The sequence below is a fragment of the Aythya fuligula genome, chromosome 2, assembly GCF_009819795.1.
Source record: "Aythya fuligula isolate bAytFul2 chromosome 2, bAytFul2.pri, whole genome shotgun sequence".
NCBI lineage: Eukaryota > Metazoa > Chordata > Aves > Anseriformes > Anatidae > Aythya > Aythya fuligula.
In genome coordinates, this window is record NC_045560.1 from 144,177,864 (window position 1) to 144,249,952 (window position 72,089).

Here is a 72,089-nt window from a genome sequence, read left to right on the forward strand (position 1 = left end):
TGAAGACGCACTGCTCCTTCTCCTCCTGTCTCCATTGAGGTCTCTCTCAGCCTCCCTCATCCTGGAGTCAGACCTTTCACTGAGAACTTTCTCTTCGTGTGTCTCAGGGTCTCAGGATCTTTCTTAACATTAGAAATGGATTGTTCTTGCAGTGCAAGAAGCCTAAAACTTATTTTGTTCCTGTTAATTCAATTTACAGTCAGAAAGAACTTCTTATTTAAAAAAAAAAAAAAAAAAGACAATTTTGCTTTTCTTAAAATAGGTACAAATATCTTTGATATAGCAGCAAAGTCTGTGGTGATAGCAAAGACTGAAGTTGCATACTTAATGAAGACATTAGGGCCCTATATCTGTATTACTGGGAAATTTGATTGGTCTCTATAACGTGAGTCACTGGGAAAAGTGGTACTTGCAAAAGGACGCTTTTAAATAAATACATATTTAAGGAGCCATAACTGCTTCTCTGAGGTCAGGAAAAGCTCTTTCTGTCTTACTTAAAACTGTGGTGTCATTACCTTAAAATATGCCTATTGCCATAGGCAACAGTCTATGCCTGAAGCAAGACCTTTAATCAGAGTTTACTAGTCTGTACATTTAAAGTGGGATTCATCTAACCCAATGTGAGTATTTACTGTGTATTATCTTTTTAAAGAGAGAATTAAGGACTTCTAGTGAGTGATTTGTCTAATTCTGAAGTAAACATATGACATAGATGAGATGAAAAGCTCCCTGAGCATGCTCTAAACATGTCTGTCTCGTAGAAGATTGTCTCTAGGTTGCTAGGTTATACAGACAACTGCCCATACTACCACTCAAAATGCCTGAACATGGACATATTATGGACAATTTGAGGGGACAGTATAATAAATCATGTAGTAACAGGAAGGAAGATAATTTGTCCTGATACTGCTTTTTTAAAGTTACAGAATTTTTAATTGCTGTAGCTATTCTATCCCATCTTTTTATTTCTGAATTTTAACTTTTTTAAAGGAAAAAAAAAAAAAGAAAAAAAAAAAGAATATTTTTAAAATCAAAATGAAGAGGTCACTAACAATAGGAACAGCTGAAATTACAACAGTGGAAGTAACTATATCAAGAAATAACTCAAAACATAATAATTTCTATCAACCAACTTCTCTACTGAGATCATGTCAAAATTAAGTTTATCATAAAAGAAAGAAATAAAGATTATTGTTTTCTAAAGAGGCAACAAGCATTTCATTCAGGAGTTTTAGAAAGCAACAACAGTTAGGGGGACTGTCCCCCCAAGCCGGGACTGGTGGGGAATGTGAAACTCAAGGGCAGTGACTATGAAATAGTGCAGTTTAAGATGTTAACAGCAGCAAAGAGGGAGCACAGCAAGCTCACTACCCTGGACTTTGGGAGACGGGACTTTGTCCTCTTCAGGGGATTTCTTGGTAGAGTACCATGGGACAAAGCCCTGGAAGGGAGAGAGGCCCAAGAAAACTGGTCAGCTGATATTCAAATCACCTCCTCCAAACTCAGTTACAATGCATCCCAACAAAGAGGAAGTCAGACAAAAGCATCAGGAGACCTTCAAGGATGAAGAAGGAGAACCTGACCAAAGTGAAACTGAAAAGGAGGCTTACAGATGGTGGAAACAAGAGCAAGAAACAAGAATTTTCCCAGGATGTTTATCCTGGGAAGAATATAGAAACTGTCAGAGAAACCAGGGATCAGGATAGGATAGATAAAGCCCTATTAGAATTAAACTTGTCCAGAGACATCAAGGACAACAAGAAAGGCTTCTATAGGTACATCAGTGATAGAAAAACTAGAGAAATTGTGGGCCTGCTGGAAAACTGCTGACACATGGTAAATAAAGAGGTGATTTATGACAGCCAACATGGTTTCTCTAAGGGCAGATGGTGCCTGACAAATTTGGTGGACTTCTATGATGGAATTACAGCGTTGGTGGATAGGGGAAGAGCAACAAACATCATCTACCTGGACATGTGTAAAATATTTGACAGTGTCTCCTGTGATATTCTTGTCTCTAAATTGGAGAGAAATTGATTTGACAAATGGACCACTTGGTGGGTAAGTAATTGGTTGGATGGTCACAATCAACTAGTTGTGGTCAGTGGCTCAATGTCCAAGTGGAGATCAGTAACAAGTGGTGCTCTTCAGGGGTCAGTACTGGGACAGGTGTTGTTTAACATCTTTGTTGGTGACATGGACAGTGAGTCCGAATACACCCTCAGCAAGTTTGTCAATGACTCCAAGCTGTGTGGTGCAGTTAACACTCTGGAGGGAAGGTATACTATCCAGAAGGACCTTGACAAGCTCGGGAGGTGGGCCTGTGAAAACCTTACAAGATCAACTCACAAGACTAAGTGCAAGATCCTGCACTTGGACCAGGGCAATCCCAAGCATAAATACAGGCTGAGTGGGGAATGGATTGAGAGCAGCTCAAGGACCTGGGGATGTTGGTTGACAAGAAATTCAATGTGAGCTGTCAATGGGTGCTTGCAGCCCAGAAAGCCAACTGTGTACTGGACAGCATCAAAAGAAGCATGGCCAGCAGGATGAAGGAAGTGATTCTCCCCCTCTACTCTGCTCTGCACTGTGGGGGCCCCAGCACAAGAAGGACATGGACCTATTAGGTCGAGTCCAGAGGATGATCAAAGGGATGGAGCACCTCTCCTATGAAGACAGGGCAAGGCAGTTGGGGTTGTTGAGCCTGGAGAAGAGAAGGGTCTGGTGAGACCTTATAACACCCTTTGAGTCCCTAAAGGGGGGCTACAGGAAAGCAGGAGAGACTTTATTAGTTTTCTTCCAATTTTAATTTATATGTTGTCCCCATTTGTACTGTTGTCAGAAGATTCTGTGTGAAAAGATTCTTGTTCATCAGATGGGGATCCCACTAGCCTTCTCTAAAAAGAAAGATCAGGGCTGTTCTTATGTCCTTTGTTGAAGAATCACAATTAAGTACTATATAGTTTTTGAACATTGGTCAATATTTCATTTTTAAAACCAATTTATCCTGTGAACACTACTACCTTCACTGACTTTAGTTGATATGAGACTAAACACTAATCCAAAAACCACAATGCTCAAGTCAACATCATTCCTCTTTTTTTTTCCTTCACTTCTGCAACAATTTGCTGCAACAATTAGATACTGTATAGAGTATAAAAGGCAAAGCCTAATAAATTCATAACAATAACCTTTATAAATGCAAGAAAGACTTGACTGCCTGTCTGTAAAAGCCATTTTCTGCATCATTATTACTCACCTATTATGTGGATCATTTTAATCACTAATGAAGGAAATGTCTTTTCCTATTTCTTCAGTGATAGACTCTAAAGCTGGATAATGCACGTACTGTTTTAATCAAAGACAGAAGCCTCCTTTGAAATAGTAACAGTTGACCTCTACACAAAGATGCAGCAGTGGCTAATTTCCCTTACATAATTTCTAAACCAACACCAAGGTTGATACTTTTTAAATTATTTTAAAGCTATTGTATTGCTGTTTAATAAACTGGGGAATTCTTAATGGTGTTTGAAAGCAAAAAGGATCCAAAACACAGGTCAAATATATGAACTACAGACTCTCCATATTCTCAACAGAGTATTGATATATTTGACAGTGTAACTGCAAACCTGTCGTGAGACAAGACCTAAAGTCTTCTCCCCAGGTCTATGCAAATCATGTATAACTGCTTCCTAAAAGCTCTTGAAGAAGATTAAGCTTCCCCAGACTGCTGCTTCTGAGCAGAGTCCATGTATGGTCTTCCCTAAGTATAGGAAAATCTTATGTGCAGCCTTCATGCACTTGTGGATTTACCAAACTTGGCACTGGGTGAAGACTAGATGAACTAGAAGATCTTTTCTATCTTTTGTTTCTGTTATTCTTGGATTTGCACTTCTGAGGGGGTGTTACAGTTGGCAGAGACAAAGCACAGTCTGCATCTAATCACTCCAGATGATGATTGCAGCATTAACCAGGTCAGGACAAAGTCACTGATCCATTTAGCACAGCTTTATCAGAAAGTTTGTAAAGTTACATAAACAGATGTAAATAATTCTAAGGTTAACATTACCAACAGACCTAAAGATTTATACTTTAAGCAACCATCTTTCACTGCCTCATATATTGTGGGGCTGTTGGAGATGGATTTTAAATGCTTTCTATGGCAGCAAAATGATTAATATTTCAAATTTGGATATCTTCCCAAACTGCAGATATTCTGGCCAATGATGCACTTGTGTTTCAAGTCTTAGAGAAGTGGAAAGGTTTTGCTTGGTTATTAATGATTAATTTATTATCCTTTAAGATGTCAGGTTGTCTTACATTTCCTAATGTTTTGTTGTTTGTTTTTTTTCTCATACTACACGTCAGCTACGGTGTCTTATGTGTAGCTATGGCAGACCAATTGCTACATGTCTGTTTGCAGAACTCCAAATATATTTTTTATTTATTTATTTTACTTTCAGGCAGTTCACTTGATTTCCTCTGTTATTAATAATTAATGAACCCCCATAACTGCGCGATTAACTAAAGCCTCCATCCTCTCATTGAAATCCAGCTCCAAAATCAGCAGCTCCCTTCCCCTCTTAAAGGGCCAACCTAATATAAATGAAGGAGTTCTTTATGTCTGTCCTCTCCAGATGAAGTTTTCTATCCTGTTTTTATTAACACATTACTCAGTTTGTGTAATACATAAAGACTCTAATATACTATCACTATTACTGTGTTAAACACTATGCAAGCAATAATATTTTAAAACCTCTAAAGTTCTTGTAAGTTTAGAACTCACTCTCAGTTGTTTAATATTTTCCCATCTTACTAAATACCTTTTTCTAAGAGACATGTTACTAGGCTTAAAAATTGATTTCCAGGTTAGTTCTTTCCAATACTCCAATACCTTTGGGTCAGCATCTGTATTTACTGTGTAACTTTTCTGTTGGTTGTGAGGCTTGAAGTGTAAGGAGTTAAACACTCAAGCTTTTTGAAAATATTAACACCTTACATGCTTGAATTTCTTATTTTGTGCTACCTTTGCCTTTAATCTATATTTTTGATAGTAAATGATTAAGCTGTGTTGAACAGCAGTTATAAGATGTCAGTAATCATCTTCTTCTTCCTATTTCAAATCAAAAATATCTGTCAACTTGACTGTTACATGTGAGAATATCTGAATAAGTTGAATATTCCTGTGGTCTTGAGATTGTTCTGTTTTGTTGATGGCATAAGAAGGATTGGCATGTTGGCATAGAGCAGTATGTGTGGAAATACAAATGTTTAATATGCTCAGATCTCAGCTGCTAACAAACATCAACCCAACAGTAGTGAAGGAATGGCTGGTCTTCCCTCTTGCAATCTATGGAACAGGACAAAATCCACCCCAATGTGTTAAGAGGCTGACATTGTTGAAAGACCACTATCTATAATCTTTGAAAAGTTTTGAAGATCAGGAGATATCCCTGATGACTCAAAGAAGGCAAAAGTCATACTCTGGACCCAAGAAGGTCCCAAAAGAAGATGCAAGTAACTAACTACAGGCCCATTAGTCTTTCTTCAGTCCCTGGGAAGTAGTGGAACAAGTCCTCCTGCAAGCAATTACAAACCAAATGAAGCAGGTGATTGTGAAAAGCCAAGACAGATTTACTGAAAGCAAAGCATGCCTGACTAACTTCATCACTTCTACAGCAAGTAACATCTTCTGTCAGACTTGGGGGAGTAGTGGATATTGTTTACATGGACTTCAGCAAAACTTTGACACTGTTTCCCATAGCCTTCTCCTTGACAAACTGGAAAGATACAGATTGGACTGCTGGTCTATGAGGTAAGTAAGAAATTGGCTGCACTCACAGGGTGGTGATTAATGTTTCTTACTTAGGCTGGCAACCTGTCACAAGTGGGGTCCCCCAGAGGTCAACAGTGGGACCCATGCTACAAAGAGGCTCTCTCCTCACAAGGAGCCACATGGAGAAGACAAAGGGCAACAGATACAAACTACACTGGGAGAGATTTCATCTTGATATAAGACAGACATTTTTTTACAATAAGAACAATAAGTTGCTGGAACAACCTCCCCAGGGACATGGTAGAATGTCCATCACTGGAGGTTTTCAATATGTTATTCAACAGGATGCTAGATTACTTCATCTGGGCTCCCTTTTCCCCATGAAAGATTAGACCTAATGATCTTTTGTGGTTCCTTCTATCATGGGCTGCTCAATGATTCTATGGTTCTGTGTTAATGGAGAACATGCTGTGTCTGATCAGGTAGGAGTAAAAGTTATCCGTTATGTCCTTGCTTCTGGTTGGACACAGCAAATAAATTCAACTATTTTTAAACAAAGGACATCTTTGTGAGAATAACATTATGTAATTTCTTGGACTAAAAAAAAAAAAAAAAAAAAAAAAAAAAAAAAAAAGCAACTAACCAACTAACCAGAAGCATTTTGGTGAGTACCATTCAACTGCAAAATAAGGCAATCTGAAAAAATCAAACAGGCTTTCAAAATGTGTTCAATCTGCCAAGCAATAAATAACTTTCACACCTGATTTGTTTTAAATTAACAAAGTCTACTGTAGCTACCAGTCAGTAGTAAAATGAAACAGTTTCCCTACACAGTCAGGGTATCATAGATTTTAACAAACAGAGACATTCAAATCATTTTCACAGCAGTGAACTGAGTGATTTAATGAGTTTGAAGAAAGGTAAGATTGATTTTAAAACTCTGGAGTACATGGCATCTCTTTCCCAGATGGCAGTGTGTATATTGAAGACAGGTAGGTAAATGAAGAAATAAGTGAACATCAATCAGTCCTTTATTGCACGCACCCCTGTACCACTGCTAGGCCTACTTTATCTAACATGCCATCACATTGTCTGATACAGAGCATTTATAAGATAGGAAAGGAGAGGGTTTTAATCATCAATAATATATACAAAGACACTGGGTTGGTGAGGGGTCATTCAGGTACAAATTTTGACATGTGTATTGGGCTAATGTGACAAGGGTTTTTTAGTGGTGGGGCTGTAGGGGTGGCTTCTGTGATCAGATCCCACCACATCAGATCAGAGACAGCTCCAGGCATGCTGTAGAAGTTCCCCTGCAGCCTGTGGAGAGGACCCTGGTGGAGCAGGCTGTCCCCCTGCAGACCATGGGTCCCACACAGAGCAGATCTCCATGCTGCGGCCTGTGGAGAAGCCCCTGGTGGAGCAGGCCCTGGGCAGGAGCTGCAGCCGGTGGAGAGGAGCCCATTGTGGAGCAAGAGGTATAGCAGGAACTGTTCATGGGAGACATGATGGAGCAGTCTGTTCCTGAAGGATGCACCCCATGGTACAGACCTATATTGGAGCAATTCTTGAAGAACTGTTGTCTGTGAGAGGCCCACATGGATCAGTGTGGGAAGTACCCCACTCTGGAGCCGGCTGAGACAGTGAAGATGAAGGAGCAGCAGAGATGAACTGTAACCCCCATTCCCCATTCCCCTGCACTGCTCAGGGGAGGAGGTACAAGAAGGTAGAAAAGATTGTTAATCTAATTAACAATAATTAGATTATAACATTTCAAGTGATTTCTTTTTCTGTTGCACATGGCCTACATTTGTATAATTATTCTTGGTTATAGTAAATATCTTAATAAATTTATTTGTAAATTATTATGAGACTGCAGAATATTATCAGAGAAATAAAGGAATGATTAAAACAAGCTAGAACACAGTCAAAATAGTCCAGTAGTTAGTTTTAGGTTAATACTAGCTTAAAATCTAATAATTTATCCTACAAATTAAAAGTTTTCAACCACCACATGGCCCCAGTTAAATACACAAGCTGCACTAATCTATCTGTCTTAAGAATGGTTTCACTGGAAGAAGATCCAAAATATCTATCCTGATATTCTCTCTTCAACAATAAGCAGCAGATTCTTATGAATATTAATAATAATAAATAAATAGGAAATGAGAAATGTGGGAGCTATATATGCATCTAGCTTCCAACTGTCAAAAAAAAAAAAAAAAAATCCAGGACATTCTGAGCCAGAGGAAACTTCTGAACTGTTATACTGGCTTTGTGGCTTTGTCTGGGAAGGAGTTAATTTTCTTCACAGAAGCCCAGTGCTGCATTTTAGACTGGTGATCTGAACATTGTTGATAAAGCACTAATCTAAACTATTGCTGAGCAGTGCTTGCCTCTGTTTCTTATTCTGCCCTGGCAGCAAGTAGGCTGGAGAGGGGGAAGAGGAGAGGCTGCAAGGAGTCACAACCAGGATAGCTGACCCATAGCTGACCAATATTCTGTGATACATAATGTCATGGTCAAGTTTTATAATGTCATGATCAGCAGTAAAACCGGGCAAGGAGGGTAGTTTTACCAAAGTTTCCTTGCTCAGATTGTGGCTGGTCATCAGTCTTCTGGTGGTGAATGATTACTTCTGGATTACTTGTTGGTTTGGAGTTTTTTGTTTGTTTGTTTGTTTTATTTTGTTCCTTCACTTAGCCTGTCACTATCTTGACCCAATAATTTTCTGTCTCTTAAACCTTTCAATTCTCTCTCCCATGCCATTGTTGAGAGAGGGGAGGAGGGAGGAAGGGACAGAGATAAGGAGGGAGAGAATGAAGAGGGGGAAAAAAAGAGGAAGAGAGAGACTGACTGGATGGTGTTTAGCTGTCTATCAGGGTTAACCCACCACAACTACCTTACAGCCCATTCCTTATTAATTTGCTCTCAGTATTTTTGTCAACATATACAATTCAGTAAACAAGTGCATATTATGTTTTTATTCAGTTTTTATCTGTTTACCATTACATTCTCATTCATGTATTGTGAGGTGCAGATCTACAATTGCAATTTGTGGAATCTAACTGTCATTTTAGGAATTTATGTCTAGTGCTGGTATACTCAAAATCACTTTACTTCAGAACTACCTGAAAATAAAGAAGAGAGGAGGAAAAAGAGGGAATACAGTAGAAATATTGGAAAATATAGGAAAAGGATGAAACAGTCTCAGATCTGGAAGACTAAGATTTCAGCCATCATTATATGAGTTCCAAAACTCTAATACCTATGTCTTGAATCTTGCACCTTTTCTCTCCCACTTTCCAAATGCATGATTATTTTTATATCCATGTTTATTCCTGACAAAACAGAAAAAGTCTTGTAATTCAGACAAAAGATGACTTTCACTGTCTTTCAAAATTAACACAACACTAAAATTCAATGAATTGTTCTGAAGGTGCATTTTATTTTATTTTTTATTGTAACTAATAAGATGAAGGGAAAAATTACTGCTTGAGTCAGTTGAGCAGATGCTGAATTTTGGGAGAAGGTACATATCTAAGCATGAGTTTGTACCAACAGTGCTAGACGTTGAGGTTCAACTCTTGTGATTTACTTTTTCTTTAGTATGGATAACTAGATATCACTACATTCAGTTGATTTCTATAGTCTCTTCTTCAGATGCATGTATATCCTTGTACATCATAGTCCTTACTGAATCAAAACTGATTGACTTCACCTTGATAATTTTGACCTGATAAAGTTAACTTTCCAAAAGGAAAATTTATTCAAGCTTTTTGAGAAATTTAATTCTTCTGGAATGAGCACAGTAATTTGCATAATAATTTTAAGCCAGGCTGCAGCAAAACAATATGGGATATAGACTGCATTTAAGTCTGATGTCCCAACATGGAAAACATGTTTCTTCGGATGCAGAAGTGGTAGAACAAAGATTGCAAAGAAACAAACTTGCTCCAGTTGCTCCAGTTAGAAAATGAACATGAGTCAGGTCATTTATTTATTTATTTATTTATTTATTCACATTTGTAAGAGATTAACATTACACATCGGTGAAATATTAAACTTATTTCACTTACAGGATAACATCACCTAAAGAGCAAGTAGAATACAATGAGGTATGAATTATTTTAGTAGGTGCATGAATTATACTAATTATATGTACTGTCAGTTCTTTTAGTGTGGGGAGACTGATATGTGTTGACTCTATATTATTTTTTAATGTCAGGTTTGCATTAATCATTTGGACTTCCTCCCAGTTTCTGCTGCAGGAGCTTCATAGCACTACTGCTCCACTAGCCAAATTCTGTTCTCGTTGTAACCATGTAACCATGTTCTCATGGTTAGAAGACAGAATAAATGCAATGAATTCAGCAAAACTGTGCTGGCCACAGACTTACTCAAATGATAACAGAATTTGGTCCAGCAAATTATCTTCAATGTCTAAATGATATGGGTTCTAAGCCCTTTTAAAGACATTCCTCTGATTTCTGAGGACAATTTTCCTGCCATCATAATTTGTTTTGCAATTGATGCCTCTCCTCTTCTACAATGCATTCTATAACATATTTATGCATTGTCTCTTAAGTGTTGTGAGCTAGATTTGGTCATATATATCAGTAGTGCATCAATATAAGTAACTCAAAGCTGCCATGCCAGTTGGGGTCTTGTATTTTCACAATTTCAGTTCAACACAAGCCTAAGAGCCACCCTGGCTACTCTTTTTGTCAGGCTAATGATGAGGTAAATAATAATTTGAAATTGATGACTGACACAATAATTTAACACATATTTTGCAAGTACAGAAACTTTATCAATTTCAGAAACATTACATTATTGGTATTAAATGTGTCTCCTGTCTGAAAACATTTCCTTGGTTTGCCATTCTCTGTTGAAAATACAGGCATAGCTAATTTATCTGAGAGGTTTTAGTCTCCTTTTAAGAAGGGAGAAGACACGCTTTAAAAATAGATTAGTGGTATCCTAAATACTCAGCAGAAACTGAGAAATGTGTCTATGGCTAACATCATTTCTCAGCAGAAAAGTCTATGAAACATTAATAAAAAATCTTGGCCCAGGAATTGCAGAGATGAGGCATGTAAGAGAAGATCTTGGATGGGTCTGCAAAACAGACACAAAAGATGCTTCCTCTCAGTGTAGGTGAATGGATAAGGATGTGACTGAGTGAGAAGAGTGAAACTGGGATGAGACATGTTGGAACTGCATTAGAGAGGGTGGCAGGGGAAAATCTGCCCTTAGAAAAGACAGGACTAAGCCAAGCTTAGAAGAAAACTGAATAGAGTCTGATCTCAGTTAAGCACCTTCTTCAGTGCCTAGAACAGAAGCAAATAAATTCAAGTCTCACTAGTCCTTGGCAGCCTGCCTGTACCTATGATGTCTGTTGCTTTGTATGCCCACAGAGAGGCTGACAGCATAGTATTGTTATCAGCTGCTCTAGTAGCTCCAAAAATAAGGATTTGCATAGTTAGTATAAAGCTGGCTTCCCAATAATTTTAAACAGGTTGGATGCATGTTTGGGAAATAAAACTCTCAATTATCCACACTTCCTGTAGTATGATTATCAGTGGGGAGTGGTCTTAGTGGTTACATAATGGACTCCATTTGGATAGAACCAAAGTAAAAGATGTACTCCAGGAAAGTTTTGCTTTCATTAATGGCAGCCAGTCCATGGGACCAGATGAGAACTAGTCTGAAGTAAACCTCCCCAATCAGGTCGTTAGCATCTGCTTTACAGAGTGGACACTTGATAATTTCCTAACCAGATATTGCTTTGGATTTCACTCCTGCTGGTCACCAGAGTGATGTCCTATTGAAATACACTCTCTTTCAAAAAGGCACAGAAGAAGACATAGGCCAGAATAAAGGTTATCATTAGAATAACCTTCTCCTTTTACCACTAGAAGGACAAATTAATTAATTAAAAATAAAAAAAAAAAAAAAAAAAAAAAAAAAGTTGTGAAAAGCTATAATTAAATTTACATAGGAAAAATAATTAGCAAATTCACAGTGCATAGACATGCATGCATATCTGTCATGTTTAGATGTTAAGATTGCTTTTAAACACTCAACTTCCTTCTTCCCTCTCCATGGGATCCTTCATTCATGGGCATTGCTCAGTATTCCAGTCAGTGGTTCATTTTCTTCTCAGTGCACAACATGACCTCACATCATATTCCTTCCACATTAGTCAAACCTGTATTAAAAAATGTTAGTTTACCTCATGTAGTGCTCACTGCTGCAACACGGCAGCAGTGAGCACTAGATGAGGTAAACTCAATGGACTCAATGGACTGTGGATGGCTTTGCATGTCAATGCTATGGGGTACTGGGTGACATTGTCTAGCTTATATAGTTTGGGCATAGGCCCTTATTAGTCACAAGTCAGAAACATATGGATAACTTGGGCTGCTAACAAAAAATCTTCTTTCCGTGGTGTGTTTAGCATTACATAACATATGCTTCACGACTTATGTTTCTGAGTGCTCATTATTTTGGAAAGAGAGATCAAGTAAACAATGGTGAAAGTTACACTATGAAAGGTTTGTTGATTACAAATTCAAAACTATATCTGTGGGAGGACCTGGATCAGAATCCTGAGCTATCTGTCAGATTAAAACTTCATAGTCTGTCTCTAATATCTTCACTTTTTTATCATTATCTAGTCAGAGTGAGGTTATATAGACAACTTCAATCTAGACATTACCTCATTATCTTATCTGAATGCTTGATTTTGCAATTCTAATATTAATAGGTGGTTGTTTTTTTTTTAACATAGAATAAGTAGTATATTAGGATAATAAATAAAATAAATTGATTCCATTGAGTAGATTCCAGTCATAGCTGCAAGTGCTGAGCACCTTCAACAGTGCTCACTTCAAATATGTTGAGATACAAAAGCCAGCCTTGCTGAATGGTGCAGCACACTGTTATGCTACTCCCTCATGATTTATGGAAAGCTCTAATTTTCTTTTCAAAATCTGTAGGGTAAGCAGAAAAACCTTTCTTTTGTTACAGAAGAAGAAAAGTTTAAAAATTAAATTGAATATGGTCTTACCTGTTGCTTTCAAAACGATAATGTTTTTTCTTCGATTTCAGGAATTCTAATAGAAACCAAGGATCCCAGTTAAGTCATTCTAAGCTACAATTAACAGTAGTATTATTTTTATATAATCATATAGTAAATATAGTATAATACAATAATATAATAAATATATATATATATGCAGTTTAAAGGCAATTTAAAATTATTAGTCAGAATTAATGTAAAAATCTTGCAATCCTGTTCTTGGATCAGAGATGTGGACTTAGTCTCTTTGCTTTTAAAGTATGAATGAATGATCTAAATCTAGTAGAATGTCTTACTATTGTTTGCTTCAAAAGTAAATTTCATTAATATCATGATAGAAATTAAGATTCTGTTGAAGCAAACAAATTTTATTACTTGGAAACGTCTTATTTTACATTCATAAAGATCAATGCTAGGTGCTTTTAGGATGATACAGGTTAGTCACTGGTGACAAGCAGAAAAATACCACACAGATTGTAAGGTAATATTTAATCATAACGTCAAATTTGAAAATTGATTTCACTGTAAATAAAGTCAGTATTTTCCATTAATTTAAAACAAGAGTAGATTAGAGGGGAGGGAAAAAAAAAAAAAAAAAAAAAAAAAAAAAAAAAAAAAAAAAAAAAAAAAGAAAGAAAAAAGACTCTCTCTTCGCAAAGAATAGAACTTCTAAAGGATTCAGACAAAGGCCAATGTCTGCTTTTGATATTATCATCATCACCATCAAAATGAATGCCATTTTAAACATCTTTTTCCTCTTGAAGTGCCTACCTATGATATTCTAAACAACAGTATCTGACTCTTGGCACTTATTTAAGATACACACTGAAAATGAAAACTGAATTAACAATTATAATTTAAAAATCCCTAAGGCAATATTGAAACTCTTATAGAAGAAAACAACTATTCTCAAAATGGCTGGCAGCATCATCTCCAGGCTATATAATAAAAATGCCAAGGAAAATGATCTCATATTTCTTTCTTCTCACCAGAAAAGCTTCAAGAATAATGATTTCGGGCTCTCTGATTTTCTGGCTTACTTGTCATACATACAATACCAATATTTGCTTGCCTATCACATATACAGAATAGCTGAAAATATATCCAAAGTTTAACTTAATGCTTTGGCTTACTGTATTCCATGGTGTAAATTCCTCATCCGTCATCTCATTCCTCTGAGAAAATGAAGTAAACACAAAGGCTGAGCCCAGTTCTTTGCAGAGATGTTAACTGAAGTCCAGAAAAGTGCGTAGAAGAGTACACTGTAATCCTTACTGCACTGGCACATTTGGGGAAGCTTTTGGACATTTGTTTAATCCTACCCTCTGCTAGGCCCAGGGAGTTCCCCAATGTTTTAGTGCTCTTTGATCTCTTTTCTTTGATTTGCCAAAGCAGTTTTACCTTAAGGATAGAACAGAGGAATCACTCAAAACCATAAATCTGGCAGTTGTGTTTAAGTTCTTGTTAGTATCCTGCTTAACTAGATGACTCTTTTACCTTTCTCGCTTAGCTTTATTGTTGACCTAAATAGATGGAAAGCAAAAGCTCAAAGATATGCATGATATGCATTAGAAAAGAATACATATTTTTTATATTTTATACAAGGTTCATTGGGGATCAGAGAGGGGTTTCCTTTATGTCTGTAATATTTGAATATATGGAGGTAACTTTGCTATACTTATTACAGTGTAAATTCTTGTTGTCTGAAAAGGGGTAGATGAAACATAAAAAAGTATCATCTATATTTTATAAAATGATATTAATATTTTCTCCTTTCTGCTGAAGATTCTGCCATCTTATTAAGTCATATTAGCCTTTCTATTGACTGCATCCATGCTGACACACATTCTTATCTTCAAAACATCTAGTACCTCAAGAACCCTCCTCTCCTCCCAGCCTCCAGGCAGAATGACTTAACAGATTGTACTGGAGTGTTATTTTATTTCTACTGCACTAATCCACAGGATTATCTATGTCTGTTTGGATGATACTCTGATCCTTTCCTGTATTAAAATGATTTGAATAATCTGGAAGCATAGTAAATATACATACAATTATTTCAAATAAAACCATACCATTAAACAAAGCTAATTCCAGCACCATTTCCTGAGCACTCCTTGAACTTCTCTGGATCCTAATAACTCATGTTCATGAACCTCTGTAGCCTTTGTTTATCCATCTTTCAGTTTTAATATTAATGCTCTTCTACACTGATCAGAATTTACTTTTGCTTAAAGCTCAGTGCTGTAGATTTATTATATTGTTTTTTTATTAATAGTTATCAAAAAAGAGTCTGACATCTTCTAACCAATGTACCTGGACTACCTTAATAACAGATAAATATATAGAGTAAATATAAATATAGTAAAATCTAAATAAATATATTAAAATCTAAATATAGTAAATATATCACTGATCTTGTAGTTCAAAAAAAAAAAAAAAAAAAAAAAAACACTTATTCTATTCCATAGTAATCTCTGATGGTATCAAATGAATCAGCAGAATTATTTGTCCATAATAGAGGGACAAAAGATAAAAGATAAAATAAAGATCACCAAGTTCTGATCCCCCTGCCATGGGCAGGGAAACCTCCCACTAGACCAATTTGCTCAAAGGCCTTAAACACTTCCAGGGATGGGGCATCCACAACTTCTCTGAGTAACCTGTTCCAGCACTTCATCACCCCCTGAGTAAAGCATTTCTTACTAATATGTAATCTAAATCTACCTTTTTTTTTTTTTTTTTAATTTAAAAACATTACTCTTTGTTCCATCACTACATTCCCAAACAAAGGGTCCCCCTCCTGCTTTCCTGTAGGTCCTCTTTAAGCCCCAGTCTTCTCTTCTCCAGGCAATTTTCTCCTAAAATGATGAAAAAATGTTTTAGTTGGAGATTTCCTTTTTTGTTGTTGTTTTGGTTTGGTTTGTTTGTTTGTATTTGTTTTGTTTTTTTGTCATTGTTTGTTTTTGTGTGTGTATTTTGTTATTTTGGTTTGGTTTGGTTTTCTGGTTTTTGTTTTTGTTTACTTCCTTGTTTGTGCAACAGCAATCTATAACATGATTAACAGCACGGTCATTGTTGTCACAGATCTAGAATGGGAATCATAATGTTGTCTACAATTGGATTTATTTTTTTTTAAGTTATTCTATAATCAAAATACTGCATTTCAGTCACTAATATAGTCAACATGATATTTTCCATTTATATAAAAGGACCGTAGATTCTATCATAATTTAAAACTCTGAATATACAATACATAGTTCCTTTGGTGATGGAAAATCTTCACGTTCACAGTCACCATTTAGATTATCGCAGGAACTTTTTCGAAGTAGATGTGATTACAATATCACATCTGATTTACAGTTGGAAAGTTAACCTCTTCAATAACAGTATAACTGGAATGTAATACTGACCTCAACAAACTTTCTCTTCTACAGTGAGAAATCTCTGTTGTAGCAAATAATTTCTGTGTTTATCATTTGTGGGAATATAAAGATAGGGCAAAGCTGAAACATCACCCAAATTTACAGATTTTAGGGGATATTTAGCTGTCAAAAAACATTTATTTTACAAACCTTTAGAGTGCATAATAAGCAGGAAAAGATATGAACAAGTTAAAATGCAAACTACCTTCTGGATATATAGTAGCAGCACAGCTCACTGCTTTGCAATATTTCTACATTTTTTTTCAGTACACATTTTTACTTGTTTTGCTTGTTGGAGACTGAAGCAGTCAAAATAAAATGAAACACTTCACCACCCCTTAACTACATTAAGGGTTTTGATTCTAAGAATTATAAGTGCAATTCTTTTTTTTTTTTTTTTTAATCTAAATTCAGCCTCCAAAAATTAAGTATGAAGTTTAAGCTAGGCAAACAAACTGAAAGGGTGGAGATGTCTTCACGTGATTAATGAAATATTTAGAAAAAGATGCCTACATTTCTGTGGATGAGTCAATTTAATAATGTGCCAAATATGTGCCCCACAATCTGAAAAGAAACAATTTTCATTTAGCTTCAGACCCAAGCCAGATACTTTACACAAAACCATTAATAGGCTGCTCTGTGTCATCAATTCTTTGTATGTTTTAAGAAATATTGTAGCACAGAAGCAGAAGGCCAGTATTGTCTGGGGGTCATAGCAAGCCTTTAGCCTTTTCCATATAAGTATGGTGACTTAAGCACATCTTAAAATAATTTTCCAAATACGTTGGTCAGGAAATCTATAACAGATGGTAGTGTTGTGTGTTAACCCCAACAGGAAGCTAAGCCCCACACAGCCGCTCACTTATAGCCCCTCTGTGGGATGGGAAAGAGATTTGGAAGGATAAAAGTGAGAAAAGTTGTGGGTTGAGATAAAGAGAGTTAATAGATGAGGTAAAACCAATATACACAAGCAAAGTAAAACAAAGAATTCATTCACTTCTTCCTATTGACAGGCAGATGAGATGTTCAGCCAATTTGAGGAAGGCTCCTTTGAGGCTCCTTACACTTAGTGGCTATTTGGGAAGACAAACACCATCATGCTCAACATTCCTCCCTTTCTCCTTCTTATTCCCAACTTTTATTCCTATACATGACATCATATGGTATAGGTCAGCTGTCCTGGCTGTGTCCCCTCGCAAATATCTGTGCACCCCCAGCCTGCTCACTAGCAGGACAGCATGAGAAACACAGAAGGCTATGTAGGTACTGCTCAGCAACAGCTGAAACATCAATGTCCAAATCCAAAACAGAAATCCAAAACATAACACTATGCAAGCTATTGCAAAGAAAATTAAATCTATCCCTGCCAAAACCAGTACATAGAGTTCTTCTCCATTGTTAAATGAATTAATAGTAAATAAAAATATAAATATTAGTGTCCCAAAATTCATAACATGCTGGTATTAAAAAATAAAATATTAAAGGTTTTATGATCTAGTTCAAAAGCTTGCAAAAATGTTCTAAATCTCAGAAAAAAAAAAAAATCACATTAGAGGGTTTTCTTTTTCAGCAATTTTTTTTCCAACTGAGAGTTAAAGTAAGAGTCAATAATGTGTTTTTCTAATGGCATCAGTTATTCATTTGCAATCGTTCATGACATGAAGAAATAAATTAAATAAAATAGGGGAAAATGTGAGTCATGCCTTATTTGTCTAGATGCCTCTCCTGAAGTTAGAAACATCTGCAAAGTGTATTGGCTACATTAGATAAATGAATGATTTTTCTTTCCCAGGGCTAAAGTAATTTTTAATTTAATTCAAGAGCACATAGAGTTTGTACTCTCTGAAGACTTCTACACTATTTTCCCTTTACACTTACTTTGCCTCAGATCCAGGTATATATTTTTAAGCAGCAAAATGCAAACAGGTATCCTTTGTTTAACTGTAATAAGAAACAAGTTCCAAAATTGCAATATGAACTTCATAAAATATACAGTATATATACAGAGAAAGATCTTTACATTCAGCATAATCAAGTATACATGTAATGTAACTATGAAAATTACAGGCCCAGTCAACCCAGTCAGCATGAGTTCATGAAAAGCAAGTCCTGCCTGACCAACCTCATCTCCTTCTATGACTGGGTGACCCATCTGGTGGATGAGGGAAAGCCTGTTGACATAGTCTACCTAGACTTCTGCAGGACGTTGACATGGTCTCTCACAGTATTCTCCTGGAGAAGCTGGCAAACCATGGCTTGGACAAGTAAACGCTGCTGGATTAAGAAGCTGGATGGCCAGGCCCAGAAAGTAGTGTTACAGCCTGGGAAAAGAGGGCTAAGAATCACAACTATGTACTGAATGTCTCCTCAAATGTAATATTTGGTAGTGTTCCCATATCACAAATCAGTCATTAAATGCCAGACCTGGACCACAAGGAGAGCCCTGCACTAATAGAAATGAGAGACTTACTATGCTTTGCTGGGTTAATACTGTCTGGATGGTCAGGCCCAGAGGGTAGTGTTAAACGGAGTGAAATCCAGCTGGCGACTGGTCACCAGTGCTGTTCCTCAGGAGTCAGTATTGGGGCTCATCCTCGATAATATCTTCATTGATGACTTGGATGAGGGACTTGAGTACACCCTCATTAAGTCTGCAGATGACACCAAGCTGGTGGGAAGTGTCGATCTGCCAGAGGATAGAAAGGCCCTGCAGAGGAACCTGGACAAGTTGGATCGACAGGCAGAGGCCAATGGGATGAAGTTGAACGTGGATAAGTGCTGGGTCATGCACTTTGGCCTCAATTACCCCATGCAATGCTGCAGGCTTGGGGCAGAGTATCTTGAAAACTGTGCAGGGGAAAAGGATCTGGGGGTGTTGGTCAATGCTCTCCTGAACATGAGCCGGCGGTGTGCCCAGGTGGACAAGAAGGCCAATAGCATCCTGGCTTGTATCAGGAATAGTGAAACCAGCAGGACCAGGGAGGTGACTGTTCCCATGTACTTTGCTCTCATTTTCCTCTGTTCTTATATTCTTAACATCAATTATCTACAAGTGAAACATCTGCGTCAAAGCTACAGGGTGTCCACAAGATTTTTGAGGTAAGTAGATTTGGGTGGTTTTAGAATGTGAGTTATTTTATTTGTCTTGAAAATTTACATTAGGGTGAAATGAATTATACTTCAAATTGCTTAGCATAAGTCTGTATTTTTTCACATGAATAACAGGTATGTATCTAGAAAATGTATGATATATAATGTACAAATCCCAGGCAATAGTACAAATTATCTTTTATGTTTTTGCCCAGTGATTATATCAGCATCAAACTTTTTTATCCTCACTAGTGCTGCATGGCCAGCCAAAATATAACAGCCAGCTGAAAAATATTTGTGTATGATACAGTTGTTTCTCTGCTGATTTGTTTATTACAAATATTGTAGGATGTGAGGCATTTACACTCTGTTACCAAACAAATGCACTGGTCTTGATTAAACGTTTTATGGAAAATGGCAGAATTGGTGGATGTAGCCTAATTACCAGTGTTAGTAAGCAATCTACAAATTACTATGTTCGGAAGAACTTTGTTGGGTCCTATGTTTTCAGCGTGGTTCGGCCTCTTATATAGCAAGGTAAAACTCCCCAGACAGAGTTATTCTGAATCTCATAGTAGACTTCTTTTATGTTAATGAGTAGAACTGGATCTTGAATATGTTTAATATACATGGTTTACACGAGCATTCTGGCAAAAAGTAAATTTCTATAAATATTTTATTCAGAAAGATGTATAACAGCTGCTCTGTATATGTATATCACGCACTACATTTACAAGTGTCTTACTTCTAACCATGCTAAACTGAATAACTTACATGTGGAATTTTACAATATGATTAGGTTTACTTATTAAAATTTTTCTGAAGGAAAAATTCTCAAAGACAAGAAAGGCCATACATTAATGCCAAGAACTACAATGACTGCATAATGATCTGAACTTTCTTCCTTTACAAAACAAAATTTAAAAATCTGGAATCAGGAAACTCAAGAAAATTTTAAAAAATACTTTGTTACACAGGACAGAGATATTTCCAAGCCTCCTACACAAGTGCAAGGTACAGGAACTACCTCAAAATAGCTATCCAGTAAATATTATAGAGAGTATAACACAGATATAACACTTGATAACACAGAATCCAGAATAAGCCAGTCAGTGGTCCAAATCATTACGTATTAATTCCATAATAATACATAAATTGTATTTACAGCATGATAACCCTTCTGCATTATGAGTGGGTATTCAAATGAAGCATTAACTTTTAATCTATACCCAAAGCTGCTGAGAAATTAAGTTTTGTACATTTTGAGAATGAAATAAAGATAGAAATTGAGCAAGATGTAGGTTGGCCATCACCACGTCAGTAATAATTCTCATGTTATGCAACATTTTTTGATCCATATGTTTTGCTAGAATCTTCTGTTTGGGGGTTATGTGGGCCATTCTTCCATCTGTGTTAATTATCTACCCATTCCATAGGAAACAAAATCCACTGAGATTTGTCCAAAACTGGACACAGTGCTCCAGACGTGTTCTCACAAGAGCTGATCAGAGAGAATTATTTCACTGCTGGCTGCATTCTTGTTCATGTTGTCCAGTTGCATTTTCGTCCATCAAGATTCCCAGGTTCTTTCCTGCAAAGCTGCTTTCCAGTGAGCTGGACCCCAGCCTGTACTGGTTCATTACTTCCCCAGGAGCAGAATTTGGCATTACATTTTGTTGAACTTCATGAGGTTTCAGTCAGCCCATTTCTCCATTATGCTGAGGGTTCTCTGTATAGTTGCTCTGTCCTCCACCTTATTGTCTGCTCCCTTTATTTTTTATCATCGACAAATTTGCTGTAAGTGCTTTCCATCTCCTCCTTCAGGTCATTAATAAACCTGCTTAAAAAGTATTAACTCCAATTAGCTCCTCTAATAACTAATAACAAGCTACATGCTATGCTTTGTACTGCTGATCACAAGATCCTGGACCAGCCAACTTTCTACTGACCTTTCAATACACCAATCCAAATCATAATAAATTTTGCTGCAAGGGTACCCTGTAGATAGAAAAATTTTCAGTTTGTCTTGCCAAAATTCAGCTTAGCTGGGAAGAAGTTATGAAGAGCTAGAAACAGATGCAAATATCTTCAAAGAACTGCAGAACAAATGGCATTTAAAGAATAAGTCCTGTAGTACTGCATTGGTCATGTCTTCTTGTTGAGGAAATGAAGATGAAAGGCATGTAGACCACTACCTGGTGAAGATCTAAAGAAAGAGGTAATGAGCAGCAAGAAAGCAACAGGTTGTAGGATTTTTTTTTCTAATAATAAGAAAAGGAAGCACTTGAATAAACTGCCTAGTGTAGCTGTGGAATATTTCAGTCACTTTTGGAAGTATCAGAGAAATCCATACCAAGCATTTCCCTACCCTCAAACTCAGGAGCTCTCCTGGCTTTATTTCCTATACGTAGCAGTGATGTGGTCATTGTATTAGCAGATGCTACTAAATAAATATAAATCCACTTTTTGGCCAACTGGGCAAAACCTTTCTCCCTCTCCTCTCAAGCATGCAGTGACTGTGTACCAAGCTATTTGATCAATCTGTACCAAAAACAAACAAACAAAACAAAACAAACAAACAAACAAAAAGAAAAGTAAAATCTGGCCCTCAAGAGATCTTGCCTTGACAGCAGTCAGCATCACAAAATTACTATTTTTCTTTCTGACTCTTAGTAGAAAATAAACAAGTCATTCTTTCTTTTAAAACTCATATGTAGTCCCAGAAACAAGTAATTGATTTGTTGTTTCACATGCAGTTACTTTCAAGCATGTGATTTTTTAACGAGCATGTACACATCTTCACAGAATCACAGAATTGTAGGGGTTGGAAGGGACCTCAAGAGACCATTGGATCCAACCCCCTGCCAAAGCAGGTTCCCTAGAGCAGGTTGCACGGGTAAGCATCCAGATGGGTCTTGAATATCTGCAGAGAAGGAGACCACAGCCACCCTGGGCAGCCTGTTCCAGTGCTCTGTCACCTTCACCATGAAGAAGTTCTTTTGCGTGTTGGTGCAGAACATCTTGTGCTCCATTTTGTGGCCATTGCCCCTTGTCCTGTCCCTACAAACCCCTGAAAAGAGGTTGGCCATATCCCTTTGTCTCCCACACTTCAGGTATTTATAAACATTGAAAAGATCCCCTCTCAGTCTTCTTTTCTCAAGGCTGAACAGACTCAGGTGTCTCAGCCTCAGAGGGGAGATGCTCCAGGCCCAGTATCATCTTTGTGGCCCTCTGCTGGACTCTTTCCAGGAGATCCCTGTCTTTTTTGTACCAAGGAGTCCAGAACTGGACACAGTACTCCAGGGGAGACCTGACCAGGGCAGAGTAGAAGGGGAGGATCACCTCCCTAGACCTGCTGGCCACACTCCATTTAATGCACACCAGGATCCCATTGGCCTTCTTGGCCTCCAGGGCACACTGCTGGCTCATGGCCAACCTGTCATCTACCAGGACCCCAGGTTCTTCTCCTCAGAAGTCCTCTCCAGCAGGTTGCCCCCCAGCCTGTACTGATACATGAGGTAGTTCCTTCCCAAATGCAGAACTCTACACCTGCTCTTGTTAAACTTCATTTGGTTTCTTCCTACCCAGCTTTCCAGCTGGTCACAGGTCTCACAGCACAGCCTACTGGCATGTCAGCCACTCCTCCCAGCTTTGTATCATTGGCGTACTTTCTGAGGGTGGACACTATTCCCTCATCAGGGTCAATGAGAATGTTGAACAAGACCGGACCCAGCACTGACCCCTAGGGTACACCGCTAGTCACAGGTCTCTAGCCAGACTCTTCACCACCAATCACCACCCTCTGAGCTTGGCCAGTCAGCCAGTTCTCAACCCACCTTACTGTCCACTCATTTATCCCACACTTCCGCAGCTTTGTTAGCAAGATGTCATGGGAGACAGTATCAAAAGCCTTGCTAAAGTCAAGGTAAATGACATCCACTGCTCTCCCCTCATCTATCCAGCTGGTGAATCTATCATAGAAGGCAACGAGGTTGGTAAAGCACAATTTCCCCTTGGTGAATCCATGCTGACTACTCCTCATAACCTTCTTCTCTTCCAATTGTTTGGAGATGGCATCCAGAACAAGCTGTTCATCACCTATCCAGGGACAGAGGTGAGACTGACTGGCCTGTAGTTTCCCGGATCCTCCTCCTTGCTCTTTTTGAAGACCAGAGTGACTTTGGCTATCCTCCAGTCTTCAGGCACCCCTCCTGTTCTCCAAGAACAGGAAGTGGAACTTAGAAGTGTTTAAACTGAAAGCATAAGAGGAATAATCTTTAGTTCTACAAAAGCTCAAATTAAATAAACAATTTTTGATACTTGATCTATTATCAGTCAAAATACTCTTTTGACCAAGGAACTTAAGTCACCTCTTTGATCAGTTCATCATTTCCTGATGAATAAGATACATAGATGGTCTTGTTAGGAACATATATGCAACAAGCACTCTGAATTAGGCATTTATTGTGAATGAAGCATTGTTAATGGACAGTAGTCCTTACCACATATTTTGGTAAATACTTATTCAGTACAAGAACATGTCTAAGAAACAATAGTACAGCAATCCTAGGTCCCCAGTAGTTCCTTGGTATGCTTACCAAGGCTATATGGATTATTGCTACATTTGGAAGGAAATTGACCAAATTCCTTTAATACATGTTTTACATTTGTATCCCATTATATATGCTTAGTTTTTCTCAGTTTGAACTCTACTTCTTCAAGGAAATAGTTTGTACTTGTAGAACCATAGTCACCTTTAACCTCCTCAGTTGTGTTCACAAGCTCAATATAGAGTCCAATGAAATAACAAAAATAAATAAATTAATAAATAATAGCCAGCCAATAAACAACCCTGATGCAGATACCACAACTTCCTGATCATCAAGACACATATCCTATGTTATCTAGGATCATGGATCATCATGGAAGGTGTTCATTCCCTCGGAATGGAGTTTCTGCACAAATAGGGTTACTAATGCTGTCAGCAACATGCTCTGAGATGGATTTCTACAACTTAGCAAACAAGAAAGTGTGGTGGTTTTACCAAGCTGGGCAGCCAAGCTCCACCACAACCACTCTCACTCCCATTCTTCAAAGGAAAAGGGGGAGAAATTACAATGAAAAGGGCTCCAGTGTTGAGATAAGAACAGAGAGATCACTCAATTGTTGTAACGGGCAAAATAGACTCACTATTGGGAGATAAGAGAAATTTATTACCTATTACTAACAAGCTAGAGAAGTGAGAAACAAAGAAAACAAACTAAAAACTCCTTTCCCTCATCCTCCCTCTTCCACCTCCTCCTCCTGAGGGGGTGTTAGTCTATAGCACTTTGCCTCTGCTGCTCCTTCAAGGTCACTCTCTTCCCCTCCTCCAATCTGGTGTGCCTCCCACAGGATGCCATCCTTCCTGAACTTATCCTGTGGGGGCTGTCCACAGGCAGCAGCTCTTCAAGAACTTCTCCAGTATGGGTCTATACCACAGGGTCCATCCATCAGGAGCAAACTGCTCCAACGTGGGTCCCACACAAACAACAGCTCCTGCCAGATCATCTGCTCCTGTGTGGGGTCTTCTCCACAGGCTAGATGTCCAGCCCAGAGACTGGTCCAGTGGGGTTTCTCCATGGGCCACAGCTTCCTCCAGGCCACATCCACCTGCTCCACTGGGGACTCATCCACAGGCTGCAGCATGGAAATCTGCTCCATCGTGGAACCCGTGGACTGCAGGGAGAAAACCTGCTCCACCACGGCCCTTTCCACAGGCCACAGGGTTACTTCTACTCTGGTGCCTGGAGCACCTTCTGCCCTCCTTCATCACTGACCTTGGTGTCTGCAGGGCTGATTCTCACTCCTGACTCTCCCAGCTGCTCTTGTACAGCAGTTTTGTTTGTTGTTGTTGTTGTTGTTTTGTTTGGTTGGTTTTGTTTGTTTTGTTTTTCCCTTTCTCAAATATGCTCTCACAGAGGTGCAAACAACATAGCTTATTGGCTTGGTTCTGGTCAGCAGCAGGTCCCTTTGGAGTCAGCTGAAACTGTCCCTTACCTAACATGTGGCAGCTTCTGGACTCTTCTTACAGAAGCCACTCCTGAAGCCCCTCAATACCAAAACCTCGCCACATAAACCTGCTACAGAAAGTTCGAAAGCCAGTCTGAAAAAATTCTGCAGAGCTATGACAATAAAATCCATTAGGCATATCCTCTATCACAATATGCAAGCAACAAATATATATATGTCTTTGTTCAATTTACATTTACAGACTCTACAGCTGTTGCTATAGAAATAGAGTGGTTAACACTTCATTATTGTGCAATGAATGCTTGGCTGTATAAATGAAGGACAAATTCTTCCTTCAGAAAAGTTATAACATTGTTCTGGATTTGCAATGCCATGAAGAAGTTGTAAGAGTGGCATTTCCTTCACCCAGATATGAATTATATAGACTACGTGAATGATGCTTGCATGACCATGATATGGAGATTAATTATCTTTGAATAAGATGACAATTTCTTACCATCAAAATGTAAGAACATCCAGTGGGAGCCTCAGACCTACATAGAAAAAAAACTTGGGCAAGTGATGAGGCATTTTCTTCCAATCTAGAATTGTGGAGAACCATGCATTAGAAATTGCAGAATTCCAATGGTAGCTTTCCTACTGACATCCCCCAGGTACTCACCATTCCAAAAGACAAGTTAAGTTTTGATGGAATTATGAGTCTAAGGCATATATGAATGTCAATTCATATGCAAAAGGTAAATATAAATTTTCTATACAACATTGTAATCAACTGCCTATGTGCTTTCCCTAGCAGCTACCTCTTTACTAGGCTTCCTTTCTGCAAAGGTGGTCTGCATTCATTCTAAAGAAATTTTACTGGGGCTATAGTCTTTAAAACCAAAAGAGCTGTATAAGCAGAAAACATTCTTTTACTGTTGTGTTAAAATGGGGAGTTCATGTACAGTTTGAGGTTGGAAGGTAAGGAGAGACAAAAGCAAGGCCCATTCACTTTGACAGCTGAATTCCAACAGCACTTGGAAGAGGGAGATAAGATTAAAACTTCAACCATTCATAAAAAAAGTTCCATTAAGCCAAAATAGTCCTTATCTTTTGGCTTTATAAGATAAACTTCCCTAACACAAATTGTAATTATAGGAAGTATTTCAGGAAATTTTTACACTACGAAGCAAAATTTTGTAATATATATAATAAGTGTTATAGACATTAGCAGGTTTACTTCTGAGGAGTCCATACTTACCCTGGACATTGGCCTGTGTCCAAGGTGGAAAAAAAAAATAATAAAATAAAATAAAATAAAATACAAATAAAATAAAAAAAATGTTTTAAAGGTGATTGATTATTTTTGATAATACTTTGCCAATACTTACTATGTAAATCTTTTATAGTAAATCTTTTCCTCCTCTACCCCAAAACTAGCTCAGCTATTTCTCATTTTCTATCTTCTAGATTAATATATCCCCAACTCCTCTTCATGTAGGCCTGTTTATGTTATCTTATGCTGCTTGAAATTAACTTTGAATGGTACCAAGGATTAAGACACCTAGCCAATGTTCTTTTTGTGACTTATGCTGCCTTATGAATCTATTAAAAGTCAAACCATTTTCATTTTATTTGTCTTTCTCAAAATCAATAGGAATATTTGCAGAAATATTGTAGCTAGATTTGATTTTACCAACATACACTAACTAGCTAATTCAGTATTAGTCATATGTTTTACAGGATAATAATGTATTTATTATTTTATTTAACATGTCCTTTTGAAGTATAATATATAATAGTTAGTATTTTCTAGGCTAAAAGTATTAGTAACAATAAAAAAAAAAAAAAGACACATGCCTTATTCTCAGCTCAGCATAGAATCATAGAATCATTAAGGTTGGGAAAGACCTTCAAAATACCCAGTCCAAACATCACCCTATTAACAATGTCACCCACTAAACCATGTCCCTGTGTACCACAGCCAACCTTTCCTTGAACACCCTTGGGGACGGTGATGCCACCACCTCCCTGGGCAACCTGTTCTAATGCCTGACTGCTCTTTCTGAGAAGAAATGTCTCCTCATTTCCAACCTGAACATCCCCTGGTGCAACTTGAGGCCTTTCCCTCTAGTTCTATCACTAGTTATCCATGAGAAGAGGCCAACCCCCAGCTCCCTACAACGTCCTTTCAGGTGGCTATAGAGAGCAATAAGGTCTCTCTCCCCTGAGCCTCCTCTTCTCCAGACTAAACACCCCCAGTTCCCTCAGCCATTCCTCATAGGACTTGTGTTCCAGACCCTCCACCAGCTGTGTAGGCCTTCTCTGGATGTGTTCCAGGGCCTCAATGGCCTTCTTGGACTGAGGGGCCTGAAACTGAACACAGTACTCGGCCTCACCAGAGCAAAGTACATGGGAACAGTCACCTCCCTGGTCCTGCTGGTTTCACTATTCCTGATACAAGCCAGGATGCTATTGGCCTTCTTGTCCACCTGGGCACACCGCCGGCTCATGTTCAAGAGAGCATTGACCAACACCCCCAGATCCTTTTCCCCTGCACAGTTTTCAAGATACTCTGCCCCAAGCCTGCAGCATTGCATGGGGTAATTGAGGCCAAAGTGCATGACCCAGCACTTATCCATGTTCAACTTCATCCCATTGGCCTCTGCCTGTCGATCCAACTTGTCCAGGTTCCTCTGCAGGGCCTTTCTATCCTCTGGCAGATCGACACTTCCCACCAGCTTGGTGTCATCTGCAGACTTAATGAGGGTGTACTCAAGTCCCTCATCCAAGTCATCAATGAAGATATTATCGAGGATGAGCCCCAATACTGACTCCTGAGGAACAGCACTGGTGACCAGTCGCCAGCTGGATTTCACTCCGTTTAACACTACCCTCTGGGCCTGACCATCCAGACAGTATTAACCCAGCAAAGCATAGTAAGTCTCTCATTTCTATTAGTGCAGGGCTCTCCTTGTGGTCCAGGTCTGGCATTTAATGACTGATTTGTGATATGGGAACACTACCAAATATTACATTTGAGGAGACATTCAGTACATAGTTGTGATTCTTAGCCCTCTTTTCCCAGGCTGTAGTACAGAATATACCCAGATGTGCAGGATGCTCCTATTGTAGTCTACACATTTGGTGTATTTTTAGGATGACATGATGATGAGTTGAAAGATTTAAAATATGAGTTTTCTCAAGCATTCTTGGATTTTGTATATAAAAGTATAAGGTCTTTCACAGCTACATAACACATCCAGAGATGAACCAGTACTCCTTTATCCCAAACTGCTAAAAAACAGATATATAGATAGAGATATTCTTAAGAAGAAATTCCTAGCATGTAGTAACAGTAATGGCTTACCTAGTAATGGCTGTTATTTCATATTTATTGTTACCAAAGTATTTTTATTTTTCTGCATTTTTCATTATATGCAAAATTAAATAAAACTTTGTTGTCAAATGAGAATACAGGCAGTGCAATAATTTGTGTATACTGTTAGTATGTGGATCAGAAGAAAGTAATCTTCAAGATTATTTCAGAGAAATAAAACACCTGTTCTTTTTCTTCCAAACCCAAACCAGCAAGAGTTTGGTTTGGTTTTTTTTGCTTTTTTTTTTTTTTTTAATTTTTGTTATTTAAGGGTTGTTTGCCCAAAGACCTCTGGATTTCTTTGTCAAGAGATTTATTTTCATTACACACTCTCTTCTCTCCAGCTGCTTCAAATAGTAGTTTTCACAGACTTAGTTAACATTGCTAAGGTTTTCTTACCTTGTGCTGACAAAGTTTTTAGAAAATTGTGGCTGGAGGCTGGTGTTCAACATTTGCCACAAGGTTATGCAAAGTTCTGATCAACAATACAAACTTGTTTAGAATAACTTCACCTTAAAAAACAAGTGACCCTTTCAGAACTATAGACAATGTGTTCTCATTTGTTCTCAGTGGATAAGAAGTGCTTTTGACCACATTTTTAAAAAATCTTTTGGGTTTTGTGTGTTTATAAAAGAAAAAAAATGTATTTTTTTTTCTCTGAAAAAAATATATGTATCTGCAGTGTTGATTCATAGCCTTGTAGAGGATATGATAATGTTCAAATAATAAGTTCTTAAAACATTTTAAAGAGATTAATTCCACATATTCTGTTTAATAGAAAAGGCTCATTTCTTCTCCAGCACTTAACAGTTCATTGACATTATTGAGCTCTTTGTTAAATATCTCTATATATAAATTAAAAAAAAAAAAAAAAAAGTGAAGGCTAGTTCATAGCAGCAGTAAAAATGAATAAAAACTAGAAGTAAATTCAAGTTCCAAGTTAGTAATCAATACAGGGATAGCTTAAAATACTCATGTGTGCAAGAAACACCTGCCTTGAGTCCATGCATTAATGAAGCTAGGCACTGCTAGCCACTCTTTATGCACATAGCCTTTTACCAAAAGTAGAAATTCAGTCTTTTTTAAACTAACACAGCCAGGAGCTAAAACATCAGTCAGTCCTTAATCCAAGCAGCTAGGAAGCAAAGAACAGGCCCAATGGAGCCATTAAGGACAGAAAGGATATTTATATAGCACTATACAGTGATGGTGTTGCTTGTGTATAATATATACAAAGAAATGTTTTTATGACTTGCTTTAGCAATGAGCTGTGTACTTCGAGAAATCACTGCCATAAAAGATGAGTAACCTACCAGCCCTCTTGTACTGTTAGCTGAAGGTAAGCAGTGTTTATGATACATTCAGCATGTTTGAAATGAGTGGATGTGAATTTCCTTTTCTTGAAATGATGGTATATGTATAGTACAGGCACAATACAGTCTGCTTTCATTTATTTTACAACCCTTTTTGAATCTTCTAATATCTGTGCATGAAAGAGAACAAGGCAATTTATCTCATGTTATGAGTTGAGAAGTAACTGAAGTAACTGCTGATGGCTAAGATATGGATATCAGGTGGGAGGATACACAATACACTATGCCAATAGGGAGTTTGCCAATCATCCTTTTTAAATACATTGTGTCTAAAAGGAGTTGTGATCTCATAATCAGGCCAGAGGATGATCTTGTAGCAGCTGAGAAACATCCATTAAAAATCTGTGCCCCAAAAGCTCTGTTTCTTTATTAGGTACACAAGAAGACAATGAAAACTTACCAAAATGTGGCTATTGTGAATGAAAAATTTAATCTTTAACTGTAAGTAATTTTCATGTTTCTACATATACTTCATTTTACAAGCAAGTATCACAACAGCAAAAAGAACATTCAGGATGCTTTTTCAGAGGAAAGCTCTGTGAGAAAGAAATTGATCCCACACAACTTTATTTGCTGTAGATACCTCTGCACAATTTTATTTTACTCCTTTGAATCTTCCTATGACAACAGTTCCTTTTTAAGATTGGCACTATAATAACTTCTAATGCAATCTACTCCTGGCTAATGCTTTTTCTTCAGATAATGTAATTTTTTCTCCTTATACTGAGAATTTCCATAGGGAGGATGGGTTATAATTTTCAACCCAATTATGAGTCTCTTTTGGCTCAATTACTCTGTAAACAGGAATTTTGACTTATCTGGTAACCCCAGTGTTATCACGTTCTTATTTCATATTACACAACATAGCCAAGGCAGAGGGGCTGCACTAATCAGAAATGCATGTGACTCAATAGCTATGTGTTGGGCACAAGAGGCATAAGGGACAGATGCTGCTGCTGTTCTTCTAAGATAGGACACGATAAGAAATATAGAGCTGTTAGACCCTTAAGTTAAGTAAAATTACATCTTTGGACCCACGCCCAGTTTATGTTAATTACTTGGTATGACACATCTTACATCTTACTCTTGCTATAGTCACTACACAGCTTAAAAATATCTTAAATAGTTAGGTGCTCTAAAAATAGATTAGATAAGTAACTTTTCAGCAAAATTGTGCACAGGATTTAAAAAAAAAAAAAAAATGTTTGGTTTTCAGATGTTTTGCTCATAATGCCACACATCTGACTAATTTTTCTTTTCCAAAATAGTAGGAAATTTTGCTATTATATCTATTCTATTGTATGCTACCATAATATGCAGTTCCTGTTTGGTAAACTCAGATGTATCCAAAGTAGTGAGATAGCTACATTAACTTCTCTTCTTGTGGATACTATCAAGGTTATCTGGCTATTTCTATTAAGAATAAAAATATGAATTACAACAGTATATTCTATATACTCACGTTATATATTATACTTGTTATATATTATATTATATTATATTATATTATATTATATTATATTATATTATATTATATATTATGTATTATATATTATATATTATACTATATATTATATATTATACTATATATTATATATAGTATATTCTATATATCTCACGTGATGCAATGGCAAGTTCTAGGCTAAGTGGTGTAGTTGATATAACATAAGAAAGGGATGCCATCCCAAGTGAACTGGATAAGCTAGAAAAGTAGGCCCATGTGAAGCTAATGAGACTCAACAGGTCTAAGTGCAATGTGCTGCACCAGGGTTGGGGAAATCTCAGACATGAATACAGACTAGGTGAAGAAATCATCTGGAGCAGCCCTGCAGAGAAGGACTTGGGGGGTTGACATGAGCCAGCTGTGCACACTTGCAGCCCAGAAGGCAACTGCATCCTAGGCTGCATCAAAAGAGGAGTGTCCAGCCAGTTAAGGGAGGTGATTGTCCCCCTCTTCTCTGCCTTTGTGAGGCCCCACTTGGAGTACTGCATCCAGATCTGGGTCTCCCAGCACAAGAAAGATGTGGATCTGTTAGACTGGGTCCAGAGGAAGGCCAAGAAGATGATCAGAGGGCTGGAGCACCTCTCCTAGGAAGACAGGCTGAGAGAGCTGGGGCTGTACAGCCTATAGAAGAGAAGGTTCCAGAGTGACCTCATTGCAGACTTTCAGTACTTTAAGAAGCCTTATAAAAGAGATGGAGAGCAACTCTTTGCTCAGTCAGATATTGACAGAATTGGGGGGGTGGGGGGGATGTTTAAACTAAAAGAGAGGAGATTTAGTTCAAATATTAGGAGGAAATTCTTAACTCAGCATGTGGTGAGGCACTGGAACAGGTTGCCCACAGGAGCTATGGATTCCCAACCCTGGAGGTGTTCAAGACCAGGTTGGCTGAGGCCCTGGGCAACCTGATCTTTGGGGTGGCATCCCTGGCCATGGCAGGGAGGAGAAAACTAGAGGATCTTTAAGATCCCTTCCAACCCAAGACATTCTATATTTCTGTGATTCTATGATTTTATGATTCAATGATTCTGATTTTGTGATTCTATGATTAGAGTCCTGATGTGGGCTCAAGCACTGAAATGTGGTCATCCATGCTCTTCAATCTGCTCTTCAATCATAGAATTGTCTAGGTTGGAAGAGACCTTAAGATCATCGAGTCCAACCTCTGACCTAACACTAACAAGTCCTCCACTAAACCATATCACTAAATTCAACATCTAAATGTCTTTTAAAGACCTCCAGGGATGTGACTCCACCACTTCCCTGAGCAACCCATTCCAATGCCTAACAACCTAACAAGTTCTTCCCAATATCCAACCTAGAACACCGTTGGCGCAACTTTAGCCTGTTCCCCCTCATCCTGTCACAAGGTACATGGGAGAATAGACCAATTCCCATCTCACTACAGCATCCTTTAATGTACTTATAGAGAATGATAAGGACGCCCCTGAGCCTCCTCTTCTCCAGGCTGAACAAACCCAGCTCACTCAGCCACTCCTCGTAAGACTTGCTCTCCAGACCCCTCACCAGCTCTGTCGCCCTTCTCTGGACTCACTCGAGCACCTCGATGTGCTTCTTGTAGTGAGGGGCCCAAAACTGAACACAGTACTCGAGGTGAAGGAAGGGACAATACATTTGTTTTCCTCTGTTACCCTTTGATAAATTTATTTTTGGTTTTGTTTTTAAACCATATCATTAATCTTTTTCAAGAGACAAAAAAAGTTCATGTTTTTCCTACAATGTATTTAGTTTGCAGATTTTCAGATGGTGAGGGTGAGCTCCTGCCAGTATCCTTAGCAGTGACTTCTACAGATTGAAGCTGACCTTGGTGTTGCTGCCAGTCAAGTTCTAACACAAGGGTACATCCCACTGCATCATGGGGTGATGCAGAGGTGTGCAGACATTAGGGGCACTACTCCCACACTCCAGGAAATAGTAGGAATCAAAAGAAATCCTGCTAGAAATCCTGCTAAGTGAGCCCACATTAGGGCCTTACAAATTACACAAAAGTTGTAAGCTTTAGAGTGGGATGCTTCATCATCCCCAGTTATCCATCATACACAAGAGAAGGTGGATAAATCACTGTATATATGCATGTACTTGTGAAAGGAAGAAATATATGGCAAGTGTTTCACAATCACGTAGGAAGCCTTTTTTTGTTTGTTTGTTTGGACCTACTGCCTCCAAATAATATGGTTTTCTAGATGGAATAATAAGAATGAAATAGTTTAGGATTTGGAGGTTCTTATTAGTGGGGAGGGAGGAGAGTGGGGACAGGGAATTAACAGCATTCAAATTTTTTGTTGAGCTACAGAAGAGAACAGTCTGCAATAATGCCAACATGCCTGTAGAAATTGTGGAAACTGGGGCAAAGATGAAAATCCAAAATAGTTTTTGTGGTTTTCTATATCAGGATTTTTTTTTCCCCCCCTAAAGCACAACTGTCTAAAAGTATTCCATTTATGTTTTGCTTTACATTGCTGAGAAAGAACAATCTTGTTCCTACCTTTAATATAGTTGTCTTCACCTGAATCTGAAACACTGGGAAGAGTGGACCCTGCTGTGCAGTGGAAGAACATTTGTTCCAGGTGAATGGTTAATAGATCTTTGTCTCAGGTTCAAAGCCACTGTCTTCTTTAAGATAACAAAGAAACTGTTATTCTGTTTAGTTTGGTAGGGTCTTTATAGATTTATTTTATTTTTTTTTTTAACTACTGAATCCTGGGAAGGGTGCGATCATCTTGACAAATCTCACTAGGAGCTGGTGGAACATTTGTCTCACTAATGGCCATGGCTCAGCAGCTTACTATTTTGAAGATCAGAATATTTCAGTGTAGTCCAAGTATTTTGGCTTCCTGTCCTCTGACTGTAAGTTAATGTATTGAATACACAGAAGATCTAAAAGTCTTCCCAACTTTAAATAGAAACCTGTTAAATTAATGACCCTCTCATTTGCACATTCAGTGGAAATTGGGTATAACGCAAACTCAAAGATGGCCAAAATCTGTGCATAACTGAGTTCACTTTTACTTTTTTTCATACACTTTTCCATTCCCATAAATGAGCCCCAATAATGAAATGAGCCTGAAAAGCTAAAAAAAAAAAAAAAAAAAAAAAAGTTCAGGCTATTTTATTCCTGAGAACAATCAACAAAATAAAATGAAATTAAAATTCACCTCTTCCAGTACAGTGAGATGAGACAGAATCCTAAATTTCACCAAAATATGTGAATAAGTTATATATTAAAGCCATATCGAACAAAGGCATATCTGGTCTTAAACCGAAATCCCCAATATTTCATAAATAACTTTGTACATGTTGTATTTGTCAAAGAAACAGAAAGCACAAAAAGCAAGTAATCTATACATTTCTCATCTATATGAAAAATTTATTTGAATCTTATTATGAACCTCCTCATTTAAGACAGTTTGCTATAAAAAAAAAAATAAAAAAAAATGACCACACCATTTAAAATTAAAAAATATAATTTAGGTATAATGTTAATGCTCTTAGTGCATTTGAAAACTATGCTGTATTCATTCCTAAATTTTGTCTGAAGATGGGAGCATAAGGAAATTATGTCTACCCTCACTTCAGCATTTCATTGCAACCTCTGTGAGCAGCTGCTGTACAGAACTTTAAGGGATGGAGAAAGAGGGGACAGACTGTTGTCCTGCATGAGTGCCTTGTTCTTGCCAATATTAGCTTTCTCACCATTACAAGGAACAGATCTTTGTATAACCATCTGCCCAAAAAAGCACTTGGTCTTTCACCTCTAGTATTTCCTTGAAAAACTGAAATGGGCAACTCTGCTCAAACTTCTCTGATACTAAAACATTTCCCAACCAGAACTGTAAGGTATAGAAAGAGCACATGTGAAAGTCTAGCATCTAGACATAACCTAAAATAGACAGAACTGTCAGCCCTCATTTTGTAGATCTGATGTTACTTCTCCAGACAAGCCCCCTTTGAACTGATGATAGCAAGCAGAAAACTCTGGAAGGATTCAGAAAAAAAAGAAAAGAAAAAAAAAAAAAAAAAAAAAAAAAAAAAAAGGAAAACTACTTAACCACATTGCTATTGGTTCAATATGCCTTGCTACTTTACTTGAGAACTCTCTTTAGTACTGAAGTATGTTTAGGGCAGACTACAAGAAGGAAAGAAGGTGCACTTTAACCAGTTCCTTTAGTGCCTGATTTTGCCCTTTAGCTACTGTGAAGTTGGCTGTTTTGACTTTATTACTGCATCATAAATACAAACCAAATTCAGTGTTGTTTCTGTATTGTTTCACTCAGAACTGCAATAAGCTTGGTCTCATTGGAAATATATTGTATTTTACCATTTATTTCTTCTGTTTTGTTCACCTTAAGGTGCAAAATATGAGAAATGGAAGAAATTATTATGAGACTGGTATGTATAAGAAATCCCTTGCACACTAACTATATGGGGAATCATACTATGGAAAATCATTTGTCAAAAATAAGCAAAGGAGTTGATGTTGTAAAAAGTTGATTTCTACAAATTCTCTGGGAAATCTTATCACCAAAAAAGTGGTTTAGTGGATTTCAATAAATTAGTCTGAGATAATGTATTCTCTTTATTAAAGTGATTTACTGTGTTATTAGTCTCTCTGGGAAAATGTTGGAGAAAAATTAAAGTCAAAAACAGCTGAATGAGGAATGACTCTTACAAAAGTTCTAGTCTTCACTGCCTGGGTAAGCTAGGCAGTTCTTGCACTGCTTCTTTGCTTTCAGATGCTGCACCCATACACAAGAACTTGTATATTTGGGATACATCGCTAAAACATATTCAATTTTCCTACTGGATTTGTGGCAAATCAGTAGAGAGGAAGAAACAAAGGCATAGAAAGTAGCAAGAATGTAGAATATAAATAAAAGGAATTGAAGGACAAAGCCTTAAACTAATGAGATTATAAAGATTAAATATTTTAATATAAAATAAGCAAATTTGTACTGTATTTTATTCACATATCTGGTTTTATATATCTATGCATAATGATAAGAGAGAAAAATAATTCTTATTTAAATCAAACCTATAGATTGATAGAATATGTAAGACCACTTCATGGCAAATAATCAGTTTCTTCACAATTTTTCCAGATTTTCAGAAAATAAGATATGTTTTAGATTGAAGAAGAGACTTGATTCTCTCCAGAACTTTTAAAACCCTGTGATGCTTCCTAGGATGAAGGTCGTGTGAGAGTCTCAAAAATGTTACTGAATTTTTAAATAATAAGAGCAGAACAAGAAGAGATACTGCCTCTTTCTGCCTTAAGAGGAGGGGAAAAAAAAAAAAAAAAAGGATTGGATACATGTACAAAAAACTAGGCAGGTTGTTCCATCATTGCTGGTAACACTAGTGAAGTACTTTGTGGGAGAAATCATGTACTTCTTTGAGGTGACTCTAATACCTCACCTCTCATCCTGAAGAACACAGTTTAGAAATTTTTGCTGACCTTCTGCTGCAGTAGGTGTCATTCAGCAGTATAGGCAAAGACCTACTTTTTCACCTCAGAAAGACAGTGCCTGAGACATCAAAGTGATTCCTTGCACTCCACTTAGACTTCAGATAAGGAGCTGAATAAGAACTACAGATAAGAATGAGTCATGGAAGCTCATCAGTATCTCCCTATCACCCACAAAAACAATTTAATCCCCAATATAGAACACATATATAGTAAGACCCCAAACCACAGGCTCTTCTTTACTTTTATAGCCTGTCTTAACCACATTTCTGCTAGCTCCAAAGCTTATCCATTCTTACCTTTCTTTCTTTTTTTTTTTTTTTTTTTTTTTTTTTTTTTAATTATCTCGCTCATAGTACATCGTTAGTTACATAGCTAGCTCAGGTTCCCTCTCTGTTAATAATCACATCAATAGAGGTTCCCAAATAAAGAATAGGAATTACCAAGCCCTGGAAAGAGGAATCCCTTTACAAAGGAACTACAGGAATGTGTATGTGTATGAATACATACGCACATGTTTCTCTTAACATTTCCATTGTGTTTGTAAAAGTATCTGCAAAAGATCTGAAGGAAGAAGAACAAAAAGAAAAAGAAATAAAGAATTTGTTTGGACAGGGTCATTATACTGGGGTTTAGGTTACCTCAGACAAGAACAAACTAAGCTGGGCTTTAAAACAGTCATGGGAGAGAGCATCATGTTTAGAACAGGATCAAATTGTTCCTGTTTCAAAGAAAACAGGACCAAAGGTTACAGGACCTTTGCAGTCATGCCCTAGGCTCAACAACCTTCTCAAGAGCTCGGTGTTGATACTGAGTTTTTTGTACCAAAGTTCAGTTATTACTTACTTGACCTTCTTTGGAATGCAGTAGCCTTCTCTCACGCTAAATTTGTCCACCCTTCAGTCATAGCATGTGATGGCCAGTGCTTTCTGTTTTCGCCACAAGTTGAGATAGCCATGCACAAGATATTGGCATTTCCTTGAATTCCAGGTGTCTTTGTCAGTCTGTCCTTGCATGAATTCTGTTAAGAATTCACCAAGCTCTCTGGAGGCCTCAGGGCCCACTGCCAAATCTGAATAGAATTGTTGGAAGCAACAATGTATATACTAACACTAAGAACCTATAATCTTTAGGGATTCAACTAGACATAAACAGACTCAACACTTTCCTCATAAAAGTAATGATGAAAGATGCAGTTTCCCATCATTTCCACTGATTTCCCTAATTTTTCACCGAATTATGCTCAAACCTAACCTTGTACTGTTTGAGATTCATCTATCACATCCAAACCTGATACTTGTGCTATTTAAAGCTTGGAGAATTTAATGATAGGTATTTTCCTGGGAAACCTGCTCCACTTCTGTAATCATTTTTCTTCTTTGCTGATCAGCGTTCTTAGCTGACTTGGAGCAGCAATAACAATTTTGTGCAAAAAATCAGTCTTCGTGGTCAGTGAGCTTCTCAGTTGGTCCTTCAAGCTCAAGGGGAAGAAAATTTCTCATTTTCAGTTTTTGCCCCTGTTCTGGACTCTTGGGGAAAGAGATGAAGAGATGAAATCATGTCCCTTTGCAAAAAAAGGACACTCTTTTTAGTGGTAATAAGTGATTTGGAGGGTATTCTGGGGTAATCTTCAGGGTATTGAAAGAAAGATTTCCATCTCACAGCTGGTATACATCTTGTTTTTATGGGATTCAATAGATGTTCTTGAATCCATAAGAAATCTGAGGGAAAGTTTTGGACTCTGCATCAGTAAGTGGTTCAAAAACAACTTTAAACTTAAAATTCACAGCTATGAAATTACAGAGATAGGAATGAAAGTCAGAAAAAATCTGTTTAGTGAAAAAGTTTTGAGGGTAGTGATTTAAAGTTAGCTCATTTTTAATCTTTGTGGATGTTGCTAGAAACATGATCTTAGGATCCAAGGTCTATATACTTACTACAAAGATCTTCTTTCTTGGGCTTGAAGGTGAAGGTATCTGTCCATCTGTCCCTTTCCTGACTTTATAACACAAGTAGCACATAACATAGGAAGTCTCATCACAATGTTTATCTGGTGATAGCCCCTCTACTTATCCATAGTTTTTCATAATCCGTTGCTATAAATAAACTTTTGTTATGAAAAAAGAAAAGAAAAAAAAAAGAAAAAAAAAAGGAAAAAAAAGAAAAAAAAAAAGGAGTCTTATGATTAGGAAGCTGAAAAGGAGATGACTAAGTTACGTCACAAGTCAATTTTCCCCACACAAAATTTATTGACCAGAAGCTCTTCACATCTCAGTGAAGGAAAAAAAAGAAAAAAAAAAAAAAAAAAAAAAAAAAAAGTGCTTATAAAGTTCCAGTGTTCTTGAACTCTCCATCCTACTGAATCCTTTGGTCACCACTTTATTTATTTTTTTTCTAAATTGTTGATTTTTGAGTTATTTTTATTCACAATATATCAGCAGGTGGGCTTCTGAATGCTTCCATCCCAGGATATCATATATACTTGTTTCTCAAACATTAAACTAAGTTCATTTTGTGTGGTGAGAAATGCATATTTCATTATCAAGAGACAAAGGAAACTGAAGTTTGATCTTCTCAAAGAATTAAAACCTGAACAGAGATGAAAAATACAGATGCAACTTACTCCTTCAGTCATATTTTAAAAGAAAGCAGCACTGAACTTCCTGCACAGTTTGATAAGGTAGGTATGCAAAAATGAGTATTTGACTGATCAGAGACAACTTGGGAGTGAGCTAGATATGGTAAGTTTCCTCCCCAAATATTGTAATCTTCACTTAATGTGCCCAATGATAGAAACAGGAAGACCTCCATCAGATGCTCAAATTTCCTACTCAGTTTTTATCAGTATAAATTAGTTATCAGCATGAACTTTATAAAGAATTGCTGTTCCTATAGGGTGTGGGGGGAACCAGATAATGTCAAACATATTTCAAGGTTTTATTGTGGTATTCTGTTTAGAATGGCTATTTCATTTCTGTTTTAGAACTTCTGTAATCTCATGTTTTCAAATTTTGTTTTTCATTTATGCATTAGTGTTTTTTTATGGTCATGTCATGCAGTGGTCTTACACATCATTCTTTCTAGAAATCACATTTCTTATCACCAACTTGTAATGTACTAAAAAAAAAAAAAAAAAAAAAAAAATTTAAAGTATTTCTTCTTATTATTTCTTATTCATGTTTAACAAAATTAATTTCCTTCTACAACAAGATCACCCAGGTAGTTGACCCAAAGAAGCCAATAGATGTAATCATTCTGGATTTCAGTAAAGCTTTTGATACTGTCTCTCACAGTGTACTTCTGGACAAAATGACCAGAATATAGTTAGCCAAAAGCATAATAAGAGGGGTGAACAATTGGCTGATGGTTGTTTGGGTCCAGAGGGTTCTTGTAAATAGGGTTACATCAGACTGGTAACCTGTCTCTAGTGGGTTTCCTTGGGACTCCATTTTAGGACCAGTTCTCTTCAATGTTTCCATAAATAATTTGTATGAAGGACTTGAACGCTTTTTGAGCAAGTTTGTGGATGACACCAAATTGGGTGGAGCTCTGTTGAGGGTAGTGAGGCCTTGCAAAGAGATCTGGACAAATCAGAGACATAGATAATCACCAACAATATGGAGTTTAACAAGAGCAAGTGCCAGATTCTGCACCTGGTGAGGGGTAACCCTGGTTATACATACAGACTGGGGGACGAGAAGCTGGAGGGTAGCCCCACAGAAAGGGATCTGGGCGTTTTGATCAACAGCAAACTCTACATGAGCCAGCAATGTGCCTTGGCTGCCAGGAGGGCCAGCCATATTCTGGGGTGCATCAAGCACAGCGTTGCTAGCTGATCAAGGGAAGTAATTGTCTCTACTCTGCACTGGTGTGGCTTCACCTCAAGTACCGTGTGCAGTTTGGGACACCACAGTATAAGAAAGATTCAAAATTGTTAGAAAGTATACAAACAAGGGCAACAAAATGGGAAAGGGTTTAGAGGGGAAGATGACTGAGGAACTGCTGAAGTCACATGGATTGTTCAGCCTGGAGGAGAGGAGACTGTGGGGAGACCTCATTGCAGTATACAACTTCCACATAAGGGGGAGTGGAGAGGCAGGGGCAGATTTCTTTCTGGTGACCAGCAATAGGATCCAGGGGAATGGCTTGAAGCTGCAACAGGCTCCCCTGTTCAGATTGAGTATCAGGAAAAGGTTCTTCACTAAGAGTGTTGTCAGGCACTGGAAAAGGCTCCCTAGGGAAATGGTTGCAGCACCAAGCTTGCCAGAGTTCAAGAAGCATTTGGACAATTCTCTCAGATACATGGTCTGATTTTGGGTGGCCCTTTGGGGACTCAGGAATTGGATTCAGCGATCCTTGTAGGTCCCTTCCAACCTGTATATTCTATGATTCTATGATTATTTGCCTTGTATGTATTATGAGCTCAGTTTTTGAGGTAATAACTAGCACAGTGGGGACAGAAACTAAGCTTCTTATAATCAACTGAAAAAACTCCTCCACTGATTGCCACATAAAATCTAGCTTTTTATGTTCGTGAAGGACTTCGAAGTTAGTGGTAGACAACCCACAAGTGGAAAAAGTTATGAATGTTGTCTGAATACAAGACTAAGGTGCACAGACAGTACAAGACAGAGGTGCACTCTGCACCTGCCCAATATACCTCTTGTCTGCCTTGGCATCACTCTTGATTGTAACCAGCTTGGATCTGCACTACATACTGCCATGTCCCTCCCTAGATGTCAGATAGTGTACACCTTCCTCATTTGTCTTGTAATTGCATTTTCTCTTTCTGGAGGCAGCAAATCCACTATAGGCTACAAAACTCCACCAACAATTCAGAAAGCTCTGGGGTCATTTGCACCCTGAAGCTCTATCCACCTGATTTGTATGGCATTGGTTTTAAACCAGCTTCATTTCCAGGTAAATGCTTACAGAGTAAGAATAGTTTTGAAATTCAGGATTTTTTTTTCATAGGTGGCAGGCAGTTCACATGTTGGCACAGCTACTTAACCTTATTGCTTAAATTGAGGTGATAATTTGACACAGGAACAGTTAGTTTATTAGAGCTGACAAATTATTTGAGATCCTCCATCAGAAGGAGCTACAGAAGTGCTAATTGCAAAATTCATATTGGAAATATGAAATCTGGGTGAATTCTGCCATCTTGGAAAACTCAACTTGTGATTCACTCCAGCAATCAACCCAACTGAGTTTTATTCCTGAAACAAAGGCTTCAAAAACATTTTCAGGATCCTGGGAAGAAAAATATTTAGAACTTCCATGCTTTCTCCTACCCACTGCTTTCCAGCATCTTAGTGACTCATCACAGAATCTAAATCAGGCAACAGGAAAATATATTTTCATTATTTCTTAATTTCCTTAAGCTATCAGCCATTTAGTGCTGTTGAGTCCTAGAGAAACTCCTCTCTCTCTGCCTTCTACCTGGTGAGTTTGCCTTTGCCAACAGCCATTCTGACATCCTCTGTGCTCCTTAGTAAATTAGTGTTTTTTTGTTTGTTTGTTTGTTATGTTTTGTTTTTAATTTGACTCCTGCCTTTTTTCCTGTCCACTTAATTTATGAGAAATGGAAAATTCAAGGGCTAAAGCATGCACTCCAGCATCATGCCAGGAGACAATGTCCAGGTAATCTGCATGAATACAATATCTAGATGTCATCACACTCCCACAGTGTGTTCTGTGTAGCTGCATAGTCCATATACCTTCAGGTTTTAAATACCAAACATCACAAAGGCAATTGTGTATTCAGTATATTTTGAGGATTTACCATCAGCCAGAGTGTTCTTTTATGTTTGCCTAGTTGATAAAATTTAGATAACTAATTCAAACACAACACTAGTCCATTTAAATTATAGGTAGAGAATACATCTGAATTCAGAGCATCACAGTCGCAGAATCACAAAGTTATTAAGATTAGAAGGGACCTCTAGAGGTCATCTGGTACAACCCCTGCTCAAGCAGAGGCACCCAGAACAGGGTGCCCAGGACATGTCCTGACTGCTTTTGAAGAGGGAGACTCCACATCCTCTTTGGGCAACCTTTTCCGGTGCTCTATCACCTGAACAGTAAATAAATGCTTCCTGACATTCAGATGGAACCTCTTGTGTTCCAGTTTCTGACCATTGCTTCTTGTTCTGGCAATGGGCAACACTGAAAAGACCCTGGCTCCATCCTCTTTGCACCCTCCCTTCAGGTGTTGATAGACACTGAAGAGATCCCCCTGAGCCTCCTCTTGTCCAGGCTGGGCAGCACCAGTTCTTTCAGCCTTTCCTTATAGGGGAGGTACTCCAGTCCCTTCATCATCTCAGTGGCCTTCCACTGGACTCCTTACAATATGTCCACGTCTCTCTTGTATTGGTGGCCCAGCATTGGACACAGTCTTCCAGGTGTGGTCTTGCCAGCACTGAATAGAAGGAAAGGATCACCTCTCTTGACCTGCTGGCAGTACTTTGCCTAATGCAGCCAAGAATATCATTAACCTTCTTAGCAGCAATGGCACATTGCTGACTCATGTTCAACTTGAATCAGGATCCCCAGGTCTTTTTCTAAAAAGCTGTTTTCCAGATGGGTGGCACCCAGCATGCAGTGGTGTCTGGAGTTGTTCTTCCCAATGTGCAGGATGCTGCCCTTCTCCATGTTGAACTTCATGAGATTTTTTGTAAATTCAAATTATCTATGTGTTCTCTGGCAAAGAAATATCTACAAAACCTAGATCAAATTTACTTGTTAACCTGCAGTCTTATGGTTTTTAGTTTTGAGAAGCATGAGAAATTTTAACCTTTATTACAGGAAAAAGACATTGAGAGGCAGGAAATAAAATCTTTGTTCTTTATGTCCACAGTTTGGAAAATTGTTAACAAGTTCCAACTACAAATACTCTTCTTTAGAAGCTTAAAATTACTTTTAAAACACATTATAAAGCCCAAATAAAAGAGTAATAGGTCAGCATATACAAAATAGGGGCTATATGGTATATAGTTTAGAAGGTATTTTTACTTTATCTGTCAATTTTAGAACACTTCTCCCAAATTTCTAAGTTTATATGCCACATTAATGTTGTTTCACTGAAAAGGCAATTAATAAAGCAATATTTACACCAATTATTTGCAAATGTTATCCATATTTTGTGATCGCAGCATGAATTATTGAAAGATACTTTGTCAAATATTTCTCAGTAAATGTTAATCTTGTTGATTTTAAAATACAAATCAATTTAAATTTAATGTCATCAAAACATTTACACTTTCAGAGACAGGCCTTAATAAACATATGGATATAAAACAAATATTGGAATTCTGAAAATAAATGATTATATGAGAGTCCAGTCAAACTGCAAAGCAGCTGTATCATATCTCCCGCATGTGGTATGTGCTGGCTTTCTGGTAATAGTGGATGTGTTACAATAGCATTGTTTTCTGCTACGAAATCTAGATGTACTCTGTAATACAGTTGCTTTGCATTATATTGATCACCAAAACTCATAGTAAAGAATCACTTCAGTGATCAATGGTGTCACTTTGTAATATACATCATTATAAAATATAAACTTATATTCCAGAGGGACCTGGACAGGCTTGAGAAGCAGGCCCTTGCAAGCCTCATGAAGTTCAATAAGGCCAAGTGCACAGTCCTGCACCTGTGTCAGGGCAATCCCAAATATTAGTACAGACTGGGAAATGAATGGATTGAGCTCTGTGGAGAAAGACTTGGGGGTTCTGGTAGATGAAAAATTTGACACGAGACAGCAGTGTACACTTAAAGTACAGAAAGTCATTTGTATACCAGGGTACATCAAAAGAAGCATGGTCAGCAGGTTGAGGGAAATGATTATCATCCTCTACGCTGCTCTTGTGAGACCCCACCTGGAGTACTGCAGCCAGCTCTGGATAGCGCATCAGAAGATGTGGACCTGTTAGAGTATGTCCAGAGGATGGCCACAAAGATGGTGAGAGGTCTGAAGAACCTCTCTGTGAAGAAAGGCTGAGGGAGTGGAGTTGTTCAGCCTAGAGAAGAGAAGCCTCCAGGGAAGCTTTATTGCAGTTTTTCAATACTTAAGAAGAACTTAAAAAAAAAAAAATAGAGGGAAACATTTTACAATGACTTGATAGGACAAGGAGTAATGGTTTTAAATAGAAATGAGGTAGATTTAGATTAGATATAAGTAAGAAATTCTTTATAATGAGGGTAGTGAGGCACTGGAACAGGTTACCAAGAGACGTCGATGTCACATCCCTGGAAATGTTCAAGGTTGGGTTGTGTGGGACTTTGGGCAACATGATCTTGTGAAATGTATCCCTGTCCATGTCAGGGTTTAGGACTAGATGATCTTTAAATATCCCTTTCAACGCAAACCATTCTATGATTCTATTGCACTACAAAGATAATATATAATACATTATTAATAAATTATTTAGATAAGTGGAGTACCTAGAAGCTAGAATTTTAGTCTGTTGAATGTAATTTAAGAACTTCCAAAGATCTTACATCAAATTAGTGAACAATAGAAACAGCTGAAGGAAAAACAAAAAGCAATGAGATATGATCAACGTAAAAACAACAAAACTACTTTATAGACATTCAGGTAGACATTCATAGATCCCCTGTCACTTTTTCCAGGTATCCAAAGAAAGGTTTGGAAAAAGCTTCCTATGGTCATGACTTCCCTGTACGAATCTGATCTTCATATAATAGGCAACATGAAGTGACCAGCAAAAGGTGAGAGAGTATTGCCCAAATATTCATTTTCCATTTTTACTGAGACTTTGATTCAAATTTACTTCTTTGACAGAGGTCTTTTTTTATTTTTTAAAGTTCATTTAGACAAAGTCATCTGAAACAAACAAACAAAAAGCAGAGTTGATTGAAGAAAAGCCAAGATGTTTCATAAACTGATGTTGAACTTACTCATTTTTCTAAATATTGTGTTGCTTCAAGAAAATCACTCATTCAATATGTTACAAAATTTCTCAGAGAAATAATCATTCCAGCATCAGACTTCAGTTTCTCACCTTTATTTCCATATTACCTAATTTCTTTCACTGTTCCTAATGCCCTGATAGTGATGCTTTGTTTACATAAAGTAAAAAATAAAAATAAAACTCTTATCCTTAGGCAAAGTATTACTTCCCAATTTCCAAACAGATCCTTCTCCTTTTTTGCCATTTGTCCACATTTCAAACACACAACACACATCCTTGCTCAGAGAACCAAAAAGCTACCAAAACATAGAGCTCTTGGGAAAAAACACACAGCCCAAGAGGAATTTTCTCTTCTCCCCTTCACCTGTTCCTTAGGTATAATGCCAGAGCTAGAATCCCTCTTATCATATTTTCCTTCTACAGGCCAGTGAATCTGTAATTATTTTGTGCATGTCACATGATTTCACCATGAAGTGGACAAACAAGGATAGAATTTCCTTTGAGATGGAAGAGAGCTGAAGCCTTCATTGAGGCATCTGAAATAGTTCTACTTACTTTTGAACAGAAGGGAACAAAGAATAGGTAAACAACATGTAGACACTTTTGTTGATTGTATCTATTTTTAAAATAGGATTTAGAACTGCATTTAGGAGGATAACCATCAGTGTATAGAAAGTATACTCTAAAAAGCTCAGCTTGAATCGATACCAGTGGGAATTCAGTAATAAAAACTGTACTTGATGGGTCTCATTTTGCACTTTTACAGTTTGTATACAGGTTTAGGTCAGGATTTTGGAGCAAAAAGTGTTTTTTTAAAGATATTTGAGCCCCTAAGTTTTAGTAAGCTCGATGGGTTTCAATGACCAATGTTGGTTTTTTTTGTTGTTGTTGTTTGTTTGTTTTTGTTTTTTGTTTGTTTGTTTTTGTTTTTTGTTTGTTTGTTTGTAATGAGTACCTAAAAATTCCTAAACACATTTCAGGCCACAAAGCCTTTTCTGGTGATATAAAAACACAATTGTGTTAGTGCAACAGGTTTTCGGAAAAAAAAATGCTTTATACATACATTTTTCCTATCACAGTCATTTACACATTTGTATTGTAGTCGATGCCAAATACAAAGTCACAGGCAGTAATGTCAGAGAAGGGCAATGCTTTCTGATGGATAATTACAATATTGCTGATGTATCCTTTTTTCCATTCCTTTATACTGGAATGAAAGATCCATTCCTTTATACTGGAATGAAAGATCATTTTATGCAATCTAATCCTGCAATATCCTGGCAGGATGTCCTCTCTTGAGATATCTTATAGAATCAGAATCATAGAATGGTTTGGGTTAGAAGAGACCTTAAAAATTAGATTCAACCCCTTGCCATGGGCAGGGATACCTCCCACTCAACCAGGTTGCCCAAAGCCCCATACAACCTGACCTTGAGTGCTTCCAGGGATAGGGCATCCACAGTTTCTCTGTACAGCGTGTTCCAGTGCCTCAACACCTGAAGAATTGCTTCCAAATATCTAATCTAAATCCACATTCTTTTACTTTAAAGCTGTAATCCCTTGTCCTATAACTACAATCCCAGACCAAGAGTCTCTCTCCAGTTTCTCTGTAGGCGCTCTTTAGGTACTCATAGGTCTCTATAAGTCTCGAACACTGTGATTACTTCTTCATTTCCTTCTTCCTTCTTTGTTTTTTCTTTTCTTTTTTTTCTTTCTTTTTTTCTTTCCTCCTTCCTTCCTTCCTTCCTTCCTTCCTTCCTTCCTTCCTTCCTTCCTTCCTTCCTTCCTTCCTTCCTTCCTTCCTTCCTTCCTTCCTTCCTTCCTCCCTTCCTTCCTCCCTTCCTTCCTCCCTTCCTCCCTTCCTCCCTTCCTCCCTTCCTCCCTTCCTTCCCTCCTTCCTTCCTTTCTTCTTTTTTTTTTTTTTTTTGGTCAGAGGTGTGGGGGTGGGGCAGATTAACACATTATTTAGAGAACTTTAAACTCTTTCAGAACTCAGAACTGCTTTAAATACTGTAGAATATTCCTGAAAAATTAAAATCAGCTAACTTGTTTGATAATCAGTTTAGATTATTAAGTTTATCATAAGCACTTACACAAAGAGACAACACTCATAAATCACTAGGCAGTCTAAATTAACTGATCCAGGTAACACCTGTCAATAACACATATAATTATTTTTTGTTGTACTGATTAAGGAGGTATTGGGGAGGCATTGGGGAGGCAAGGACAATCCCCAGACATGGACTGTGTATCTCGAAACAAGACACTGGAACTCATGATAAGGAAGCGGCAGACGGACAGAGAAACAAACGTAAGGACTATAAATCTCAAAACTGGACATTGGAATTCATTATAAAGATACAACAAATGGAAGAATTAGCAACAACCAGCTCTTGCAATTAAGAAACATGCCAATTCAGCAGATTCCTGACCAAAGGTGAAAAGTACACTGTGAGGGAGACTCGGGGTCTTCCTCCCAAAGACCCCTGCCCACGTCCCAAAGACCCCTGCCCACAATTCTTGGGAGGCTCTACACAGGCGCAAGGTGCCAAAAGGCTAATTAGCATAAGAAGCGAGGGAAGGCGGGGATAGGTAATGAATATGTATAGGCACTTCTAGAATATTGATAGATTGATTGTATAAATTCAAGACTGCTTTCCACTTTGGGTATGCACGATAGGTGGAGAGATCCCCCGTGCATCCAGCGCTGCAATAAAGAATATACTACTTAAAGGAATTTCGGCTTCGATCTTTGAATCAGTACAGAGTGGAATATTATGAAGTTGCTGCTACCTTTAAAGAGAGAAAGAAAAAAATAAAAATATATATGCTAAAATGACTAAAATATTTGCAGCTTTTCCAAAGCTGCCTTCCACTTGTGAACTACATTTTTCTGGGACTTCATTTTCTATAACTATGGTTATAATTCACATCAAACACAACTCCATTCTTTTTCTGATTGTACAGGCAATCCAATTCCAATGAAGCAATGTCTTCTGAGTTACTAACTGAAAAAAAGAAAACTTTAGATAAACCCATGTTCTTGATTCAGGACCAGGAGAAAAACAAGGGACTTCTTTACTCTTGAGAATACTAGCAGGTAGAAGAAAAGAAAATGGAAAAACAAAGGTACCAGTAGAAATGGAAATTAATGTTGCTAATAGAAAACAAATTGTCACAGATGTGTTACCGTTGTATTCAAAGCAGGTTTAATGCAAATCTTTTTGAAATTCAAATTTAAATGTTTCTATCAACTTCATTATTGATTGGTCATATGGACTCTTAAATAATATGACACTCAAACACTAGAAACTTCATAGGACTAGCATGCAAGAATACAGCTTTTGACAATTTCAGTGAGATGGGGAAAAAATGTCATGTTAGCTACTTATTTCCATTTTTACATATCTTGCCAAGGAAAACCCCTAAAAGATTAGCTCTGATGGGAGGCATAACTTAAGCAGAGGTTACTTATAAGTTTACTTTTATCCTCTCTTATTGTCTTCTTTTATATTTGTTGTGCGATGAAAAATATGAAATAGAATTATTGGATAATTTAGATTGGAAGGCATCTCAAAAGGTGATGTCCAAACTCAACTCAGAGCACATCTAATTTTGACATTAGACCAGAACATTTTCACAGCTGGCGGTTACACAAACTCTATTGGAAATGTATTAACTTTTTAGACACAAACTATAATTCTGAGAATTAAAAAAAAAAAAAATGTTTTGAGGTAGCAATTCATCTTTAACTAAGATCAATCAATAAATAAATAAATATATGGACATTCCCTGAATCAAGATGAAAAGAAGCATGGCTTGACTGGATTTCATTAATATTGTAGCCCTGCTAGCTGTTCCTGTTTTCTTGTCTTATCTAACCTAAAAGTAGTAAGAAAAATGTTTAAAGTTTGATTAATTGATTGAAATGATATATATATCTATGTGTTTGGTTTTTACTTATTTATTGCCTGTCTCTGCAGTCACTATTCAGTAAAAGAATTATGTATGTGCTTCTTATTATTTACATTCCTTAAAAATGTCTTGCACTAATATGCTGTGTTAAAAAGAGACTGCTTTAAAGAACTCTTTGTATGTTTTAGGGAGAAGCTGGTAAAGACCATTGATAGAGGGGACACAGAGAAGAAAGCATCAGAAAAGTCTAATTGGGAAGTTGTCTAATTGAATTCTTTCCTTAAAAGTAAGTTGGAACTTAGCAAAATGATGAATGATGGGGTGTTACCAAACAATGATAATATTTTTATAGCCCCTCTACAGTCATCTTGAAAGGGTAAAAATAAACACTATCCAATGCAATATTTTGGAGAAGCCTTTCCATATCCCTATTTCTTCATTAGTAGTATGTCCTAGAGCTAACTGAAAATAGGAGGTGTAAATGCAGCGATTTCAATTATTATATTATCATAATCATTATTTTATCATTAATCACAATTATTAGCAGTTTTGCCTCACTGTAAATACCTTTTTTTTTCAATCTTTTTTCTCAAAATGAAGTTTATTTTTAGACTTTACATGTTTACACAGATGTGTTGCTCCTAATTAAAATGTAGACAAGAGAAGACTTTTTGTCACCTTAAATTAGGAAGTTCAGGATATAGATACATCGATTTTTTGTTTACACATGCAGAATCTAGAAAGAGACGCTGTTGTCGACAGAAGGAAGACACAGACGCTCAGTATGAGTGAACAGTGAACTTCAACTTTAATGGATAGCTCAGTCACCTTTTACCTAGTTCGAACATAATCAACTCATACATATTGCAAAAACTAAGCTCAGGATTGGCTAACATTTCCCGCTCTTTTCAGGTAGTTCCTCCTTCTTTTAGCCACCATCCCGCCTTAGGGACTTTCCCAATCGCTCAAGGGCATCATGTCCTTGAGCCTGATTGGCTCTCAGCCAGCTGCATACGTGCCCAGACTCATGTAAGTTGAGTACGGTACTTTACTAGCCCATTGCCTCCTAACTGCCCAACATCCACATGTCCTATTTTACTTAACCATTCCTCCACAATTCCCCCGTTTTTATTTTGCACTACAAATACCTTCTCCGTGAGTTGCTCTAGTTTCTTAGTTAGGCAGTTAAAGATTGTATGTGCAGCAACTATAATCAATATAATTATAAGTAGAAAGCGAAGTCCCTCTTTAACTAACAAAACCCATCCACCCATGTTCCCAAAAACAGATTTAAGCCAACCTTCAAACCAACTATCTTGTACTACAATTTTTTGTGTATGATCCCTTAACCATTTCAACTGGTCGTGAATTGACTAACCATGGTCAGAAAGATAAAAGCAACACATTCCTTCTACATCTTCACACCCATGTCCCTGAGCCAGCAGTAAGAAATCAATAGCGGCCCTATTTTGCAATACAGCATGTCTTAGACTCTCCATATCTTGTGACATTTCAGAAAGAACTTGTGTTGTTACATTTGATTGTTTAACAGCCCAACAAGCAAGCTTATTAATGTTAGTCAAAGCGTGTGCAGTTCCCACACCAGGCACCAAAGAAGCAAAGAATCTTTCTGCTGGACCCCACAATTCTACATCATCATTACAGTCAGAACCCAAAGTTTTTAGTTCTCGTTTAATTCTTCTGCTCCTTGTCAAGTTCTGCCATGAGTGTAAATCTGGAGCGAAAAGTGTGAGTCACCCTAGGTAACACGGTCCTCCAAAAGCATTGGCTGGTACTCCTTGCCATGCACGGTCTCCACAGATCAAAAACATGCCAGAGAGAAGCAGCACAGCCGCTGCTGCTTCCATGGTTACGTCAGACAGGCTGCAGGGTCCTGATGTCCGTCCCTCTGCTCTGTGCCGACTCACCACACGGTGAACTGCAAGCGCAGCGCTGCTCGTGGCAGTGACTGAGGGGGGTGGGGAGGCTCCCATTGCCCCGTAGCCCCAAGGCAGCGTTATCATTCTCTCCGAAGGCGGCAGTGGGCAATGCCCAGCTCCAGCACTTCCCGGCAATCCCAGTCGCTCTGTAGCGGCAGCAGCGACTCTCTGCTCAGCCTGATGTGTAGCTAAAGCGCTAGTGACTGTTCTCCAAGGCTTCAATAAATTTTTTAGCAGACTTAATATCATTAATAACATCATCAAACAATTTATCTCCAAATTTACACCACTCTGTTTGTTCAAAAAACTGTATCAGGATTTGTAAAACAACCCTGCGCTACTGCATATGCTAATAACCCTGACAAATCTTTTTCTACAATCTATATCTAAAATACTCCGCTTTTCTAAAAAGCATCTGAGCAAATTATATGCCGCTTGTCTTTCATACCTTTATATATACAGTTGCAGCCTTTGCAAAGACCTCGGCGGCGCTTTTCCGGCAGGACCCTTTATAGGCTCATCCCGAGTGCGGGGACTCCCTTCCACCTTCCGAGCTGCGGGTGCGGGGACTCCTGTCCCTTTCACCTTTCAGACCTCGGCGACGCGTGACCGGCGGGATCCTCTCCCAGGTGCGGGGACCCCACATTCCTTTCACCTTCCCAACGCGGGTGCGGGGATGCTTGTCCCTTCCACCTCCTGGGCTGCGTTGCAGGACCGGTTCCTCCCTTATTCCGTCCAACACATGGCCCAGGATCACTGCCAGCAGTGTCCAAATCCCGTTCAGACCGGTCCCTGTTCGGGCGCCAATTTGTTGTCAACGGAAGGAAGACACAGACGCTCAGTATGAGTGAACAGTGAACTTCAACTTTAATGGATAGCTCAGTCGCCTTTTACCTAGTTCGAACATAATCAACTCATACATATTGCAAAAACTAAGCTCAGGATTGGCTAACATTTCCCGCTCTTTTCAGGTAGTTCCTCCTTCTTTTAGCCACCGTCCCGCCTTAGGGACTTTCCCAATCGCTCAAGGGCATCATGTCCTTGAGCCTGATTGGCTCTCAGCCAGCTGCATACGTGCCCAGACTCATGTAAGTTGAGTACGGTACTTTACTAGCCCATTGCCTCCTAACTGCCCAACATCCACATGTCCTATTTTACTTAACCATTCCTCCACAAGACACTGTAAGCTCAGAAAGACATGAATTAACATCGGGTGCATCGACTGTCGTATAAGAAATCACTGCAAATATTAAAGGCAGTACTTTCAAACTATGAGACTATATACACCTATAAGGATCATAGTTGAACACCCTCATTGTTTGCTAGGAGATGCCTTCAAAGCTGGTTAGTGCCATTGTTTTAAGCAATATCTATCATAGAAAATGTTGAATATGAACATAGTACAATCACAACAACACAAATGGAGATCCTTAGGCACATGAGCCCGGAGCTTTTCTTTCTCCTTCCCCAGTATCTTAAATTTTTAGAAATAGTATACTCCATGAAGAAAAAGAAGGGAACTGAACGTAGATTTTCCACCTTTCTAAATTTGCTGTTGAATTGTAGCACAAAATAGCCTTCCCTCTGACTATATTATAAAAGGAAAGTATTAATATTCTTCCCAAAAGGTCAATGCAAACACACAAAGTCAGGAGAGAGTACCAGATTGTGATTCCACATTTGACAAAATTGAAGAATCCTCTTCTTTATAAAAAGAATGCAAACCTTAGCATTGAGTCCAAACTTCCAGCCTGTAACTGCAAAAGCCTCAAAGAAAACAAGATTTCAAATACTTATTGTACTGGGTCTGGCTGGAATGTTAACTTTCCCGGCAGCAGCCCATACAGTGCCGTACTCTGTACTTGTAGCTGGAACAGCAGTGTTATCACACCAGTGTTGTGTCTACTGCTGAGCAGCAGTGGAACAGCATTGGGCCTTTCTCTAACCCTCCTAGGGGGTGGGCAAAAAAGTGAGGAGAGAAACATCACTAGGGCAGCTGACCTAAACCAATCAAAGGGATATTCCATACCATGTGGTGTCACACTCAGCAATAAAAGGTGGAAACAGGAAGAAGAGGGGAGGGGTGGGCTCTCGTTGAGAAGACGTTGGTCCTCCTCTCGAACACCGGCTGCGTGCGTTGAGGCCTTGCTTCAAGGACGTGGTCAATCATCGCTCATTTGTGGGAAGTAGAGAGTAATTTCTTTCCTCTGCATTTCCATATAGCTTTCATTTATTTTGTTTGTTTGTTTTCCTCCCTTTTCCCCCTTTCCCTTTTATTTCCCCTTAGTTAAATTGTTTAGTTCATGGTAGTCTTTATTTAATTATTATAATTATTTCCCTTTAATTAAATTATCCTTATCTCAACCCGTGAGTTGTTCTTTGCTTTACTTGTCCCCCTCCTTATCTAAAGGAGGGGGAGTGAGAGAGCGGTTGTGGGGTTTAGCTGCCCAGCACGGTAAAACCACCACACTTATGCAGTATTTATTTGATGTGTGAGGCTGAAGGAAGACTGTGTTTCCATTAGCTACACTAATTTGAACTCTCATTTCACTCCCATTCTGTATTATAGAATCTCCTTCATTATCACTAGGCAATTTTCAAACCCTGGGAAACACATGGGACAAGCCCTCTTGAAGGACATTTCAGAGTGAAGAGTTGGAAATTATTTGGAACAAAGATTTATCAATTGTATATCACGTTTAACTGACCTGCAGTCTTTCTCTGATGGAAATTTAGATCTGTAGATAAGGGAGAAGCAGTGGATCTCACTCATCATATTTTTAACAAAACTTTCAACAATATTACAACAATGCTGTATACAGGTGCGATCTACATGAAAATAAAAACTTGATTGCTGAAAAACTAGTGTATTAATTGAGCTTCATCTGTCGTGGTTAAATGATTGTCGTGGTTAAATGATGTCGTGGCTAAATACAGTTACAAGTGGAATTCCCCTGGATCTATCCTGAGATCCTGTTTAATATCTTTAGCAGTGACCTGGAGGAGGAAACAAAGCATACCCTGATCAAGTCTGTAAATGACAATAAACAGAAAGGTATACTCAAAGGCATGACTGCAATTCAGGGGAATATACATATTATGAAGTAACGTCACGAAATTCAGCAAGAACAAATGCAAAATCCTGCACCTGGGACAGACTACACACTTCTAATGCTTTAAGCTAGGAACTGACTATCTGAGGAGCAGCTCTGATGAATAGGACCTGGGGACACTGGTGAAGAGAAGGCCAACAATGTACCAGCAGTGGGCCCTGGGAGTGGTAAATGCCAAGAGCATTCTAGGCTGTATTAACAGAAACATAGTAGATATCAGGAGCAATTATTTTGCTTTACTCTGCATGTTTTAGGCTACATCTAGAATGTTCCATCCAATTATGGGTCTCCATAACAACAAAGATTAATGCAGCAAGCTAAGCAGAGGGCAACCAACAGAGTTGGCACACTTTCACCCTGTGAGGGGGGTCAGAGGGAGCTGGGCTTGCTCAGCCTGTAAAAGGAAGAGAGATCTGCAGAGAATCTAATTTCAGCTCCCCAGTGCCTATGAAGAAGTTACTGAGAAAATGAAGACAGACTAAGGTACACAGCAGAAGAATGAGACAATGGCCATAAATTGCCATGGAAGAGTTTATGACTGAATATAAGAAAAAATAAATTATGAGGATAACTGTAAGATGTTGCCCACAAGGCCCTATATTCTCAATTCCTAGAGGTTTTCCATCCAATCATACAAAGCCCAAAGGAACCTGGTCTGAATTCTGAAGCATAGAACCTGCTTTGAGCAGGAGTTTGGCTTAGAGACCTACCACCCTATCATTGTCATGGGGTGGACTTCAAAGAACTATCCAATCTGAGTGATCTGGTGATTCTACAATTTTAGTGGCAGCAGCCACTTCAAGGGTCCAGAATCTGTTAGACTAAATGTGCACTGGCCTCACAGCTTCTAAAGAATGACATAGTGCATGTAGATAGCCCACTGGTATGCAGGTTTTGGCTTCCTCCTCTGAGAGGGAATTGTTCCTCAAGCAATGAGCATGTAATTAATCCCATGATGGGATTCTGCATTTTTCCAGCTAAATCAGAATGCAAAGCATATCCATTTTAAGTGTCATTTGTTGCAGAGCTAGTCATTAAAGCTGCCTGTCCTTCTCTGCACTTAAGACTCAGTGTTGTATTTTTCCTAGGCAAATGCCAAACTGATAAAAATCTGATTTTTCAGCAAAACTGTTCCAATTGAATCCACACTGTTACAACCACATTAGGAGACAAAGAGAGGTAGAATGGTTGGAAAATATTTTCTTTCCTACTTAATATCCAGATTGTTGGTGTGAAGGTCTCTAGTCTTTGTCTTGGCTTCCACTTGCAAACTGGGCATTGACATCTGCTAATCACTAGCTTCTTAGGGAATTGAGTTTAAAACACATTGTACATACAGTGCCAAATTCACTGTGTGTCACAAAGGCGAGATTGTTTTCTTCCTCCTGTTTTGTATTTACAGCTAAAGCAAATTGGAAGGAAACTCGTGACTATCATGAACTGGAGAATAAGAACAACAATAGATATAATTAAATAACACTCCACTAATGGATCCAGTTGCAAAAAAAATGATTTAGCAGCTGCTGTCTCAGAACATCTCCATAAGCTTTTTTTGATCCACAACTTTGGACTAAGCAAGTTGTTAAAAAAAAAAAAAAAAAAAAAAAAAAAAAAAAAAAAAAAAAAAAAGGAAAGAAAGCTTTATTATATTCTGTATTACATCCAGAGCACACAGAAAGTACACCACTTGAATACAAATACTTGAATACAAATATCCTGGAGTTACTCACAGTATATTAAGGAATTGTGCATCAGGGCACAATGGAGTTCCTGGGAGTTAAATGAAAGATAAACTGGAGAGGATCTTTTACCTTCCAAGACTTGAGTTAATCTTCCCAAGTTTCTCCTACAGGCGTGCAGCTGATGACATCACTAAGCCCCAAAGTAGAGCAGCATGATTTTTCCTAGAATCTGGCCTCATTATGAGACAATGAGGCAAACAGGCAGAAACTCTTGACTCCTAATAACTGTTTTATTGAACTTTGTGATTCTTGATTTGGTTCCCCATTATCTTTTTTTTTTTTTTTTTTTTTATGAGAGGAAATAGCAATAGCTTACCCTATAGAGGTGCTCTTGTGATTAGTTGAAAGTGGAGAAAAGTGAAGAGCTTTGTGAATGCCAAAAGCATGATTATTCTGCCACACAGACAAGTGTTAATCTGAAGTCACTGGAGTCTCTGGTATCAATCTGCTATAAGCAAGAGAAGTATCAAACCATAACAGTTGCTATTGCTTTTAGTATCTGGGAGGTTATAGACAGCTGCAGTGGAGAAGTGTGCTTACTTTAATTTTCGTTTTCCTCTTTTGAATGTACTTTTTCATGAGTCTATTGTGAGAAATGCAACAGAATCCTCCTACAGAGGCCTACAGTCTTTAAATCCTTTTAGCCTAAATCTGCTGCACTTAAAAAGGGGAAAGGTTCACCTCAGCAGCCCTCTTCTGATTTGTAGATATCTACATCTTTACCTGCCTGAGGCCCACAGTCTTTCTTCTTACTCTTACCGGAGTCTGTCTGCATGTGATCAAGACTACACTGTTTCTTGCATGGTCAAAGAAATCCATGCCTGTCCTAGAAATGGCTCTGTAAGCAGACAGAGTAGCTAGAAAGTTAATTTAGTCATTGCCAAATGTTGTGCACCTTCTCCTGGGAAGAGGTGGTGCCAGCAAGACAGCACAAGCTAACATCACCACAATAATTTTTCATACAAGGCAAACTCCTGTACAAGCTCAGCTGACAATCCTGACCTGGGTTCTCACAGATGTGCTTGTTTTCAGACTTGTCTCTGGATTGTTGAGATGTTGAGATTGTTGAGATTGTTGCAGGCAACTTGTCTCTGGCAGTCACCAGACGGACTTCAGACTTCACTGGACCTTGTCTCCAGCCTGCCCCTGTCCCCATCTCCATCTCAACTGTGAGGGATGCCAGACATGGTTCATCACTTGCCATGACAACGGCTGTCAATAAAACCTGTTACCAGTCCCCAGCTCTGTCTCCAGTGTTCAGCCCCTGCAGGGCTGTGCCTGTTGGTGCAGGATGACCTTTGGCTCCTGGCTTGTCCCCCTCAAGGAGAAACTGCCTGCTGCTTCACCATGACACTCAATATAGAATAAAAAGTTTCTCTTCTGAATGTAATCCCAGATCCCAGGTTCAAGTTAAACAAATATTAAAGTAAAGTTAGGTACAGAATAATGGTTCATTTTCCTCAATCGTTTTTTCTATCACTTTATGCTGAGGCAAAAGTTTGTCGTCTTTAGCTATGATGGATGTTTTGTATTCCTGTGTCTGCATGTCCTTCTTGACTCTCTCTCTCTCTCAAAATAAATAAATAAATAAATAAATAAATAAATAAATAAATAAATAAATAAATAAATAAATAATGATAATAATAAAAAGATGGTGAAGTCAGTGTTCCAGTTTGTCAGCATTGCATACGTCACTGACATCACTTAACTCTGAATGAGAATCATGAGTCATTGCTTTCAAGAAAAGCTGAAAAGCCCACAACTTTGATCCTGTGTAATGGTCAAGCACATTTTTCCTCTATTAAAAAGGAAGTGTCTTCTACACTTTGTTACATTAATGATATAAGAATCCTCTCTGTAATATATTATTGTAGATTATCCTGTATCAAAAACCATCCACAGGAAAGCAAGTATTAAGCAGCCTTATATACTCTGTACTTCTATAAGTAGAGAAAATTTTAGTGGTAATAATATATTGAGTTTAATATCATAAGCTTTAATACCGATAAAAGCAAACTTTGCAAAAATAGGGCATTACTTGCATTACCTGCTTATTCATTTTCAGATTTCTCAAGCCAAAAAAGTATGTCTTCTTTAACCATCATTTCAGAAAGGAAATGGGAAAAAAAAAAATAAAAATAAAAATAAATCCCAGTTCAATCAGGGTTCTTTTTATTTACTTTTTTAATCCCAAATTTTCCACCAGTGAAAATGTGTTTGCGATCTCCTATCTCTAATTCTTTTCTTGGAAGAAAGAAAATATCTAATAAATGGGAAAAAAAAAAAAAAAAAAAAAAAAAAAAGAATCTCTGCACACATTTTGAAGATAAAACGTATTCCGTGTTAAGCAAATTTATTTTTTTTTTAATTCTAACACATTTGTAAAAGCATTGACCTATTAAGAAATTAAGCCTAGTAATGTTATGACTTATGGAAAAATCCTCCAAAATTTAATTAACAAATTTTAACTAGTTAATGAATTAGTACAGTACTGTCCCAATTATCAAGGTTTGTGAGATACTTTAAAGGTTGTAAATGGATTATAATTCTCTAGGAAATTGGCCTTTTAAAACACATTCTGAGATGCAGAACAGATTTCTCTGCTAACTCCAAAGAGAACAAACCTTAACAATTTATTAAAATTCCATGCAACCTACTGCTGGTTTCATTCTTTCTAATTTCATAGGACATTTCCATAAAGGTTTTGTCATATCTTGTCAGGATACATTACCTGATTAAGAAGTGTGTGATGTTCCTGTTTGCTTGTCTACCTGCTGAAGATGAACTGATGATGCCGGCTGGTACTGTAATTGAGGGTAAATGTAAGATATTATTTGTTGGTTTTCAATTTGGAATTCTATTTTATCTGATATATCAATTCTGTAGTCAAATTAAGCAAATTAAGCTTTGATTTTTTTTTTTAAAGTTTCTGCAATATTTATAATTATTGGGATAGCTAGAGGGAATTACATTTTTGCATTACTACTACTACTACTACTAATAATAATAATAGAAAGGGGGGAGAGGGGGGGAGTATGTGCTATCTGAAACACTCCTCCATAGACATGTTAGCATGGACTATGCTGTACATGCATTTCTTTCCACTCTCCAGTGGAGAGAAATAAATTTTTAGTATGAAGAATGTGTATTGACCAGAGACATGCAGAATTGTTGTTGCTAAAGGAAATCCACATTTCTATTAAAATTTCTTCTTTTGCATAAAGCATCAATTACTACATTTACATCATTTTTGCATTAGTCAAACTGAACTGATAAGATATAATTTCCCATCTGTTCTTAAGTCAAAAATAGCACTTTCCTCTAAAAATATGCATTAATACATGATGTAAAAACACGTAGGTTTAATTTAGCTTGTAGGTGAGAAAGTATGTTTCAGCAGAAAAGAAGGTGAGCCCCATCTTTTAATTTATGTCAAATTGATTTTTTTTTTTTTCATTAATAATGGTGGTGGGTTTTTTAACCATTGGGATAAAATCTTTTTTATTGATCTTCATTGGCTATACAGCATGACATTCTGGATCTATTGACTTCAGCAGGAATTTTACCAATAGCTACACTGGTTCTAGGATTTCTCTCATAAACTAATTGTGATCTCCAACCAAGCAGATGATAGATCCAGTTATGTGATACCCATTTTCACATCTTCATTCATTAACATATTTTTTTTTTTTGGATAAACAGAAAAGCAAACATATTCTTTCTTGAAATAATATTTTTAAATGCCTCTGTAAGAAATCTTTGATGACAAAATAACTTTATTAGTGCTTATACTAAACATATTTCTTGTAAAAATATAATATCTATAGTTATACAATGCTAATTCTTTAAACCTATGGCACTGACTGGATCTGATTTATAAATTCATAGCAGTTCATAAGAAATTCTAGTGATTTTTTCCCGCATCGTGTTACAATTTCATTTTCCTCTTATTGAAAAATAAATAAATAAAATGAGAGCAAGTGAGAGCAAGACTCTGAGAATATATCTTTGCTTGAGAAACGTTAACTGGAAGTATATTGCTTACATACTCCTAGCACATATTTTCCTGTATCAGTTTTCTAAACACTGTAATCTAAGATTTCCCTCCTTTTCTTTTTTCTTTTCTTTTCTTCACACTTGTGTTGTGTAGACCTGAGTTAGAGTTTGTTGATATTAGGACACACTAGCTATTTTCTTCATTGGATGTTCATAAGGCAGTGAAACCAAACTAGACCACCCTAATTTTAAGTCAGTTTCAATAAAATACAGTCTTCAGAAGCTGTAAACTTGTAACAGTTAATGGTAATTATAGCAAAAGAGATTGATTGAAACAGTATTGGTGAATTTTCACGGACAATAGAACTTGAAAATACATTGTTAAACTGCTGTAACAGACCCCTCAATAGTTTGAGCCAGGCCAAATAGTGCTCTCCCAAATCATTTCAAGGCACTGTGTTGGAGTTAACACAGGCCAAGGACCATTCTTAGTCTGCATGCAGCCACCCTGTGTTGGAAGGTAAAAAGAGTTTGAGAGTTTGGCCATGAGCTATTTGGTGTCAGCTGAGTTCTATGCCAGAGAATAGTTCCAGGCATATTTATTACCATAGTTAAATATAGCCAAAATAATCCAAATATTGTACATTTTGGCTACTTGTTCCCATATTCTTCCAGCCCACCCCTAACACTTTTAGCACCCTGGAAGCTAGCAGAGGAGTTAGTATAAACTGGTTTTGAGCCAGAGAGCCATATATTAACTGGCTCCTTAGATCAGCAAAGCATTCTTCTTCTAAAGCAATCAGTATGGTAGAGTAATAGACTCAAATCAATGGTCCATGAGCTTTCTGTTGAAACATTTCAGTGGAAGTATTTCTGGGCTCTGGGATCCTCTAGACCTGGGAACTTTGTCTTGAGATCATCAGCATATTCCCAAGAATCCTGCGAGAAACACCAGGATGCCTGCTAGGAAAGCACAGCTGTGCAGAAGGGATCCAAGAACTTGTTTTGGGATAGCATAGACATAATAAAAGGTGGTGATGTCACATCACATGGAGTGTGGTCCCAGCAGCTGCTAGAGTTCTAATGTTAAGGTTTTCACCCAGATGAAGCTTCCCAATAGAGGACACAGTCCTGAAGACCTGGAACACCAGGTTTGTGGGGGCAGGTGGGATCCTTGCCTGCAGGAGGCAGACACTGGTGAATGATCTGTGTCTCCAGGGAAAAGAGTTGCAGAGGAAGTCACTAGATTGCACAGCATCAAAGGTGATGACAAAGAGGTTGACTAGATCTCTTGAATCCCTACAGATACAAGAGCCTGGAAACCCAACTGTACTAAAGGAGGCAAAGGCAGATTATGTGCATACCTGGATTAGAAATAGACTCTCATGATGACCAAAGTTTATGACAACTGGCACCATAAAGATTTGCAAATAAAAATTGTCAAATTAATGTCAAATGAAACAGCCAAGCTGACTGAGCCTGAGCACCAGAAAGAAAAATAGTGGAAGATGCCTTACTGTGAGTGATGATTGCTCCCATTTGCTAAACTCACCTGCCATCTAGGTAGATTTGTTGCTTATCAGTACTCAGATCCAGGACACTAGGGAGAAGATGCTGAGGCTGACTCCAAATACTACTCCCTGCTATTCTTCCCTGGAGGCACTAACACTGCCAGTAGGAAACTGGAGCATATCAGGTGTGACTGCATAACTCTGGGAGCAAGGGCTATGAGAGGTCCAAGAGAGTTTTCTCCTTGATCCTTCTGGTAAATAGAGAAGCCTTTAGGAGGACTGAATGTATCCTGTGAGTCAACACCTGATTGCACACCCAGATGTGGACAATAGGGTGGGTTTTTTTACAACTATGGAAGCATTTTGGAGGGTCAAGGTATGGTAAGAAGACAGGATCCATCAAAGTAGGACAGGAACACCTTTGCCAACAGGCTGACCAGTCTGGTGAGAAATGCTTTAAGCATGGGACAATAGGGAAGGGAAATTACAGCCCACAATCAACTGAGTAAGTGATAGACCTGGCTGGCAAGCACAGGGTACAAGGGTCGCTTAGAGGGGAGAAACCTCATGAACAACATTGCTGGAGCAATAACTCAGCAGGGCACAAGCAAACTGGGAGGTTTATAGAAGACATTGATGACAACTTCCTAACACTGGTCATTGAAGAACTGATGAGAGAAAAACCTCTTCTGGAACTGAGACATACAAACAAGCAAGAACTACCCAGGGACTGAAGGTGGGGGGCAAGCTTGTCAGCTGTGGATCCCAAAAGGAAGGAGCAAGGTAAACAGCAGGATCACAGCCCTGGACTTGAAGAGAGAAGGCTTTGACCTTTCAGGCATCTGTTTTGAAGAACCCCAAAGAATACGGTCCTGAAGAGAAGGAGGGTCTATGAAAGCTGACTGATTTTTTAATTTTTTTTTCAATCATCGCCTTCTCTGGTTTTAAGAATTATCAATCCCTGTATGCAGAAAACCAAGTATAGTGGACGAAAGACATAAGCAAGGAGCATGCCAAAATTTACACATAGAAAAGAAACATATAAGAGGTGGAAGAAGGACTAGGTGACACAAAATCAATACTGGGATACTGTCTAAGCATGTAGGGAAAGGTTAGAATTGTTTTTAGTGAGACACAAGAAGGACTTTGACACATCACTAACATCACCAGCAAAAGGTAGCTTAGGGAGAGTGAACCCACTGCTGAACAGGACATGGGACTGAATGATTAAGAAAAGGCCAAATTACTCACTGATACCTTAGCCTTTGCTGGTAAGACTACCCTTCTGGAATCCAAGGTCCTGGCAGTCAGCACACAAGTCTGGAGGCAGGAAGAATCCTCCTTAATGGAGGACAATCAGGTTATGGACTGGACATAAATTAATTCATAAGACCTGGTTGGGTGCACCCACAAGTGCTGAGGGAGATGACCGATGTCATGCTGAGGCCACTGTCAATAATCCTCCCATAGCATTCTCCTCGTAAAGCTGATGAAGTATAGGCTAGATAAATAGACAGCAAGATGGGTTAAAAAAACGAAGACTTAGACTCTTAGTGATGCTCAGTGACAGAACAAAAGGCAATGGACACAACTGCAATAGAGGAAACCATTTTTCTTCCTCTGTACAAAGTAATATCCATTGAAAAGCAATTGTTCCTTTTTTATTATTATTTTTCTACACAAGGATAGTACACACATTAATGGCAAGATTATATCAGTGTTTGTTAATGTTAATTTATTGACATATCCATTTTTCTGTTTCTGAAAAGGTCATTCTAAAGAAGGGTAAACTTCAAAAGAAGTTCATTATTGGAAAAAATATTGATAAAATGTAGTAGCTTAGGTAGTTTATTCAAATTAGGTCTTTTTTTGTATCACAATATACAACTTATATTTGTCTAATTTTTTTATTATTATTATTTTTATTTTAATATATGCATTCATCATCTCTCAAGGCCAATCTTTCTTTCACTATTTCCTGTCAACTTATTTGTATTTAACTCATTCTGAAGCAGCTTGGAAATCATTGCTCTGTCCACCATGTTGTTGTCAATGAAATAGAAGATCAGAGTGTTTTTCTGTCTAATGATAGTGTTTAAGTAATATCTTATTACAACATTGGAATTTGTTCAGTGTGAGCCAATCACTGAGTCTACAAGTTATTTTAGGTGCTCTTTTTTTTTTTTTTCCTGCAAAGTTGACCACAAAGTTTTTGACCACAAGGGCACATTGCTAACTCATGGTTAACTTGTTGTCCACTAGGACTGCCAGATCCTTCCCAGCAGAGCTGATTTCCAACAGGTCAGCCTCCAGCTTGTACTGGTGCTTGGGGTTATTCCTCCCTAGGTGCAGGACCCTGCACTTGTCTTTGTTGAACTTCATGAGTTTCTTCTCTACACAACTCTCCAGCCTGTCTGTCTCTCTCTAAATGGCAGCATGGCCCTCTGGGGTATCTCTCACTCCACCCAGTTTTGATTCAGCAAACTCACTGAGGGTGCACTCTGAACCTTCATCCAGCAATGATCACCAGCAATTCCAGTAAGGTCTGTTAGTAGCAGTTAAACTGATTGTCTCACCAGCTGTACTGGTTTGCAAATAAAATTCATGTTTGCAAATAAATAAATAAAAATGCAAGAATGAAACTTAACCAAACATAAAATCAAACATATACACCGGGGGGGGGGGGGGAAGAAAAAAAAAAAAAAAAAAGTATGGTTCTCTCTGATACCCTAGAGAAAAAAGACCAATCTCATGATTGAAGACCAATGATGAAGAGTCAACTAATAAATGATGAAACCTCTGTCTATAGAGAAATCCAGCATTATTAAACATAATATCCAAACTGAATGTATTAGAAATTAGTTCCATTCATTAAATGCACAGAAGAAATAAAACTATATGTCTTTGTAGCATTAATTTACCCATGTTATTCTTTTTTTTTTTTAATTTTCTATTTTACTACATCATTTTTGTTTTGTTTAATATTCAACTTCTGTAATATTCATGATACATGGAATATTTCCTTTCAATGTGCATCTTTTTTATATCTTTTTATTATTATTTTGTAGCTGCACCTGCACCTGTTTTCATAAGGACAAATTAAAACTGTAACTGGCATTCTTTACAATATTTTGTTTGGCAATTTTAGTATTTATGCTTGACAAATATGCTGACAGGAAAAAAAAAAAAGAGTTTTAACCAAAACCATTATACATAGATCATAGATCAGAAAAGACATAGAGGCAAACCAAGGTTGTAATATAACTAATGAATTCTTCCTTCTCCTGCACTTTTCTTCATTCCTAGCTACTTGTGTCAAATAGCAGAAAGTAATAAAATCTTTTATCTTTGATTTGTCTGTTCGGTTCCTAATGGAGAGAGGGAAAAAAAAATCATGCTCCTCAAAGTCCTTAACAACTTACAAAAGTTTGTTGTGATTCAAATAATATTTTGAAATTAAAAAAAAAAAAAAAAAAAAAGTGTGTCTAGGGGATTAATAAATTCTCTGGATAGTATGCTTGTGCACATTTAAACTAAGGAATAAATATTTAGGAAAGGAAATTTTCCTATATCCTGCCCACAAATGAATCAGAAGTAACACTAAAGTCATTATTATTTATGATAAAGTCATTATCACGATCTTCTTTATTTTAAATGATTGTATTTTTCCTGAATATTCTATGCAGACCTGCAGTATTAACATGAAAAACTCTTTTCCTTTTAAAGAGGAAAATAATAACCAAAATGCCAATGACACTCTCCTGTTCAAACTGTCATAAGCAGCCCACTCCTATTGTGCAAATCTCACTTCTATGGGAATAGAGTTGTCAAATGAGAAAGTTCTTAAAGAATACTTGCATACAGAAAACTTTGAAATGAAACTTTATAAGAATGCAACACAAGTAATGTTATTTAACATAAATCATTCTTTATCAGCTCTGATCAAGACAATTCATTCCTGGTGTAAACTTTTACACATTTTAACTCTAGTGCTTTGATGAACGTGAATCACTAAGGGTGTAATAAAGTCAAGTTTCTCTGAGTTTCAGTTTTTACAAGGTATTTCTAATGTTTTTGTCCATAACTAATATCTTGCTTACTGCATGGTTAGCTGTTATTTCATGGAGCTGTTTATTCATGGAGAAAATTGTTACCAGATTATATGCGTTCAGTTTGCCTTCAGTAAACTAGAGGATCTTGAAAGACAACTATATATACAACCTAGCACAAAGGTGCCTGAAGTGATTTATCAGCAAGATGAAAATGCTGAAAGTAGCTGAACTACAAGGTACAAAAAAAGAAGGAAGAAAATTGTGTGTAGTCAGAATATCGCACTATATGGAAAGAGGAGCAAGCTGTGTGATCCCCATAGTGTCACACACATTTTTCTGATGAATGAGTTTCTATCAGCTTGGGAATCTAACTGAGTCATAGAGTCATAGTGTAATTTCAACTGGAAGAAGCCTCTGGCAGTCATCTCTTTCATACCCCCACCTGTAGGGCCAACTTAGACTAAAGTGTTCAGGGTCTTGATTAGAAAACTTTGAATATTTCCCAGGGTGGAAATTCCACATCTCTTTGCCTCTGTTCCAGTTTCTGACCACAGTGGTGATTTTCTTTTTCTAATACCTAAAGCAAAAGCCCTCATTATAAAATGTTTGCTAACCTTCATCCTGTCCCTACCCACCTCTAAGCAAAGTCTGGATGTGTCTTCCTTACACCTTTCCACTCGGTAAATGTAGACAGCAGTAAAATCCCCCTCAGCTCTCTCTTCTCTAGCCTGAACAAACCCCACTCCCTTAGACACTCCTTGTATGCCATGTGCTCCTGCTCCCTCTCCCTGACCACTTTGATTTCTCTCCAGCTGACTCACTCCACCACTTTTTGAGGACTTTTTTTTTTTTGGTAGCTCTATACTGGCCACCAGATGTGACCTGACAAGTGCCAGAGAGGATATTCCCTTGTGCTACATTCTTGTTTATAAAACCCATTGGTGTTGTCTGCTGCAAGGACACACCAATGACCAACATGTAGTCCCCCAAAACTCCTTTGTCATTTTCTGCCAAGCTGCTCCCTAGCCAGTCAGCCCCAACCTGTACTGGTGGGTGGGTTTATTCTGTGCCAGCTGCAGGACTTTGCATTTGATCTTTTTTAATGTCAATTTTGACATTAGGTTACTTTTCCAGTTTGATAAGGTTTCTTTGAACAGCAGACTCATCATCTGATGTGTGGACTGCTCCCTGAGTTTGGTATCATCTCTGAACATATTGAAGGAGCACTGTCCTATTGTTCATGTTGTTACTAAAAGTATTAAACAGTGTTATCATGATTAAACATGCTGTCTGTCCCTCCTTGCCTCCATGGCCTTGGAATTACCTTCCAGGAAGATTTGTTTCACAGTCTTCCCAAGGACTGAGGTTAGGTTGTCCAATCTCTGATTCCAGGATAATCCTTGTTCTAGAATGTGGGTATCTTCATTTTCCACCAGGCTCATGGACCTAAGAGGCTAGCAACAGAACTCACAAGTAAAAACAAATGTAAGAAAAAACAGAGATAGTACTTCAACATTTTACAAGTACGTCAGTTTTGGACTTGTTAGGTTCTTTTGGAAGATGGCGCACAGAATTCATTTACTGAAGGTAAAGTCCAGAACAAATACTTAGATTCAGAGTGGACTACTGCTATTGGCAATGCAGCAGCAACAATAGGTACTAACAAATAATGAAGAGTGTATGTGAATTTCTCTCCATTTCAGTTATGACTAAGTCAATCACATATTTTTCTACTGGAAAATGATTTATAAAATCTATTTTGTTTTTATTTTTAAAGAATCTCAGTGCAGTTTAAACTTTTTCAGAAAAGTCTTTGTTTAAGCCTGATTCCTTAATTCCTATTTTAAAAGAACAGTTTCCAGTTATCCAAATTAACCAACTACACAGTGTCACCATTTTAAATAATTACTGAAACCCATGTTTTTATATTCAATGTGCATATCTGCAGTTATTTATTGATTTTCAATTTCCCTGGTTTTATATTATTGTTGTAAAACACCAAAAAACTTATTTTCTGAACACTTTTCACAATCTTCTTGTAGGGTATAGTCTGTTGTATGTGACTGTGTGAGTAAGATACTCACACAAGAAAGGAACTGTGCATTCCTAGATGTTCAAATGAAGAATATATGGAGTACAAGAGAGAATTTTCCTTCTATTCAAGCAAAGTAGCTCAAAATACAGGGAGGTGTCTTTAATTAGTTTAGGATGTAGATCTCTAGATCTTTGAATAGATATCTACAAATGTTCTCTCATTGATAAATTGAGATTTTTTTTATACTTGCTTTTCTTTTGAAAAAAAAAAATATCTGGAGAAAAAAGACCCTTTGTGTATAATGTTTTAGTGGTTAGAATACTTACTCATGAAGCTAAAGAAATAGATTTTAAGCCCTCCTCTGACTGATGAGGTTTAAATCCACAGACCGACATCTGTTGAGGAAGTACCCCAAACATCTGATCATCATCCATTTTGGATGACAGGGTGAAGAGCACATTCCCTCTCTCCTCCTGAAGCTGTTTTCTTCCACTGTGAAGAAAAGTATATACTGAGTCAGAGAGCATGCAGGAAAGCCCAGATCTGCAATGTAATTCTTCAGACTTTGCTCGGAAAATGATTTGGATCCCCGAAAGGGTTTCTATGTCTTGCATTAAACAGATATTAAATAATATGAAGTATATATTATTATATATGAAGAATATAATATCTAGAGTTGAGACGAATACGGACCAGAAGTAAAAAGGAAAGCCATCCATCAGTTTCATGTGTCTCAGCAATTTCTTATCCATTCTACTAATTGCAATCAGTATTTAAGGTATTTTCCAAGCAAAACAAAAGGAAAAGGGAAAGGAAAGTCAAAGCAAGAAAAGAAAGGAAAGAGGAGAGGAGAGGAGAGGAGAGGAGAGGAGAGGAGAGGAGAGGAGAGGAGAGGAGAGGAGAGGAGAGGAGAGGAGAGGAGAGGAGAGGAGAGGAGAGGAGAGGAGAGGAGAGGAGAGGAGAGGAGAGGAGAGGAGAGGAGAGGAGAGGAGAGGAGAGGAGAGGAGAGGAGAGGAGAGGAGAGGAGAGGAGAGGAGAGGAGAGGAGAGGAGAGGAGAGGGGATGGGGAGGGGAGGAGAGGAGAGGAGAGGAGAGGAGAGGAGAGGGGATGGGGAGGGGAGGGGAGGGGATGGGGAGGGGAGGGGAGGGGAGGGGAGGGGAGGGGAGGGGAGGGGAGGGGAGGGGAGGGGAGGGGAGGGGAGGGGAGGGGAGGGGAGGGGAGGGGAGGGGAGGGGAGGGGAGGGGAGGGGAGGGGAGGGGAGGGGAGGGGAGGGGAGGGGAGGGGAGGGGAGGGGAGGGGAGGGGAGGGGAGGGGAGGGGAGGGGAGGGGAGGGGAGGGGAGGGGAGGGGAGGGGAGGGGAGGGGAGGGGAGGGGAGGGGAGGGGAGGGGAGAAAAGAAAAAAGAAAAGAAAAGAAAAGAAAAGAAAAGAAAAGAAAAGAAAAGAAAAGAAAAGAAAAGAAAAGAAAAGAAAAGAAAAGAAAAGAAAAGAAAAGAAAAGAAAAGAAAAGAAAAGAAAAGAAAAGAAAAGAAAAGGAAAGGAAAGGAAAGAAAAGAAAAGAAAAGAAAAGAAAAGAAAAGAAAAGAAAAGAAAAGAAAAGAAAAGAAAAGAAAAGAAAAGAAAAGAAAAGAAAAGAAAAGAAAAGAAAAGAAAAGAAAAGAAAAGGTTTACCTAAGTCTTCTGTTGACTTTAAAAGTGTACTGGTGTACTGGTTCTGGCGGGGATGGAGTTAAGTTTCCCTTCAGTGGCCCAGATAGTGTTGTGTTCTGCACTTGTAGCTAGAACAGCATTGGTATGACACCAATGTTTTGGTGTCATACTGAGCAGTGCTGGCACAGAATCAAAACCCCCTCCAAACCCATCTCCCCAGCCCCCACCCTGAGCCAGCAGGCTGAGGGTGGGCAAGAGATGAGGAGCGGACATCAGCAGGACAGATGACCTAAACCAACCAAAGGGATATTTCATACCATGTGGTGTCACACTCAACAAAAAAGGTGGGAAAGGAGGAGAGAGAAGTTAAGAAGATACTGTCTTCCCAAACAACCATTACACATATTGAGGCCCTGCTTCCCAGTACATGGCTGAACATTACTCACTGATGGAAAATAGAGAATTACATTTTGTTTTCCCTCTCTGTACTTCCACACAGCCTTTTCTTGTTGTATGTTTTGTTTTGTTGTTGTTGTTTTTTCCATCTTTCTTTTCCCTTTAGGTAATTTATCCTTATCTCAACCCATGAGCCTTTTTTTCTCTTTCTAGCATACTTCTTTCTCCTCCTCTTCTTCTGCAGAGGGGGAGTGAGAGGGTGTGGTTGTGGTGGACTTCAGCTGCCCAGCTGGGAAAAAACACCACAGAGGGATAAGTGAACTGTGAAAACGTCACAGATCCCATGTATTGACCCATGAAAAAAGTGAGAAAAAAATTGAGTCCAGAATAAAGTCTTGAAAATACTAACCATAAAATACAGAAAATGCTTTATGAAGCAACACATCACAAATGACATCTCTACATATGTGAAATACTTATAAATAAATCAATAAGGAGGGATTACTATTTGCTGAAATTTATAACTCCTAAGATATTAACAAAGCTATCTAGTGGCCAAACAGCTGGGAATAAGCCTTATTCAAACGTCTGATATGAAGCTGTGAAGTAGCATAACACATTTTGTGTTTGCAACTAGAAATCACATCATAAACAAAAAATGTCCAACAAACACTGATAAAAGAGACTCTTTTTTTTTTAATGATTCAGTCTCTAATGTGAATTTGCATTCACAGAATTATAACAGATGGATGTTCTTAATTTATTGCAGTTCCTGGGCTGATTTGATCCAATTTACATCTAATTTTCTTCCCCCACTCTTAGGTGGACCACCTCATCTTATACTTGGTATTTAAACCGTTTCTAAGTTCATAAGATGGAAAGTTCTTTCACTTAAAAACTTTTTATCACTTCCTTTGATTCTGCTTCCCCTAATATCTCTTAATCTAACTTAGAATAAAAGTCTTAATTCTGAAAGCATAATTTATAAAGCAAAAAGCTTATATTGCTTTAAATTATTCAGAGAATGACAGAAGTTCTTAAACATTACCACAACCACTGTAATTTGCTTCTCATATATTTCCTTCCTGTTCTCTCTGGTAAGAACAGAATTTCTGTTCTATATCTAAATAGCACTGACAAGAATGAGGATTTGCCTCACCACAGGACCGTCTAAATACTCATAAAAAGACTTAAAACACGTCATGGAATTAAAGTCCTAAAACAAGCACATAATGCGTCTCCAAAGATAATTCTCCAAAGACATTCTGTTTAAGATTTTTATTTATTCATTTATTTATGTGGAGTATTACAAACACACACACACATACAAAATAAAATAAAAAATAAAAAATAAAGGCATAAATCCATTTTATGGTAAGACATTTCTAGTGTTTATGCTGTGTGACAGCACAGAAACAACAACAACAACAACAACAACAACAAAAAGTTAATACTTTCACATGTATAGATTTCTCAATATTTATCTTTATACAACTCTGAGCCAAGTCCCTCACCCCAGTTGATTTCTGCTCAGTTCCAGCCTTAGCGGTCAAAAAATAAGAGTCTGTACTACAGTCTTTCCTTTTCTTGTGGAGTGAGTTTTCCAAGACTGGAGAAGAGGTTGTCCTAGACCACAACCTTAGTTTCTTCTTTCAGCACCAGGCAATAAGAATAACTGCTGTTGCATGTAGCTA